The following is a 72,089-nucleotide window of genomic DNA, read 5'->3' on the forward strand; positions in this document are numbered from 1 at the left end:
GTATTTTGCATTTCAAGTAATTTCCTCTCCATATATTGTTCATTGTTTTTAAATTCTTTTCTTATTTCAGCCATCAAGCTGCTATAGTCTTTAATTTCTTTTGCCTCCTTGCCTTCTTCTTGTCTCGATGGTCTCCTTTCCGCTGGCGTTGCCACCCCCTTCTTTGAACCGTTTGTCATTTTAAAGACTTGATGTTAATTCCTCCTTTGGTCTCAAAAAAAGGATAAAGTATGAGAGTAGCAGCTCTAGCGTGTTTCAAATAATATAACGCAGTTCACAGCTTACCTCTATCAAGTTGGTAAGTTACCGGAGGTGTCACAGGGGTAAGGTACTAAATATTAACACAGTCTCAAAGCACCTAAGTTTATACACACTTTTAAGTCCTTATATTCTTGGGGATGGATATATTGAGCATCTGAAGCCACAGAATTTCTTCTAAACAGAGGTGTGGAAGAGCAGCCACAAAGTATTCTTTATACTCAGAGCTGGTTACTAACGTCTCTTATTCCCACTTTATCGTATGTCCCTTTAAATCCAAATGAATATACAGGCGAGACAAAGCCAGGTGTTGAGTATCAGGAACCAAGACCAGGTCTCCTCCACCACGACGCAGTGTTGCCCAAACTTTATCCCACAGGCTGGGGCATTTCTATTGGTTGGCGGCCTGGCTGCAGCCCCTGCTGGTTGGCAGCCAGGCGTTGTCATTTCCCTGCGCCTGCCCTTCCTCCCCCTTCTCGTCACACCCAGCAGCCCCCACCATCCCTTGCCAGGCCTTTCTTTAGGGGCAGACCTTGGCAAAATGTCCTGGTCGTTGACAGAGGAAACACTTCTTGGTAGTTTTCCACTCCTTTCCCTCCCTTTTACAACCTTCACTGGAGTTTGAAACCGCGTGCGCCCCATCAATTTCCATTGGCTCCGCTGCCTGGGAAGGCTGTCTTGGTATCTCAGGAATGCGGTAGTCATGGAAACGCTCCCCTCGCAGTTCCCGCTTCTCCTGAGCCTGCGCTTCCTGGCGTACGCCGATCGCAAGCACAGCCTTGGTGAGCTCATCCAGCGACCGTGGTCGGGGCACCTGGGACAACTCATCCTTCACTGCAGGGGACAGACCCTCCTCAAACAGCATTTGTATCGGTTCAGCATTCAGATCCCACCCGAGCCGGTGGACTAACATCGCAAAACGCGACCAGTAGTCTCTGACGGACTGGCTCCCCTGCTTGCACCCCATCAGTTCCCGCCGAATCACACTTTGCTCCACCTCTCTGGAGTACATTGCATCCATTGCCTGGAAGAATTTCTTAAGGTCCTTCAAGGCATCATTTTGCGTCGCCATTAGGGGCCTGATCCATTCGCGCGCCCCATCCTGCAGATGCCCCACAATGTAAGCCACCCTCCCCCCATCATCAGCAAAGTCATCTGTCTGCAGTTCCAAAGCGTACTGCACTTCCGTTCGGAAAGCATTGTAATCCTGGGGCTTCCCACCAAACTTGTGTACCAACCCCGGTACCTTCCTTGCGATGGGGGTGGGTCTGACCTGTGCATCCTGAGCCCGTCTTTCGTCCAGCCGCACCGTCAGGATAGCTACATGCTGCTCCAAGTCTCGGTTCCTCTCGACCAGACTCCGCACTGCAGCTGGTTGCTCCGTCTCTCCGGCCGTCCCTGTTTGGCTCATCATGCTGCCTCTCCTGGGCTGCGCACAAGCAACGTCAGTGACTGACGGATTGCTGTAATGGTTCTAGGGGTTGCTCGTGCGTAAATCGGCACCACCACTGGCTGGGTTACCTGGGTGAACTCTCACTGTCCGGACAGCCATTCACCTGTGGCTGTCTCAATCGCTGGCAGAATCCGTCAGTGGGCGTTTCTTGAACTTCTTCCAGCATAAAAGTTCTTTGACGCCTAGTCTCCGCCTACTCTCCCTGCGCGGAAGCCTTCTGCGCAAGGAGGGTGTGGGCAGCGGAGGACCAGTGCTCTCCCCGCTGGTCTCCGGTGAAGAGTCATGGAGCCACCTCGCCGATTCCCCCATCTGCCCCCCTTCTCCGCTGGTGCTACACTGATTTCCTTCCCCAGAAGATGGGCTGCTTCTCTCCCTCCCGGGACGCTCTCCGGAATCCCTCTGGACCCCTCCCTCTCCCTCTGGCTCCGATGACAGTTCTCTGACAGGTGTCATCTGCAAATTTTGCTTCCTTCACCTAAGTTGTTTATAAAGACATTGAATGACAACAGGCCCAGGACAGAACCTTGCGACACCCCACTTGTCACTTATCTCCAGGATTACAAGGAACCAATAGTTAGCACTCTTTGTGTTCAGTCAGTTAACCAGCTACAAATCCACCAAACAGTTTCTTTGTTCAACCCACATTTTACCAGCTTCCTCGCAAGAATATCATGGAGGACTTTGTCAAAATCAAGATACACTTTGCCTAGAGTGTAAGGTCCAACAAATTCACCCAATGCCTTGCTGACAATTTCATTTCCCAGAAGGTGGAAGAAGCAACAAGGGGATCACCCATCTTGGACCTGGTCCTCACCAACAGGCCCATCTATTCCAACATCCATTTCTCACAGTGGATAAACAGTCACCTCTGAGAAACCAGCAAGCAGGACTCAAGGAGAAGAGCCCTCTCCGCTCCTGTTGTTTCCAGCAACTGGCATTTGGAAGCATAACAACTTCAAACTATGAAAGCAGAGCACAGCCATCAGGATTGGTAGCTATTGATAGCCCTCTCCTCTTCCATTAATTTGTCTGATCCTCTTTTAAAACCATCCAAGTTAGTGTCTCCTGTGGGAGCGAGTTCCACAGTTTAACAATTTGTTAAAGTGGAAGGGTGCAGCATTCCCTAAAATGGGCCAATCACCAACCAGGGCAGGCAGTGGGAAATGGGGTTGGTTTTTGTGTGCAGCAACCTGGACACTGAGGAGGCACTTGGGGTGAGGGTGGGGCACACAATTTAAAAAAAAAAAAATCAATGCAGAATCATAACAAAAATTACAAACATTGTTGTTGTTTTTTAAAGTAATATTTATTGAAATTTTACAAGCAATAAAAAGTTTCAAAGTTTAAACATAAAAAATAAGAACAAAGAATAACCCTAATAAAAGAAAAAAGCTACAGATATACAAAAACAAAACACGTGAAAAATGCAAAGTAGAAAACAGTTAAAAAGAAGAAGAAGAAAAAGAAATCAATATTTTCATATCTTATACTTCATTTACTAGTTTCCTGACCTCCTCACACCTCCCTTTTTGTATTCCAGTTCAGATATTTAATTCAGCAAGTCCTTACCCTCTATCATTTGTCCTTGCTCAACATCTTAACCTATTATAAATATATATTTTCTACCATTATCAATCCATATTTACATATTCTTGTTAATCTTTTTACCAATACCGCTTATTTTCAATCCAACATCCCTTTAACATTCATTAATTTTACAGTATTTCTGCAAATAGTCTTTACATTTTTTCCAATCTTCTTCCACCACCTCTTCTCCCTGATCTCGGATTCTGCCAGTCATTTCTGCCAATTTCATGTAGTCCATCACCTTCATCTGCCATTCTTCCAGGGTGGGCAAATCTTGTGTCTTCCAATACTTTGCGATGAGTATTCTTGCTGCTGTTGTGGCATACATAAAGAAAGTTCTATCCTTCTTTAGCACCAATTGGCTGACCATGCCCAGGAGAAAGGCCTCTGGTTTCTTCAAGAAGGTATATTTAAGTACCTTTTTCATTTCATTATGTATCATCTCCCAGAAAGCCTTTATCCTTGGGCACATCCACCAAAGGTGAAAGAATGTACCTTCAGTTTCTTTACATTTCCAATATTTATTATCGGGCAAGTGATAGATTGACTGGTGTCATGTACCATCTGTAAATCATTTTCATAATATTCTCTCTTAGGGCATTACATGCCGTAAATTTTATGCCGGTGGTCCACAACTGTTCCCAGTCAGCAAACATAATGTTAGGATATTTCCGTTCCACCTTAAAAGGGAGCAGGCTTTTGTAAGTAACAGAGTCTGCGCATGTCCTAGTCACAGGATGTTTATGTCTGCTGTTTTTTCCTTTCGTTTTTGTTCAGTCGGCTCAAAGACACGCTGACAGAATGGACGTGTTTTCTTTTGTTCTGTTAAACGCTAAATAAAGTCTGTAAATTATGCTCTTCTGTGATGCAAGCTTTTGACTGTGCTTTCTGCTGAAAGAGGGTGCACAAGCCTAGGAATGCAGCCTGGCTAGGAATTTCTAAGGCTTCGTGTCTCTAACTGTTGGATCTGCGTGACTACGGGAGGCCGATGGATGTCCAGAACTCCGGCTTGGGGGCTCAGATGGACGTTATCTCCCTGGCAGTTTCCCAACAACAAGGTTTCGGGCCCAGATTCACGGCACCTACAGGAGAGTAAAGCTGCAACAGACTGCGTTTGAGAGGTATGAAGGGGGGAAAAGCGAAAGGGACCTACGCTTTTTCTGTTTTACCTCGGCAAAGAGCCTTTGATCTCCGGCAAGGCATAATTGGCCTGGGAGCTGAGCCAAAGAGTTCGTGATTAATAGCTGCCAAGATAAGGAGTCTTTCAAGTTAAAATAGACTCACGGCTCAAGTAAAAAGCTGAGATGGATCTCTTACAGACCTCAGAAACTGCTCCGTGTCCACTAAAGCTGAATGGCCACAACTATCAGACCTGGGCAAGGTACTGTGAGGGCCAGATGAGAAGGCTTGGAGTATGGAATACCGTTTCTGAGAACCCCCCAGCCCCTGTGACAGATGAGTGGAAAGCACAGGATTCGAAAGCCATGGGGATAATTTTGCTCTCAGTAGCTCCTGAAGAGTTAATCACCTTGGCTGGCAAGGCAACTGCCCGTGAGATGTGGGACGGGCTTAAAGCCTGTCATCTCCGACGAGAGGCTGGGTCTGTGTTGCTTTATTTCAGAAAGCTGCACAGGAAGCGTTTGGAGCCAGGGGAAGATCTTAGAGCCCACGTTTTACAGTTGCAGCATCTCAGACAGGAATTGGCTCAGAGAGGTTTCAATATGCCTGAGTCACTGTTTGCTATTCTCATCCTGGACTCCCTGGATGAAAGCTATCATGCCGTGGCAAGTCAGCTGGCGACCCTCCCTGCGCAAGACCTCACTGCTACAAAGGTCTTGGCAACTTTGCAGAATGAATACGATAGAAGGAATGCAGCTGAGTCGGCTTGTGCGCTTCAGGGGGAGCAAAGTGGGACAACATTCCAGCCTCCAGGGGGAGCCAAAGCGTTGGCAGCTGTGAAGTGCTGGAACTGTGGGAACCAAGGTCATACTCAGAGGTTTTGTCCAAAGACTGGAAATAAACAGAAGAAAAAGCCTGCAGGTGGCCCGAAGCAGAAGGGGGGTGGAAAGCCCGCGCCAGGGAAAAACAAAGCGATGTTTGCTGGCACTGCTTCACCAAAGGCTAAAGGCACGTCTGCTGACCAGGAGCAGCAGGGGGGCAAGCTGCAAAACAAGGGTTTGCTTGCTGTAAGGACTGCTCCAACAGCCAAAGGCAGCTTTGTTGTGGATTCAGGCTGTACGCGCCACATTTCGAAGGATCGCCATCTCTTTATCTCCTTCAAGCCTCAAGAAGGTGAGATCCACCTGGCTGATGGAAGGACGTTGCAAATTGCAGGAGAAGGGACTGTGAAACTTGCAAGTTTGCACACAACCATCAGCGGTGTACTTTATGTTCCAGGAGCGGCGAGCAACTTGTTGAGTGTCCCACAGCTTACTGGGCGTGGTTTTCAGATTTCCTTCAAGAGGAGCGTCTGTGTCATCAGTAAAGGCAAAGAGGACTATTTGCATGCAAAGTTTATGGATGGTTTGTTCCATATAACTTATGATGACACTGCTGTTGTATCTAAGGCTGATTCTTGTTGTGTTGCACAAACTAACAAAGTTCTTCATGCAGGTTGCATTCATGATGCGCATCGAAGGTTTTGTCACCTCTCTTGGAAGGCACTGGCCAAGATGCCAGAGGTGGTTGAGGGTTTGAACATCAAACCCTGTAAATTTCACATGAAATGTGTATCCTGTGCAGAGAACAAGGTGAAGGTTGCTCCAAAAGGCAAGGAGTCTAGCAGGCAGGCTTCCAAACCCTACCAGCTAGTGCATGCGGACCTGGTTGGGCCACTTGCGCCCTCTATAGGTGGAGCAAGGTACTTCATGATTCTGATTGATTCTTTTTCTAGGTACATTCATGTGTATTTGCTCGAACAGAAATCGCAAGCGTTTCCGAAGTTTAAGGAATTCTGTGCTTGGTTGGAAAATGTGCACGGTAAACGTATTTCTTGTTTTTTTACTGATCGGGGCGGGGAGTTCACTTCTCAGCAGTTTGAAGCTTTCCTGACTGAGAAGGGAATCCAGCATGACATGTCAACGCCCAGATCGCCATGGATGAATGGTCTTGCGGAGAGAGCAAATCAAACATTGCTGCAAGGAATAAAAACCTTGTTGCATGATGCCAATCTCCCTGATAAGTTTTGGGGGGAGGCTTTGGGGAATTTGGTTTACAGTTATAATCGCAGATTGTCATCACCCATTGGTTGTACCCCCTATGAGAAGATGTTTGGCAAGAAACCCAACACCAAGCACATGAGAATCTTTGGATCGGACATGTGGGTACGCACACAACAAACCAACAAGCTTGGGAAGCGTGGGGCACATGGTTTGTTCATGGGGTACGAAAAAGGTGCATACAGGGTATGGATGACTGGCTCTAAGTCCATTAAGTTCACAAGGAGTGTTGAGTACAATCCTAAGTGGGGGGAAAATGTGGGAATTTTCCAGAGTTACCCAGAGGAGGATGAAGGTGATGTCAAGCAAGCAGCTAAAGCTGAGGAAGCTGCTGATGATGAGGATGATGATGATGATGATGATGATGATGATGATGATCAGAGTTCGGATTCCAGTTCAGTGGGCGGCGCTGCTGCTGATGTCAGTGAAAGTGATGACACAGCAGACTACCAGAGCGCAAAGGCCTCAATCAGACCATCTGATGCGTCTGACAATGAACTGGAAGAACCACTGTTCACCATTGGTCACTTTTCTCCTAAGAAAGAGGAGATGAGTCCAGAAGACTTGCGTCTAGTACGCAGATCTGAAAGGGCGACCAAGGGCAGACCTCCAAAGAGGTATGCTGATGAGTTTGCTAAGACAGCAACTGCTGTTCTTAGTAGCTCAGAGAAGGTATGGGAACCTTCAAGCTTCAAAGAGGTTCAGGAGTTAACCTCTAAAGATGCTGAGCCTTGGCTTAATGCCATGAAGGCTGAAGTTGATTCCTTGAACAGGAACCAAACTTGGGAACTGGTACCGGTAGTCCCAGGAATGAGACTGGTTGGCAGCAAATGGGTCTTCAAGGCCAAGACAGACCAGAATGGCAAGGTAGTCAGACACAAAGCCAGATTGGTTGCCAGAGGTTTTTCACAGGTACCAGGACAGGATTACCACGAGACCTACTCACCCACAGTCAAATATGAGAGCATTCGGCTGATGCTCAAGGTCGCTGCGGAGGAGAAACTGCATGTTTCCCACCACGACATTAATACAGCTTTTTTGTATGGGATTTTGAATGAACAGCTGTTCATGCTTCCACCTGATGGGATGGAGATACAGAAGGGAATGGTCTGTAAACTGCGGAAATCCTTATATGGTCTCAAGCAGAGTGCCAGGTGTTGGAACACAAAACTCACTGAGACATTGCTTTCTCTAGGTTTTCACCAGGGCAAAGCTGATCCATGTGTGTTTGTCAAAGAGGAGGGGCAAAACAAACTGTATTGTTTATGTTTTGTTGATGATCTTCTGATGTTTTGGAAGAATCAGGCTTTTTATCAAAGCACCCTAGCTCAGCTGAAGGAGCACTTTGACATGAAGGATCTTGGTGAGGTATCCAACTATCTTTCTCTGCAGGTGGAGAGGGACCAAGCAGGTAATTTTCTAGTACACCAAACACAGAAAATTGCTGATGTGTTAACCAGGTTGAATTTGGTTGATGCAAACCCAGCAGACACACCGATGGTGACAGGTTACCAGGTAGACAGTACTGCTGAAGCGTTTTCTGACACAACGTTATACAGATGCATTCTAGGCAAGCTGAATTTCATTGCCAGATGTTCAAGACCTGACATAGCTGTAAGCTGTAATCTGCTTAGCAGACATGCCAACAATCCTACGGTTCAGGATTGGAAAGCTCTGAAGCGCATAGCCCGCTATTTGAAAGGGACTATGCACTACAGGCTGAGGTTCACCAGTCAGAAGACTGGAGGTCTTGAAATCTTTGCTGATGCAAGTTTTGGAAGTGACACCACGGATGGTACAAGCACTTCTGGAGTATGCTACATGTACAACCACTGCCTGTTTGACTGGTTGTGCAAGAAGCAGACAACAGTGAGCCTAAGTTCCTGTGAAGCAGAACTCAATGCTCTGTCATTTTCACTCATGGATTGTGAATGGTTGATGCAACTGTTTAAGGACATCAGGGTGTCTGTGAAATGTCCTGTACAAGTGTATCAAGACAATAGATCGTGTTTGGCTTTGCTGAACTCCGAGAGTTGCAAGCAGAGAACCAAGTACTTGCAGATTAAGCTACATCGTGCAAGAGAGTGTATTCAGAAAGGACTGATTCAGGTGTTCTACATGCCAGGAAATGAAATTCCTGCTGATCTGTTGTCGAAGGTTGTTAACAGAGAACAACTTAAGGTTTATGTACAAAGGTTGCAATTGGGTGAACCACAGGTACAACAGGTTACACGGAAAGGGGGAGGATGTTAGGATATTTCCGTTCCACCTTAAAAGGGAGCAGGCTTTTGTAAGTAACAGAGTCTGCGCATGTCCTAGTCACAGGATGTTTATGTCTGCTGTTTTTTCCTTTCGTTTTTGTTCAGTCGGCTCAAAGACACGCTGACAGAATGGACGTGTTTTCTTTTGTTCTGTTAAACGCTAAATAAAGTCTGTAAATTATGCTCTTCTGTGATGCAAGCTTTTGACTGTGCTTTCTGCTGAAAGAGGGTGCACCAGCCTAGGAATGCAGCCTGGCTAGGAATTTCTAAGGCTTCGTGTCTCTAACTGTTGGATCTGCGTGACTACGGGAGGCCGATGGATGTCCAGAACTCCGGCTTGGGGGCTCAGATGGACGTTATCTCCCTGGCAGTTTCCCAACAATTATGTCCAACGTATTGTGCCCATTTAATCATAGCAGATTTCACTGTTTCATCCTGAGTATTCCATTTCAACAGCAAGTTATACATCTTTGACAAAATCTTAGTTTTGGGTTCTAACAGTTCTGTTTCCAACTTTGATTTTTCCACCTGGAAGCCAATTTTTTAATCCAAATTGTATGCCTCTCTTATTTGGTAATAATGAAGCCAATCTCGCACTCTGTCTTTTACTTTCTCAAAGCTCTGCAATTTCAATTTGTCTCCTTCTTGCTCCAAAATCTCCCAATATTTTGGCCATTTGGCCTCCATATTGGGCCTTTTCTGAGCCTTTGCCTCCATTGGTGACAACCACCTTGGGATTTTATTTTCAAGTAAGTCCTTATACCTTATCCAGACATTAAACAGTGCTCTCCGGACAATATGGTTTTTAAATGCTTTATGCGCTTTAACCTTGCCGTACCACAAGTATGCATGCCACCCAAAAACATTATTAAAACCTTCTAGATCCAAAATGTCAGTGTTCTCAAGAAGCAGCCAATCTTTCAACCAGCAGAAAGCTGCTGGTTCATAGTAAAATTTAAGGTCTGGCAGGGCAAACCCCCCTGTTTCTTTTGCATCAGTTAGTATTTTAAATTTTATTCTGGGTTTCTTGCCCTGCCCTGCCAGACAAATCTAGAGATGTCTCTCTGCCACTTCTTGAAACAATCCATCTTATCTATAATTTGTAATGATTGGAACAAAAATAGTTACAGATGGGTAGCCGTGTTGGTCTGCCATAGTCAAAATAAAAAAATTTCTTCCAGTAGCACCTTAAAGACCAACTAAGTTAGTTCTTGGTATGAGCTTTCGTGTGCATGCACACTTCTTCAGATACTTCTTCAGATTCTGTGTATCTGAAGAAGTGTGCATGCACACGAAAGCTCATACCAAGAACTAACTTAGTTGGTCTTTAAGGTGCTACTGGAAGAAAATTTTTTATTATTGGAACAAAAATAACATTCTTGGCAATACATTCATCTTTATAACAGCAATTCGACCCAACAAGGAAAGCTTCAGATTTGACCATATTTCTAAATCCTTTTTAACCTCCATCCAGCATTTTTCATAATTGTCTTTAAATAAATTCCCATTTTTAGCTGTCATGTTAATCCCCAAGTATTTGACCTTCTTAACCACTGTTAAACCTGTCTCATTCTGAAACCTCTCTTTCTCAATCATTGTTAAATTTTTCTCAAGGACTTTAGTTTTTAACTTATTCAACTTAAATCCAGCCACATGACCAAATTCATGGATCAGTTCTAATACTCTTTTAGTACTAGATTCTGGCTCCTGTAGTGTCAATACTAGGTCATCTGCAAAGGCTTTCAGTTTGTATTGTTTAGCTCCGACCATTATGCCTTTAATCAAGCAGTCCCTTCTAATCATATTTAACAGAACCTCCAGGACCGAAATAAAAAGTAATGGGGAAATTGGGCAGCCTTGTCATGTCCCTTTCTCTATCTTAAATTCCTCTGTCACCACATTATTTACTATTAATTTAGCTTTTTGTTCTGAATAAATTGCACTTATGCCATTTTCAAACTCTTGACCGACCCCCATCCCCTGAAGATTTTTCTTCATAAAGCTCCAAGAAATATTGTCAAAGGCTTTCTCAGCGTCCACAAAGATTAAAACTGCTTTAGTGTTAATATCTTCTTGCAACTTCTCCAAAATGTTGATTATATTCCTCGTATTGTCAGACAAGTGTCTACCTGGGAGAAAGCCAGCTTGGTCCTTGTGTATCTCTTCCCCTAATACTTTTTTTAGCCTTTTAGCCAAAATATCAGCAAATATTTTGTAATCCACATTTAACAGGGATATGGGTCTGTAGTTCTTAAGTTCTGTCTTTTCAGACTCAGTTTTCGGTATAAGTGTAATAAATGCTTCTTTCCACAACTCTGGCGCTTTTCCCCCCTCCAAAATTTCATTGCAGACCTCCTTTAGTGGTTGAATTATCCAGTCTTTCAAAGTTCTGTAGTATTTTGAGGTTAAACCATCCGGCCCTGGAGATTTTCCCAACTGCATATTCTGAATGGCACCTTCTACGTCCTGTTCCGTAATTTTGTGATTCAACATTATCTTATTTTCTTGAGAGATTTTTTGCAATCCGTTTGTTTTCAAAAACTGGTCTATATCAAACTCTTTCTGGGGTCCTTGTGTATATAATTGTTTAAAATACCTCTGGAAGCATTTTCTAATTTCCGCTGGATTCTGAATGTTTTTCCCTTCCACTTCCAAGTTGGTAATAGTGTTGAGTTTTTGTCTTTTCTTCATCTGCCAAGCTAACAATTTCCCACATTTATTTGCCGATTCAAAAGTCCTTTGTTTCATTTGTTTAATTTTCCATTCGATTTCCTGATTTATCATCTTCATATATTGCACTTGATGTAACTTTATTTCTCTCAAAATCTCTTGTGAATTGGGTTTCACTCTCAGTTTCTTCTCGCCCTCTTTTATTTTTTCCATTTTTTTTTCTTTTTTCTCATTTTGGGCTCTCTTCTTTAATGAATTCTGTTGGATCAGAAACCCCCTCATAACTGCTTTACTTGCATCCCAGACTACTCTTTTTTTCCACATTAGTTTTCAAATTTATCTCAAAATAGTCTCTCAGAGTTTTTTGGGCCTTCTTAATCACCTCTTGATCTCTAAACAAGGTGTCATTCATTCTCCATCTGAAGGAACCAGTTGGTGTTAGTTTCATCTCCATTTTCACGGCATTATGGTCGGAGCACGTTTTAGGGCAGATCTCAACTTTCCTAATCTTCGGTGCCAGTCCTCTAGTAATCCAGATTTGGTCAATTCTTGGCCATGTCTTTTGGGCTTCAGAAAAGAAGGTTCCCTCTCTTGCCAAGGGATTCCTAATTCTCCAAATGTCAGTCGAATCCATATTGTCAGTCAATTCAAAAAAGGTTTTTGGTAGTCTACCATCTTTAGTAACTACCTGTCTCTGCGACTTGTCCATGTTTGTGGATACCACTCCATTCATATCTCCCATCAAAATAATGTTATAGTCCATATAGTCCAACAAAGTCTCATGCAGCTTTTTATAAAATTCAGATTTCCCCTCATTCGGTGCATAAACTCCAATTATCAAAAAAAAATTCTCCTTGTGTTTGAATTTCAATTGCAATAAATCTTCCTTGGTCATCTTTAAAAATAAATTTCGGTGATAGGCTCTCTTTTGCATAAATAACTACTCCTCGCTTTTTAACCTTGTCTGATGAAATAAATTCTTGACCCAGTCTCTTATTAATCAATATTTTCCTATGTAGCCTTATCACATGTGTTTCCTGCAAGCAAATCAGGTCCAATTGCTCCTTTTTCAATAAATGAAAAACTAGGGCTCACTCTAATTGACTTTGAAATCTCTGATCCCAAAGAAACATGGGAAATTATCAGGAAGACTCTCACAGAAAAAAGTGTTCTCGCCATGCTTGAGGTTGCAAAGCACAGCACCTGCTCTCCTATCCACTTAAATCTCCCTTTATGTAGAGATTTCCAAAAGGGATACATGACAAATCTGAAGAAACATGAATCGCGTAGGCTGTTTATGTTGGCCAGATTTAACATGTTTCCCTCGGTGGTAGTGAGAGGAAGATACTTAGCTATCCCAGAATCAGAGCGTCTCTGTAAATGCAGAAAACAGGTACCCGATACTCTAGAGCATATATTCTATTCCTGTGATTTTGGCAGTCATGCCAGAAAACAATTATTTGAGGCCCTAAAATTGACTAGACAGATTTTTACACAACCAACTGTTCAGGACCTGCTGGCGGACAGCGATGACCAAATTACTTTAATAGCGGCTGAATTTTTAAATGCTGTCCATGAAGAGAGAATGGACCATGATAAAGAGACTTAGTGGTTTTTAATGGTAGGTGATGTTGCTGTGTTGTATTATATTATCTATGTACATTGATTTATTTCCTGGACTTAAGAATAGGTCTGGGATAAATTGTGTTCGCTGAGCCCGTATTTTATACAGTCTGTATATGATGTTTGTTTGTTAATGTGTGGTGTGCTATGCCTAATAAAGGATTTTGAATTGAATTGAATTGAATTGAATTGAAAAACTTTCTTCCTTTTCTCCGGGGAATTAAGTCCGTGAATATTCCAACTTAATAGTTGCAGAGACGTGATGTATTTAAATTATTTCCCTCCAACTGCTCCCAGTAACTCCTCTTGTTCTGACAGTGGTATCACTTTCTGTAGTTTGTCCAATCCCAAAGGTGGTAATACTTTGTCTAGTATTCCTAGTCATAAGGCTCCTGGCTCTCCTTCCACTCCTTTTTGCAGGTCTTCTTCGTGATCTCTCAGAAATTTTTCTTTCTCCTCCACTGATCTTATTTTAAACTTTTTACCTTTAAAGGTAAAAGATAGGCCTTGAGGGAATTCCCACCTAAAGATGGTTCTATTTCCTTTCAGCAAGGTCACCAGGTCTGTATAGTTGGACCTGAGGTCCAAAAGTTGTTTCGGGATGTCCTTAAATATCTCCACTCTTGAGTCCTGAATTATCAAGGTATTCTGGTAATGCTGGTTCAAGATTTTGTCTCTCTCCTCTTTTGATCGAAGGGTGATCAAACAGTCTCTCACCCTGTTCCTTCTCCCTTCTCTTCCAAGTCTGAAAGCCTTTAGTAGTATTAAGATACAAAAATTACAAACATTGAATCCGAAATAATACTATACAAACAAACAAAAATGGAACATAAAAAAAAGCAGAGGAAACAAAACAAAACAAAACAAAAACGAAAAGGCACACATCTACAGAAAAAAACCATATCGTCATTATAATCTAGTCATTACATACATATACACATATTGACTTCCTTCCTTTGTTCTAAGACCTCAAAAAAATTACTCTTACTGTATTCTTGTCTCTAATTAGATTACTTCCATCTTTGTACTTTTTTTTTACACCATTTTTCTTTTTCTTTAACCCTGTAAAGCATCATTCATTACATACCGATATACTTACTCCAGAACAATGTTTTTTTAATATACTCTTTAGCACATCCCCATTCTTTTAATAATTTCTGGTCCGATTGTCCCCTTATGAATCCTGTGGGTCTTGCCAGATTTATGTATTCACAAAATTTAATTTGCCATTCTTTCACTGATGGAATTTTTCTCCCTTTCCAGTTTTTTGCTATAAGCATCCTGGCAGCTGTTGTTGCATAAAGGAATACTTTCCTTTGATTGTCGGGAATATCATTTGTGATTAAACCTAAAAGGAATGCCTCCGGTTTTTTACTGAAAGATATTTTAAACATCTTTTTGAGTTCTTCATAAATTTCATTCCAGAATTGTTTAATAGGTCGGCATTCCCACCACATGTGAAACATTGTTCCTATTTATTTTTTGCATCTCCAACAGGTATTTGATTTTAATTTGTAAATTTTAGCCAATTTTACCGGAGTTAAGTACGGTGGGGCACACAATTTGTGGGGCACACCAAAGGTTCACCTTCTTCCAACTTGCCTAAGCCTTGGGGGATGGCCTTCTGTCCCCCAGACTTTATGGGGGGCCAGACTATATTTTTTGGGGGGGGTGAATGAATGCCTATGCCCCACAAATAACCCAGAGATGCACTTTAAATAAAAGCACACATTCAACTCATGTAAAAACACGCTGGTTCCCGTACTGTCCACGGGCTGGATTTAGAAGGTGATTGGGCCGGATCCAGCCCCTGGACCTTAGTTTGCCTACCCATGGGTTATAATCATTTGTAGGAGGAGCACTGCATTCAGCTCCCTCAGGGCCCGTTTTTGTTTTTCAATTGTGTACAAAGGTACTTCAGGAAGAACTCTTGCTTTGATTGGTCTTTAGCTTTTTCTGCCTTTTGGTTGTGGTGCTGAGGTCCATCTGGTTGTTTTCTATCAGCTGTAACTCACTAAAAAGATGAATACATTTTCTATAGAAGATTAAGCTGTAGCTGTAAAATTTAAAATGAAGTGTATTTTCACTTCTTGTGTGTGTGTGTGTGTGTGTGTGTGTGTGTGTGTGTTACATAACTACCAAGCAACTCCACGGTCTATCTACTTCATTTATACATAAAAAAGAATTCCAATGTATGTACTACTTGAAAACTGATTGCCTTCTTCAAAATATAAAATAAAAGTAAACTATGATTAGGAATGTATAAGATATAACAAAAACTAATCTGAATAAAACTGCGCCTCTCAGAGGTCTCTACGGGGCCCCCCTGACGTCTGCGCCCTAGGCGGCTTTCTAGATGTCCTGATGAGAGCCCCAGCCCTGTGTGCGTGTGAGCGGGGGCGGGGGGAGGCTGCACCGAGCGCCTTCAGGGGGTCCTTCCCGGCCTCTGAGAATGATCTCTTGGCCCTTTCGGCCTGGTGGGACTCTGACTCCCATCAGCCCGAGGAAGCACGGTCAATGGCCAGGGACAATGCAAGGAAACCTACTGTTTTGTTCGCTTTCGATTCCTTTTGCAAGTGCATTACATTTTGCTTTTTCAACTGTCTGAAGCAAGTTGAACTCGTGTATAAAAAAGTGTTTCAGCTCAGCCTCTCTGAGACAACCCACGAAATAATCCAGTAGTCTATTGAAGCATTCGTCGAGATTTGCTGCAACCCATTCATCATCATCACGGGACCACTTGGTACATGCATGAAAAAAGGTAGTTTTGGCAAGGTAAGAATGGACGCGCAGCAACATCGCGCTCGCTGGCCCTGCCGGAGAGTGGCGCGCACATTGAGGAAGAGCGCAGGGGAAGAGCGAAGTCAGGCTACAGCGCTTCTGCCTGTTGGTAGATGTTTCCGGGGATGCTGTAAGCCTGCAGAACCCGAACCAAACCCCTGGGTCCGCCTTGCTCAGGGCCTCAGAGGCTCTCCAAGGATTTCAGGCAAGGAGAGTCTCTCTCAGCCCTGCTTGGAGATGCTGAGCGGGATACACTCGAGGACGTCCTGAGCATGAGGCGGATGCTCTGCCACTGAACCGTGTCTGTCCTTTGCCTCTGCGCCCTGTAGCGCATCAGCAGCACCCAGAGGAGACCTGGTTGGGGGAAATACTCTTGTGCGAAAGGGAGAACCGCTGCAGAAAGAGGGGCTGCGTTGGCCACTCTCTTTTGTCATGTGGATTTCCCCATCACCGCATTAAAAAAAGTCAAAATACTAGGAGCACGTTCTTTTAAATTGCTCATCCCTTCGTTTGAAGGTGGTTCGAAATCCTTTTTCAGGCTTGCTATGGGACATTGGTTTGGCGCGTTCCTCCGTCTTCCGACGCTTCTTTATGTTATGATGATCATGTTTAATGTATCTATTAGCGATACATGTGTGCTGAGGCTGCTGCCCGAGAGCATAACGTGCTGGTGGCTTACAATATTATTATTACACAATAAAAAAATTAATACATTACAATATTTTATCATAATTACCGTTTATAATATGTTACAAAGTATAAATTTTAATATTATATAAAATGTATAGTGTACAATCATAGTATAACAAAAATAATATTAATGTACCCCCTGAATTTATAATAATAATATAAATATTTTATACTATTTTATCGTATTAACATTACTATATCTTACAGAGTGTGCTATAAATTATATAACACAATATTGTATAACAACTCTAATATTTATATGTCTTCTGCCCTCAATATATTATTACATAATTATCATACATTCTAATTTATATTAACATGCTATGAATTGTAATATATTATATTTAAAGTATATAATGTTATGGTATAACAGTAAGATTGATATTTCTCCCCGCCTTCCGAATTACCCAAATCTCTAATAATTTGGAGCGTGATTTGCTGAGTGGGTGGAAGAAAATAAAAACGGCATATGAGGCTGGGCGCGGGGAAAACAAATAAAAACCGCCACCCCCGTTTTCTTTTCACCGGCGGTAGCGGCATGAAGTTCTCCGGCTGACGCGTGTTCTTTTTCGACACAGGCAAAGAAAAGATGCTTCCGAGTCTTGTTTGGTTTTTTTCCTGAAAACAATCCGAAACACATTTTGGAAGGGGGGGGTAATTTTCCCTCCTCCACTCTTTTGCTCGGTCCTGGACTCCCCTGAAATCCAGGAAGTCTCCTGGCCGAGGCGAACCGGCCCGGCTGAATCTCCGCGGCGCCTCAGTCTGCGCGCTTTGGGCTGCTGGCCAGTTCCCCGGGCTGACCGTGAGGAGCGAAGCGCGCCGCTGGGGAGGCCCGGTCGACGTCACGCGCGCGTGCACCCATCCAACCATCCAACCATCCAGGGTGAGAGAAAACAAACCCGGAGGGAGACTTTCCCCCCCAAGAGGATAATACCCCCCATGCCCCCGCCCCATGTTTTCCCGAGGAGCACAGAGTTTCGGTCGCTCCAATCTGGAGTGGGGGGGTGGGGGTGGGTGGGAAACCAGGGAGGGAACCAACAGAAGGCCCTCGGCGCTGGACCTCAGTGTCCAGGCAGAACGATGGGGGTTGAGACACTCCTTCAGGTATACTGGACGGAGGCCGTTTAGGGCTTTAAGGGTCAGCACCAGCACTTTGAATTGTGCTCGGAAAGGTACTGGGAGCCAATGTAGCCCTTTCGCCTCCACTGTTGCTCCTGAGTAGCCAGTGCGCCCCGTCGGGGCCTCAAGTGCATGGAAGCCAGTCTCCAGCTGGGCTGATGAGGATGGGACGTTTCGTCTTCGGGCTGCGCCAGGAGGTGGGGCAAGCGGAGATCTGCTCAAAAGGCCGCGGGGGGGGGGGAGCACTGCCCCCATCGGGTGGGTGGGGGTTCTGACTCCCGACGCCCCACCCCATGGGTATAATGGAGCCCTAACTCTCCACTCCCCAGCGCCCTCCTTCCTCGGCTGGGCGCTTCTTACCCCCGCCCACCCCCACCCCCACCTCAAGAGGCGGTGGAAGAGACTGGGCTAGCGCAGCCTCCCCGCCCAGTTATAAAGGCGGCTGCCCTCCCCTGCCCATCGGTCGGTCGGTCGGTGCCGCTGCCAGTCCGCCCTTAGGTCCCGGACCCGCCGCCACCATCACCGCCGATTAAGGCTCAGACGCTGCCCGGCTCTCCTACTTTCAGAGGAGATGATGGATTGCTCCTACGACGATGATCTGGACGAGCTTTGCCCAATCTGCGAGGACAAGGTATCCGGTTACCATTACGGACTGCTCACCTGCGAGAGTTGCAAGGTAAGGGCCGGCCGTCGAGGGACAGCGACCCGCTCGGGACTGCCTCCCGCAGCCGAGAAAGGGGCTTAGGGGTCGTCTTCTTAGGAAGGAGAGAGGGGAGAGCTTTGAGATCAGGGATCCCCAAATTTGGACCCCCAAAAATGTTTCAGGGCAGCAGCGTGGGCTTGTGGGGTCGGATGCCCTTCTTTTAAAAAAATGCAGGCTTCCCCTTCCCCAATGAACTCCGCTCCACCCGCCGACTGAATAATGACCCCCGGATGGGATTATCATAATAAATGCCGCATTGAAAATTGGCTATCGCCCTGGGCTTCTTAACTGCAGCGCCCTAAAACACCCCAGAGCAAAACCGTCAGTGCAGAAAATTATGGTGGCGTATTTTAATACATGACGCTGGACGTGCGTATTTAAAAGAGGTTCATCTCTCGGCTAGGGATGGGGTTTACAAATATTCGCAGGGCAAAACGGTGAGTACAGGATTGAAAAGGAAATAATTAGGATGCAAACAAAATTTGAATTATTATCGCTATCACTGCTTCATGGTTATAGGAAATAGTGATAACTGCTTCAGTATTATTAAAAATAATCATTAAAATTAAGCCATGCTACTAATATTAGCAACATAAATGCAAATCATTATATTGATTAAAATAGCTCCAAAATTATTGTTAAATATATTTTTCTTAAGCACCAAGCCATCCACATCGAACTCTGGATTACCCAGCGCTTCAGAACAGTATTTCATTAACCCCAGAACCTTTCCCATATTCTGTTGAAAATCCCGGTACATATTTCGACCTGTAGAAGCCGTCACTCATCTTAATTTTCTCGGGCCCATCTCTGTAACGCAGCCCCACAACGCTTGCCCTGTAGAACCCACAATACGGCCTCAGTTCCTTTGGGGTTTTTGTTTTCGATCATTTGTGATATTTTAGAGGCCACAGGAGGACTGCGAATGTTTATCACTTCTCTTCAAACCCCGATTTTACGGATGGCGAGTTTTAAGGAGTCTGTGATCCGGCGCCCAAAATCGCATGTAACGCCGATTTGATGTCACTCCCATTCAGGAGCGATAGGTTCCCTAAGTCTGTTCCGGGGAGGGGGCGGGGGCCGGGGGGCAAATGCTTCCCCTGCGCGGCCTTTTCGTCCCTAAAACTCTTTTCGAAAAATGCGCGGTAGGAATTCTTTGGAAACCTTCTCTGAGAATGAATAAAATGCTTCCGGAATAAACGAAATTGACTGGTTTGCGGGCGACTCGATCAGGCAATGTGTCCGGGAAAATGCATCCCGGTCTGGAGTTCTCAAAAGGTGATTCAATGAAGGAGATTCGTCTTTTGGGGAACCACAAGTCTTAGCAGTTAATAATATTGAAAAACTGAACCTAGGGGAGCGTTTGGCGATCTGGGGATCTGGGGACGCTTTCTGGTGAGCAGCATGTGCACGTCGGGGTGTGGATGTGATGGCAATTATTTTCCAAGAAAGTGCCTTGTAGATTTTTAGGCGCGGGAAAATATATGGCTGCGCGAAAGACGCCCGATGACCCTGCACGCCTCTTTCCCTAGAGTCGAGGGGGTGAACCAAATGGAGCCCCGGAGCGCTGCACTCGGCCCTTCTGTGCAAAAGGCCTAGTGGTGCTCAGGACCAGACCCAGCTGGTCTGCTCCGTCCTTCTCTCCAGGAACGGGTTTGCGCCAAACAGGGTCTCCGGAGGCCGCCAGAGGACGGTGCTTGGCAGGGGCCCCTGCTGGGAAGGGTCGCTTTGCAAGCGGTGGGTGCGAGAAGGGTTAGGGAGAAATTGGGGGGGATGAGGCGAATATTGCCCTCCACCCCACCCCCCAAATGATGACACCCAGCAAGGGCATCCCTTTAAAGTGAGGTTACAGGGAACCAGGCAGAGGGCCTTCTTGGTAGTGGCGCCCGCCCTGTGGAACGCGCTCCCAGCAGATGTCAAGGAAATAAGCAGCTATCTTATTTTTTAAAGACATCTGAAGGCAGCCCTGTTTAGGGAAGTTTTTAATATTTAATGCTGTATTGTTTTTAACACTCCATTGGGAGCTGCCCAGAGTGGCTGGGGAAACTCAGCAAGATGGGCGGGGTATTATTATTATTAATAATAATAAAAAAATAAAAATGTCTGTTCTTGGGCATTTTTCTGCTTTGTGGATTTATTTATTTCCCGGGTGAGGGAAGACATTATTCTGTTTTTCTTCGTTCAGTTCGGTTTAGTTTCTTTCCAGTTCCCCCGTCCTCCCTTGCTGTCTCTAAAGGTGTTTTTGCTTGCTTGCTTGCTTGTTTTGAGACGGTGCTTTTGAGATTCCCACCTTAATGGTAGGATCAAGGAAGGTGGGGGAGGGAGAGGCCCAAAGACGGAAGGATGTGTCTCCGGGTATGTCGTGAGGCTCCCACAAAGAAAGGGCAAGGTCCATGGAGTCTCTTCAAACTTCCGGAGGTGCCCCCCATCATGTGTGTGTGTGTGTGGGGGGGGGAATCGGCAGCTCCAGCTTGAAGGCCCGGCCGCCCCCACCCTCACCACCAGCGAAAGGGAGATGCGCTTTCCCTGGGGGACTGATAATGCCCTAAGCGCCTTGCGGGGGTGGGTGGGTTGCCAGTTAGGTCCTGTGAGAAACTCTAGTCTTAAGAAACATCTGCCACCCTGTCTCAGTCTCTCGCTGGAAAAAGTGTATTCCTTCACTTACACTTCAGAATTATAATTAGAATTATTAAATGTATTGCTCACTCTTCACCAGTAGGTCCCAGGGCGGCTTACAACAATCTGAAATTCAGAATTAACAATTGTGTGGTAAGCCGGCACTGCTCCCCCTCCTCCTCCCGCGTGGTTCTTGCAGTTTAACATCCTGGCGGAAGGTTAGATTCCAGGAGGCAGAATATGACAGGGCATGGGGTATCTGCAGACAGGTGCCGGGGCTGAAGCGAGGGGGCCTGGGCAGTGGAGCCAACTGAGGAACCGTGCCCATCTTGCATTCTGAGAAGAGGCTCCCTTTCCCCAGGGTGAGGCCACCTCTTCTAGGGATTCATCCCTGGAGCTGAGCCGCCCCCCTGTTCTGAGTCGAAGATCTTTTTATTTAATTGCCTGAGGTTGTGACGTCATCGGCGGCGTGCAGAAGTTCACAAGACAAAATGACTTGCGGAAATGTGCTTTATTTAAAATAATCACAATATGATGTGATTCTTCTCCTTATGTGGAGGTGGTGATGGTGATGTGATGTGATGGAATTGGAATAATAATAATAATAAATTATTTTTACCCCGCACATTTAATTGGGTTGCCCCAGCCACTCTGTGGGTGGCTTTCAGTATATATATATAAAAATAGTAAAACACAGTAAAACATTACACCTTATAGAGCTTCCCTATACAGGGTTGCCTTCAGATGTTTCCTAAATGTTATATAATTACTGATCTCCTGATGGGAGGGTGTTCCACAGGGCAGACACCACTACCGAGAAGGTCCTCTGCCTGGTTCCCTGTAGCTTCGCTTCTCGCAGTGAGGGAACTGCCAGAAGGCCCTCGGAGCTGGACCGCAGAGTTTTGGGTGCTTGTCGCCCCTCCTTGATAGGAGTCAGGGAGGTGGCGATGGTGGGGTCCAGAACGGGACAGCTTGATTAGATGCTAATTATATTGGAGCTGTGGTCCCCAAAGGGGTCCCTGGCTTCCCAATTCTCCTTTGCCCCAGTTAGCATGGCCACCGGACTGGTTAGGGGTGATGGGAGTTGTACCCTTTGCTATCAAGTGCTTGGGTCCAGGGTGCTCCGGTTATTGTCCCTGCTCAGCCCTGAAACTCTCCCCGGTTGTGCCACATTTCCCTCCTCCTCTCACCGTTGCTCCATCCCTGCTTTGCTCAAACGTTCCATTTCCGAGCTGCCTCTTGTGGATATGATATGATATGATATGATATGATATGATATGATATGATATGATATGATATGATTTCACTCCTGGTGCGATGTGTGGTCTTCTGCATGTAGTTCCAAACTGTGATAATTTACAACAGGTACTTTATAATAAGCAAACATCCAAACGTGGAAACTATTATTTTATTTTAAAAGCCACATGTTCGATCTCCAGCTTTTCTAAGTACCGCTGGGAATGACCTCTGCCCATGAGCTCTGCTGCCAGTCCATACAGGCAGTGTTGAGTCAGGTGAACCAAAGTTCTGCCTAGGTATGAAGCAGATTTCCATTTTCCTGAACTGCTAAGACAAAAAAAAATGAACATGCTATAAGCTTCTTCATCAGATGCATATGGGGACATGACTCTTGGGTTGTGGTATTGTTTAGAGATTGTTGTTGTTGTTTATTGTTTACGACTACTTTGGAATGTTTGTAATTGTGTGGGTTTTTTTACATGTTGTAAGCTGCCTTGAATATGGTTTTAACTTTGGAAAGGCAGCACACAAATAAAATGATTGAAAGACAGAGAGAACGTTAACTGAAATCAGAGGGAAATTAAATGGATTTATGATTACTAATAGTATCACTATCATCTTACAAAGGGCCCCAAAGTATCTATCAGCTGTAAAGACAAAAACAGTCTATGCCCACAGACTCACCACCAGAGAGACATGGCACAAAAGAAATAAACAAGGAGGAAGGCAGAGGAAAGCAAGTGTTTTTTTTTTTTTTTTTATGATAATTTTTATTAATTTTCCAGACATATAATAAAACACAAACAAAACAAAAGCATACAAGACATACAAACGAATAAACATGTATAATTACTTAAACTTATTTTCCTAAACCTTCTTTCCCGGACTTCCCCATACCTCCCTTTTTCTGCATCCTTATGTTAACCCTTTCTCAGCAACCCTTCATTCAATTAATTCAGTCATTTTCATTGTGCATCCTTTAAAGTTATGATTTACCGCTGCAAAGCTCTATTTCTTATAACCATGACATCTCAGCCATCATCAATTTTACAACAGTCTTTAAGGTATTTTTTGAATTTCTTCCAGTCTTCTTCCACCGTCTCTCTCCCCTGGTCACGGATTCTGCTGGTCATCTCTGCCATTCCCATATACTCAATCACCTTCGCTTGCCATTCTTCCAGAGTGGGTAGCTGCTGCGTCTTCCAATACTTTGCCAGAAGGATTCTTGCCGCTGTGGTAGCATACATGAAAAATGTTTTGTCCTTCCCTGACACCAATTGGCCCACCATGCCCAGGAGAAATGCCTCTGGCTTTTTCAAAAATGTCCATTTAAGGACCTTTTTAATTTCATTATAGATCATTTCCCAGTAGGCCTTTACCCTCGGGCAGGTCCACCAAAGGTGGTAGAAGGTACCTTCAGTCTCATTACATTTCCAACATTTGTTACTGGGCAGATGATAAATTTTTGCAAGTTTGACTGGGGTCATGTACCACCTATAAACCATTTTCATTATATTCTCTCTTAATGCACTACAAGCTGTAAACTTGATACCTGTATTCCACAACTGTTCCCAGTCATCAAGCATTATGTCATGACCTATGTCTTGTGTCCATTTAATCATGGCTGATTTTACTATTTCATCTTGTGTATTCCACCTCAGCAGCAAGTTATACATTCTCGACAAATTCTTAGTATTGGGTTCTAGCAATTCTGTTTCCAATTTCGACCTCTCCATCTGGAAACCTATTTTCCTGTCTTGTTTAAATACCTCGTTTATCTGATGGTAATGCAACCAATCTCGTACCTTAGACTTTAATTTATCAAAACTCTGCAATTTAATTCTTTCACCATCTTGTTCTAAAATTTCACAATACTTTGGCCAATTGGGTTCCATATTTAGTTTTTTTATCTCTTTAGCCTCCATTGGTGATAACCACCTAGGGGTTTTACTCTCCAGCAAATCCTTGTATCTTATCCAAACATTATACAGTGCTTTCCTCACAATATGGTTTTTAAAGCCTTTATGCAATTTTACCTTGTCATACCATATATATGCATGCCAACCAAATCTGTTGTCATGCCCTTCCAGATCCAAAATATCTGTATTCTCAAGAAGTAGCCATTGTTTCAGCCAGCAGAAAGCTGCCGATTCATAGTAGAGTCTCAAGTCCGGCAGGGCAAAACCCCCTCTATCTTTTGCATCAGTTAAAATCTTAAACTTTATTCTGGGCTTTTTGCCCTGCCAGACAAATTTTGATATGTCTTTTTGCCACCTCTTGAAGCAATCCATCTTATCCAAGATCTGGAGTGTCTGGAATAGAAACAACATTCTAGGCAATACATTCATCTTGATAACAGCAATTCGGCCTAACAAGGAAAGTCTCAACCTTGACCATATTTCTAGATCTTTTTTCACCTCTGTCCAACATTTTTCATAATTGTCTTTAAATAAATTTATATTTTTAGAAGTCAAGTTCACACCCAGGTATTTCACCTTTTTTGTTATTGTTAAACCTGTTTCACTCTGAAACTTCTCTTTCTCTGCCGTTGTTAGATTTTTCTCCAACACTTTGGTTTTTTGCATATTCAATTTAAATCCTGCTACTTGACCAAATTTCTCAATTAGTTCTAAAACTCTTTTAGTACTAGTCTCTGGCTGTTGCAAAGTCAATACCAGATCATCTGCAAATGCCCTTAATTTGTACTCTTTTGTTCCAAGTTCAACGCCTTTAACCAATTGGTCCCCTCTAATCATGTTCAGCAAAACCTCCAGGACTGTTATAAAAAGTAAGGGTGATATTGGGCATCCCTGTCGTGTACCTTTTTCTATAGGAATCTCTTCCGTTACCACATTGTTAACAATCAACTTTGCTTTTTGCTTAGAATATATAGCACCTATACCGTTTTCAAATCCTTGGCCTACCCCCATCCCTTGGAGATTCTTTTTCATAAAGGTCCAACAGATATTATCAAAGGCTTTCTCCGCGTCCACAAAAATTATAACTGCTTTTCTATTAATCTTTACTTCCAGCAACTCTAAAATGTCTATAATGTTCCTTACAAGGATCTATCAGCTGTAAAGACAAAAACAGTCTATGCCCACAGACTCACCACCAGAGAGACATGGCACAAAAGAAATAAACAAGGAGGAAGGCAGAGGAAAGCAAGTGTTGAAGCAGTTGCTTCCTAACTGGCCCACGGATGGGGCCAGGTTGGTCTCCCCTTTGCAGTGTTGCTGTTCCTTGAACAGTCCTTCAGATACCCGTGATAAAGGATGCAAAAATGGTTACAGTCACCCTTCCCAGAGCAGAGTTGATGATCATAATGCTTTGGTACATGTGTAGTGGGATACACTCTCACACATATTCAAGTCTCCCGATTCCACCCTGCCGCTTTCCCAGTTGCCCCCCTTGTGTCCCAAAGAGCACCAGAGGGAACTGGGTTTTGAGACAAGGAGCAGAGCTAGCTATCTAAACACATTTAAAAGGACACAAAATGTTAATTGGCTGAATGCCTGGCTGAAGTAAAACATTTTCGCCAGGCGCCACAGATATGTATTGAAGGCGACAGCCGAGCCTCCCTGGGGAGAGCATTCAGCAAGCGGGGAGCCACCACTGAAAAGGCCCGTTCCCCTACTGCAGCTCTCCGGGTCTCCAGTAGAGGGGGCAAACGAAGAAGGGCCTCAGGTGGTACAGTCTTCTCCCTCCTGCACCCAAGCTTCATCTGTGTCGGGTTCACCGTGAGTTCCTCAGAATCATAGGCTCTGCTCTGGAAGGTCTGGCATATTTACTGTACTAAAGCGAGAGTTATAATAATAATAAGAAGAATAAATTTTTATTTATACCCCACCCTTCTCAGTTCAGAAAACCGGGCTCAGGGCGGCTAACAACAAATTTAAAACACTTAATTGAGGCAACAAAAAACAGCTTAAAATACAGTATAAAACGTGAATAACAATAAATTCAGAATTCAAAAATCAATTGGGGGGGAAATCCATCCAACAAACATTAGATGATCACCACAGGGGCGCCGACTTATAAAAAATATTGGGGGGGCCCATACCGGGGTTGAAGCTAGACAAGCCCAGCTTGGCAAGCGCCTCCGCAGCTCCTGCTCTCCACACCCACCACCAAAGGAGCCAACTTCTAGGGGCCGAAGTCCTGTTGCGCCCCCATAACATATTTGAGGTGGCGAGGCTCTCCCAAAGTTGACGAGCATTGCCATTCAAATGGCGTACATGTGCTGCATCTTGTGATTGGTTATGTGGAGCGGGACTTTCCTGCTCTCCCCCCCCTCCACGTTTAATTCAAGTTGGCACCCCTGCCCCCCACCCCAAGAGAAGATCTCACTCTTATCCGACCCGGGGAAGCGAAAGGGGGGCTGTTGCGCTGCGTCTGCCGCTCGCCTGACAGCAGCAACGTCTCCCTTCCAAGCGCCGCCCTCAACGCGGAATTGCGCGCAGCGGATACGCGCAAGCGAGCTCTCCAGTTCAGGCTGCCCGCTACTCGCAGCCTTGCCCCGATAGGGCCGCTCTCGGCCCGCCTCCCTTCCCTCCCCTTCACCGGCGGAGACCGGCTTGGGCCGAAAAGAAGCCGCCCGCTCCCTCTGCGCCACGCACGCCTGTTCCCCGGCAGCGCAGCGGGCCGAAAGCGAAGTGGCTTCAGCTGCAGCCCCGTTTAAAACAAACAAAAACGCCGAGCGGCTTCCTGATTGGCTGCACGGTCGGGTCAGATGGTGGTGCGTGTTTTCCACCTAGCAATTTCTTCTTTGACGTTTGGAATGGAAACAGAAGGGGAGGAGAGACAGTGGCTGGAGGAGGAGAAAAGGGGATGGCCGTGGGGTGTGATGATGATGATGATGGGGGGGGAGTGCAGAGCGATCTCCTTCTAAAGCTCTTTTTTCCCTCTTCCTCCTCCCCTTCACTGAAACATGGTGTGGTCCAAACCGGCGGCGGCGCTCTGCTGGAGGGGTGCCCGAGATTATTGGGGGGCGGAGCCCCCCCAAACGAATTTTTGAGGGGGCTCGGGCCCCCTCAGGCCCCATGGAGTCGGCGCCTATGGATCACCAGGGCTAGCTGGCTGAGTTAGTCCTATTTGGGCCAGCGAGGAGACCAGGGGAGAATGAGCTGTGGGATCCCAGAGCAGGCAATCTTCATAAAAAGGGGAGGGGGAGGGAAGGAAGGGGACTAAAAGATTAGGCTACGTTCAAATTGAAAGCCAGGTGGAATAGCTCTGTCTTACAGGCCCTGCGGAAGGAATTAAATCCTGCAGGGCCCTGGTCTCATGGGACAGAACATTCCACCAGGTCGGAGCCATCACTGAGAAGGCCCTGGCCCTGGTGGAGGATAATCTGACTTCCTTAGGGCCCAGTGTGGGAATGTTCAGGGATGCAGGAGAGGATATATTGTCTGATTATATCCTTATCCAACTTGTGTTAACAAGTTCCCCAATTTCAGCAGAGTAACACATTCCCCTTTATTTTAAGTTTGCAACGGCAGCGTTTGCTCAGGCTCGCTAAAGCCTCTATAATAACTGTTCTGGTAATTTCGCCTTATTCCCTCATAAAATAGAAGAGACGACACAGTCTTTTACAAAAGTATTAAAAGAGTTTACTCACATTCTGTTCACATTCAGATCCCAGAAGGCAGACTTAGCTTAATGAAGTAACATACACTTGGAATCTATCTTTTAAGAAGACAGTCCCTTTGTCCTCTCTTGGGAAGCCAAGAGGGCATCTTTGGCTTAGTAGATGTTGTGTCTTCGATGCATGTGGTGAAAGAGAGAGAGATGGCTGCCCTGCCCTGTGCTTTTGTCATTACCTGCACAGGTGAGGCCACACCCACCTCTAGTCACATGCAAAGGAAGTCTGCCCCAGCCCAGAAGGAAACAGGAAGTTTACCTGCTGGCTGGACAAACATCCCTCCCCATGTGTAAACATGTTCACTCTAGGAATGTTGTACTTGACTGCTCTTGTGTTTCACATCCCACACTCAGGACCTCTAAACTATGATTATTCATGGACCTTAAGGACCTCTGCAGGGCATACCAGGAGAGGTGATTCCGTAAACAGTTCCACTGGGCATACTCAGAGAGCATTTTTGAATTCTCCTCCCAAGTGACAGCTGCTTTGGGCAGGGTGGGGTCTTCAAGGTGAGGAGTGTGGGACCCACCTGTGATCCCCGTTTCTGGGGAATTCTTCGCACTTCCAAACTCCTTGAACTTCTCACACTTTCCCCACACATTTTATTAAGATGTGGTGTTAAGATGTTAAGAACGGTGGACTCATAATCTGGTGAACCGGGTTCGCTTCCCCGCTCCTCCACATGCAGCTGCTGGGTGACCTTGGGCTAGTCACACTTCTCTGAAGTCTCTCAGCCCCACTCACCTCACAGAGTGTTTGTTGTGGGGGAGGATGGGGAAAGGAGATTGTGATAAAGCGGGATATCAAATCCAAACTCCTCCTCCTCCTCTTCTTCTTCTCCTCCTCCTCCTCCTCCTCCTCCTCAGGGCTTCTTCAAGAGAACTGTGCAGAATAACAAGCACTACACGTGTATGGAGAGCCAGAATTGCAAGATCGACAAGACACAACGCAAGAGGTGTCCCTATTGCCGGTTCCAGAAGTGCCTCGTGGTGGGCATGAAACTCGAAGGTGACTCCAGTTGGCATAGTCTTGGGCGGGCGGGAGGGGGTGAGTCTTTGCAACACAGAAGGTAGGTGCTGACGGGAAAGTGCCTTCTGCCAAGTGGGTGGGGGAGGGATCCTGACATCCAGCCTATGTCCTTGATGCTGCTGCCTCTGAGCTAACCGCAGCCAAGAGGGCTTCTGCTCCAGCCCAAACAAGATGTGGGGACGTGAGACTTGATGTGGGCGGGGGTTGGTGACCTGACTCCTACCAGCCATTTTCTTCCTCGTTCCCCCTCTTAACCCCCGTTGCTTTTCTACCTCTGAGGGGGCGGGGAAGCAAAACATATAGGTATACATGCATTTCTTGCCTAGAATGCAAAACCTTCCCTGGCCAGGACGTGCGTTTTTGAAAAGAGCGCGCCTCCACACACAGCGTCCACCCAAACAACAGTGCCAGGTGGTTTAAAAGAGACTTTTTGAGATGTTCTAGATCTGCTTCCTTTATATCTTTAGCCTCTTCCCCCTCTACCCACCCCGTCCCCTAGTAATCCCCCCTTCTCCTTCTGCTGGGTTTCCATGTGTCCCGTGTGGGTCTCTAGAAGAGACCTTACCCTGCAAGGACTCTTGTAAGCGAGACCATGTAAAATGTAAAGGAGCTGAGGTTTTTTCCCCTGTGTATGCTGTCAAGCTTAGTTGCAAGCCACAATATCCTTATTACTATTAATTCAGTGTTCCATTTGAGTGGAGGCCCCCTAAGGCCGTTATCATTGGGAAAGTCGGATAATGATGACAGTATTCTTGTGGTTCCTCAGGAGCCAGTGATGGTAACCAACCTGGAAGGCTTTAAAAGAAGATTGGACGAATTCATGCAGGATGATAAGGCTATCAATGGCAGCAATGCTTTCAGATGTGCTCAGATCCTGCTTGCATGTTTCCCATGGGGGTATCTGGGTGGCCAGTGTGAGAACAGGATGCGGGGCTGGATGCCACCCCCACCCCCGCTTGGGCTCCCCTTATGTTCTTGAGGCAAAATGCCTGTGCAGCCTCTTCTGACGCTCTTATGTCCAAGGAGCGTTTCGTGCCCGCCGCCCCACCCGCATCATAATGCTGACTCTTTGAGAAAGGGCTAGCAATAGGGCGATAATTAAATCTGACAGGAGTCCCTCCCCACGTCTCATTGCCCAGGCCCAGTTCCTGATGCTCGGTGTGCTTTGCTGGAGAAGTCCTGAAAAAAAAACCGCATTTATTTTTACACTGCTTTTAAAACCCGACTTTCCAGCTCTGTTTCCACTGAGTGAGCTGAAGATTGGTATATTTCCCATTTAGAGTCTAGCAATTAAAAAGCCGCAGTACCGATTCAATGCACACTATTTGCTGGTACTCCCAGTTTAAAACCCGATTTTCCAGCTCTGTTTCCGCTGCCGCTGCCGCTGCGGGTTGCTGTCTTGTTCGTGGGGACCTTCCTGCCTTGGAGAGCTGAGGGCTGCCTGTAGCTTGCAGCGGCGTGGCAGCCTGGAGAGCAGGATGGGGCGGCGGCTTTGAACGACATAAAGTGAAAGCAAATTCCTCCATGGGGTGGAAAGGAGGAGGCGAGGCTGGGCGCTGGTCCCGCGGGAGGCTGCTCCACAGCATAGTAGTCTAGGTCTGGAAGGACACGTGTCTCCGGGAACCAATTGGGGTTTCAAATAATAAAAACAAGATAAAAATAAACACACAGAGAGATCATATGAGAGCCATCTTCAAATACATAAAGGGCTGTCGCATGGAAAATGGACCGTGCTTGTTTTCTCCTGCTCCGGAGGGTAGGACCCGAACCCATGGTTTCAAGCGACAAGAAAGGAGATTCATTCAGACTCAGCATCAGGAAGAAATTTCTGGCAGCCCAAGCTGTTCGACAGTGGAAGGGTCTCCCGCAGGAGGTGATGGTCTCTCCTTCCTCGGAGGCTTTGAAGCAGAGGTTGGAGAGCCACCTGTCAGGGGTTCCGTAGTTGTGATTCCTGCACTGCGGGGGTTGGGCTAGACGACCCTTTGGCTTCCTCCCAACAAAGCCCAAGTAAAGACTACCAATTTTATCAGATCATTAAGGCTAGTTCCATAGTTGCCAGGCTTGCGATGAGGGTTGTCTTGAAAATGATGGTTCTGTTGCCTATGTCATAAAGGAATGCCAAATCATATAAAGTGTCCGGAGGTTCTACTCGTCTTCAAAATCTCAGATATGTGTGCTTCTCTCCATTAAAGCTGTATTCCAGAGTGTGTGGTACAAAGTGTCCAGTGTAAGATTTTGGGCTGTGTTCCACTGAGTTGCAATTATTATTATTATTATTATTATTATTATTATTATTATTATTATTATTATTATTATTATTATTATTATTTAATTAATTAATTACATTTCTAGACTGCCCTTCATCCGAGGATCACAGGGCAGTGTACAATATAAAATCACAAAAAATACATCCCTTAGTAACAATTAAAAAACAACGTTCCCCCACAGTTTAAAAGGCCACAGATGATGATGATGATGATGATAATTATACCCCACCCATCTGGTTTGGTTTCCCCAGCCACTTTGGGTGGCTTACAGAATATCTACAAACATAAGAAAATTAGCCAAAGGCCTGGCTGAAGAGGAATGTTTTTGCCTGGCACTTAAAGATATGTAGAGATAGCACCAGGCTAGCCCCCCATGGGGAGAGTATCCCACAAGTGGGGAGTCACCACAGGAAAGGCCCCTTCTCATCTTGCCGCCCTCTGGATCTCTCGTGGAGGAGCCACATGAAAAAGGGCCTCAGAGCTTATGGATAGAAGCGGTCCTTGAGGAGTGGTGCTCCTGAGCCATTTAAGGCTTTATAGGTCAAAACCAGCACTGAATTGGGCCTGAAAACTAAGTGGCAGCCAGTTGAGCCACAGTTGGCATTATATGCTCAAACTGTCTTATTCATGCTGCCAAGGTCATATATAAGACCAATTCTTTTGACAATATATTTACATTTGTATCATCAAAAATATTCAGTAACATTAATTTTGGGCAACGAACAATAGTTTCTTTAGCAATATTTATCATTCATGTCAAGAATAAATTCCAAAAATCTTGCACCAAATTACAGTAAATGATAATATGTACGAAGTTTATTGCAGTCCCTCCAACTAGTAGGTGATAAAGAAAGAAATACTTTTGACATTTGCAAAGGAGTGCAATGCCATCTGTGAAATAATTTCAAGGAGTTTTCCCAAAGAAATCTGGAAGCAGATTTTAAGAACTGTGATTCCCAAATTTTATTCCCGTCCTTCCCAAAAAATATCCCCATATTTGTGTGCAAATATATAGTTCCCATATCTTTTTGAGGGGTTCCATAGATCCATTGATAACCAATGATTAAGCAATATAGAGTATAATTAAAATCTAATCCTTTCCCTCCTCTACCCATTGTAATTTTCAAATTTTGTTAAGAGTGTTAAGATCCCTTCACCATCTCCAGTTGCACATACAGACTCAGACATGCTTATGGGTGAGCTGTGTGATAAGCCAGTGGAGATAGGGTTTTCGTGTATGTGTGCGGGAGATACTTTGTACATGCTCAGAAGCACCCTCTACACATATCCCAAGGCATGTGGATGAAAGCAGGCAGTGCCAAGAAGGCGTGTCTGTGTGTTTGTTTGGGCACTAGGGGTATACCAATTTCCTGTATCATAATGGGATGCACTTTTGCTTAAAAACACTGAAAAAGGGACTAATTATTCTCAGTTATGGAAAAAGGTTGCCCTGAAATGAAAAGTTGGAAACACTGTATATGTAAAGTTACTACTCATAACTATCAGCACTTTTAAAAACTTCATGGAACTGTTTATAACTTTTACAGCTGCCCGGAACTTCCTAAAACTGTGGCGAATGTTCAAGAAGAATCCAAATATTGGTCTATAGGGAAAGATTTTTGGGCAAACAACTAAACTTCTTAATTTTTAATATTTCTTTCTGTGGCAATATACAATTGTGGTTGGAGAAACCCAGCTGGATGGGCAGGGTATAAATATAATCATAATCATAATCATTACAATGTCACACAAGATCCTCAATTTATTCTCAGCAATAGAAGTGATGAACCATGTATAAAACATTGTACATGTATTAGAAAATTTGCATTCTCTATTTTTCCTGTATACATGCTATGCATAATACATTATACAGTTACATAAACAAAAATCGATGTATTGATTTCAGGGTGACCTTTTTTCAAAAGGTTTGGAAATGACAGTTCATTCCTTTGTTTTTAGGCAAAAGTTCATCTAACTAAGCTACAGGAACATGAGGTTGTAAAAAAGTTCTAACCCTAGCAGACACTTCCCTTTCCAAAGATCCCAGGGGAAAGGAATAAAAATAATATTAAGATTTGTTTTTTGTTTAAATCCCAGCAGTCCGGACATTTAGTCCGGCAGGTGCTCAGCTTTTTCTACCGTTGCAAGGAAATAGCCTCCTATCCTGAGCAGTACCGAGTGTCCAGCCACGGTCCCGACTCACTGGAGTCCATTGGGCACGCCCATTGTGCAGAACCTGGCTGGCTGGAACCCCTCTGATAGCAGGCGCCATGGGGGGGGGGAGATCTGCTCGGTGGTGAAGTGCCCCCACTTTGCATGCCAAAGGCTCCAGGTTCAATCCCTGGCACCCCCCCCCCTTAAAAGGACCCTTGGCCGGAGAGCTGCTGCCAGCAAGCAGACAATGCCGGTGAGTTAGATGGGCACCAGTGTCCGCCAGATTCTTCTGTTCTGTGCCTTGGCGGAGCAGGTGTGATGAAACCTTGGGCCTCATCCTGGAGGTTTCTGAGCTACAATTCCCATCAGCCCCAGCTGATGGTGGTTGATGGGAGTTGTAGTCCAAAATATTTCTTTGTTTGCATTTATATCCCACCTCGTTCTCCAAGGAGCTTAAGGTGGCAGAGGTACAGGGTTCTCCCTTCCCGATTGAATCCCATCGCAACACTCTCTAGCAATACCATTGCAGTGCCTTTGAGTGCCCATACCCTGTGATGCCTTGCCTTCACGTGGCTTTATCCACCAGGGGTCGCCGCGAGGGGCGGAGAAGGGCTATAGTTCAGAAGGTCCCAGGCTGAGTCCACAGGGACATCTCCAGCAAGCAGGGCTGGGAGAAGACTCATGAGGAGATGCTGCCAGTCAGTGTAGACAATTCCGAGCTCTATAGACCAGGAGTCTCTGACTTGGCAAAAGGCAGCTGCCTCACGTTCTTATGTTCTTCTATTATTCTGCGTGGAGCAAATGGGTGCATGAAAAAGGGAACGAAAGAGAAGGAGGGGCACACATTCCAACACAACTCCCTGGTTGGATGCTATTTTTTCATTCATTACTTGCATTTATATCTCCTCTTTTCCTCGGAGAAGCTCAATGTGACATCCACGTAGCGTCCAGAGTGGCGCAATCTAATCCCAACGACAACCCTGTGAGGTAGGCTAGGGTGACAAGCAGTCTAGGGGGCAAACTTATATGAAATATTGTGGGAGGGCAGGTAAGCCCCTTCCTGCACACACATCACATCACTTGAGTAGCAATGCCCATCAACAGGGGGGGGGGACTGTTCCCCTCAAATATTTTGTTAGGGGGTGGGCAAAGGGACCTCGACCCCTAGGAGCTGGTTTCTATGGGCTGGCCTCTAATGCCACACCCAGGGAGCTTCGAGGCCGAGTGGGAGGATTTGAACCCAGGTCTCTCCCAGGTTCTAGTAAACTAATCACTATGCCACTATGACAGCAATTTTGGATGGCTTCGGGGCGTAGTGGTTTTTTAGCTTCTCTTTTTTTTATAAATATTTTTATTCAGTTTTCAAGCATAAAATAGAAAATCACAAATAACAATTTAGAAAAAAGAAGAACAGAAAAAAAGAAAGAAGAAATAAAAACACAACTGGTTCATAATATCTTTAAATAAACTATCTGGACTTCCTCGCATCTCCCTACCCATGCATTCTCTATAATAAAAATACCAGCAAATTAATACCTTGTTTCAGTTCTTATTTTATACCTCTCAGATGTTATACTTCTAATCTTAAAATAATTTTTAAACAGTTAATTGTAACTTAAATTGAATATAATATTGTTTTAAGTTTCGACCTTTTCTTGCATATCACTTAGTTTTCTAAATCTTTCAGACGAGTTACTGGAACCATGTTTTTCTGAATCATGCAATTTCTTAACATTCATACAATTTGTATTGTTTTAGTAAATAGTCTTTAAACTTTTTCCAATCCTCTTCCATTGTTTCTTCTCCCAAATCTCGGATTCTGCCAGTCATTTCAGCCAGTTCCATGTAGTCCATCAGTTGCGCCTGCCACTCTTCCAGTGTGCGCAAATCTTGTGTCTTCCAGTACTTCGCGATAAGTATTCTTGCTGCTGTGGTTGCATACATGAAAAAAGTTCTATCCTTCTTTAACACTTTCTGGCCGACAATGCCCAAGAGGAAGGCCTCTGGTTTCTTGGTAAAGGTATATTTAAATACCTTTTTTAGCTCATTGTAAATCATTTCCCAGAAGGCCTTCACTCTTGGACAGGTCCACCAGAGGTGAAAGAATGTCCCTTCAGCCACCTTACATTTCCAACATTTGTTATCAGTTAGATGATATATTTTTGCGAGTTTGACTGGGGTCATGTACCACCTATATATCATTTTCATAATATTTTCCTTCAAGGCATTACATGCCGTGAATTTCATGCCGGTGGTCCATAACCTTTCCCAGTCTTCAAACATAATGTTGTACCCAATATCCTGAGCCCATTTTATCATGGCTGATTTAACAGTCTCGTCCTGAGTGTTCTATTTAAGCAGCAAGTTATACATTCTCGAAAGTACCTTGGTCTTTGGTTCTAACAGTTCTGTTTTTAATTTCGATTTTTCCACCTGGAATCCTATTTTTTTGTCCAAATTAAAAACCTCTTTGATTTGAGCGTAATGTAACCAATCTCGCACCTTGTTCTTCAGTTTCTCCAAACTCTGCAACCTCCAATTGTCTCCTATTTTTTCTATTATTTCCCAATATTTCGGCCAGCCAGCCTCCATATTGAGTCTTTTCCGGGCCTTAGCCTCCATTGGTGATAATCACCTTGGGGTCTTGTTTTCTAATAAGTCTTTGTACTTTGTCCAGACAATAAATATTGCTTTCCTGACAATATGGTTTTTGAACACTTTGTGTACTTTTACCTTGTCATACCACAAATATGCATGCCATCCAAAAGCATTATTGAACCCTTCCAGATCTAGGACATCAGTGTTTTCTAAGAGAAACCAATCCTTCATCCAGCAGAAAGTTGCAGCTTCATAATATAACCTTAAGTCCGGCAGGGCAAATCCCCCTCTTTCCTTTGCATCAGTTAGAATTTTAATTTTTATTCTGGGCTTTTTGCCCTGCCAGACAAACTTCGAGAAATCTTTCTGGCACTTTCCAAAACATTCCACTCTGTCCACAATCTGTAGGGTTTGAAACAAGAATAACATCTTTAGCAATACATTCATTTTTATAGCTGCAATTCGTCCCAACAAGGAAAGTTTCAATCTTGACCAAATTTCTAAATCCCTTTTAATTTCTAACCAACATTTTTCATAGTTATCTTTAAATAAGTTCAGATTTTTCGCAGTCAAATTAATCCCTAGGTATTTCACTTTTTAAACCACATTTAAGTCTGTCTCTTTCTGAAACCTTTCTGATTCCAAAGGTGTCAAATTTTTCTCCAAAACCTTAGTTTTTTGCTTATTCAATTTGAATCCCGCCACCCGACCAAACTCCTGAATCAATTTCAAAACTCTTTTCGTACTAGATTCCGGCTCCTGTAATGTTAAAACCAGGTCATCTGCAAAAGCTTTAAGTTTATACTGTTTCACTCCGACCTGTATTCCTTCCACCAACCGGTCCTCCCTGATCATCTTCAAGAGCACCTCCAGGACTGAAATAAATAACAAAGGGGATATAGGGCAACCTTGTCGTGTTCCTTTTTCAATTTTAAACTCTTCTGACACCACATTATTAACTATCAATTTAGCTTTTTGTTCTGAATAAATTGCCTCTATCCCATTTTCGAACCCCTGTCCCACTCCCATCCCTTCAAGATTTTTCTTCATAAACTTCCAAGATATATTATCAAAGGCCTTCTCCGCATCTATAAAAATTAACACTGTTTTAGTATTCATGTTTGTTTGCAAAAGCTCCAAAATGTCAATAATGTTCCTAGTATTGTCAGATAAATGTCTACCTGGGAGAAAGCCTGCCTGGTCCTTATGAATTACTTCATTCAAGACTTTTTTAAGTCTACCTGCCAAAATGTCTGCAAAAATTTTGTAATCCACATTTAGGAGTGAGATGGGACGGTAGTTCTTGAGTTGAGTCTTTTCAGTTTCCGATTTGGGAATCAATGTGATGAATGCTTCTTTCCACGATTCCAGTGCCTTCTTCCCCTCCATAATCTGATTGCAAACCTCCATTAATGGTTGTATCAAGAGGTCTTTCAATGTCTTATAGTACTTGGAGGTAAGTCCATCCGGCCCTGGAGATTTGCCTAGTTGCATATTCTGAATGGCACCTTCAATTTCTTGTTGTGTTATTTTATAATTCAGGATTGTTCTCTTTTCCTGGGATAACTTTGGTAGTCCATTAATTTTTAAGAATCGATCTATCTCAGCCTCTTTTTGCGGCCCTTGTGTATAAAGTTGTTTGAAATATCTCTGGAAACATTTTCTAATTTCCTCGGGGTTCTGGATGTTTCTTCCATCAATCTCTAAATTTGTAACCGTATTCAGTTTTTGTCTCTTTTTCAACTGCCATGCTAGCAGTTTCCCACATTTGTTTGCTGATTCAAATGACCTTTGTTTCATTAATTTGATTTTCCACTGGATTTCTTGGTTTATCAATTTGGCATATTGTGCTTGGTGAAATTTAATTTCTCTCAGGATATCCTGTGATTTTGGTTTTATTCTTAGTTTTTTCTCACCATCTCTTATCCTCTCCAAGATCTTATCCTTTTTCTCATTCCAAAGTCTTTTATTTATCGTATTCTGTTGTATCAGAAACCCCCTCATAACAGCTTTGCTTGCATCCCAGATTACTCTTTTTTCCACTGTGGTATTCAAATTTATTTCAAAATAATCTTTTAAAGTCTTTTGGGCCTTCTTCACAATCTCCTGATCTCTTAACAAGGTGTCATTCATTTTCCATCTGAAGTCTCATTTCCATTTTCATAGCGTTGTGGTCGGAGCAGGTTTTAGGGCAGATTTCCACTTTTCTAGTCTTAGGTGCCAGTCCTCTAGTTGTCCATATTTGGTCAATTCTTGTCCACATCAGATGGGCTTCAGAAAAGAATGTTCCTTCTTTTCCTAGGGGGTTCTTTGTCCTCCAAATGTCAATCAAATCCAGATTGTCAGTTAACTCAAAACAAGTTTTAGGTAGTCTGCCGTTGTCAGGGGTTCGGGAGCAGAGGCACAGGAAAGGGAGGAAACAGAGAGCGAGGGGGAGGAATCCGAAGGTAATATGAGCGATGACAGCGGCCCGAGATCTCCGAGTCTTTCCAGTGAGTCGGAAGATTCACAGAAAGGGGCGCCAGTGGTCAGAGCAAGGGGGGCGCCTAGGGGGACACCCCAGGAAGAAGGGACCAGAGGGGACTCAGAGAGCAGCAGTTGGAAATCGGGACCAGCTTCCCCACCAGAGCGCAGTAGGGGGGAGGGGTCCCAGGTATCGGGATCTGGCGGCTCGCCACAAGCGGGAGGGCAGGAGTTAGGATTGGCCACACCTCCATCGGGGAGCGAGGAAACGGTCAAGAGGAAGGTTGAAGGCTGCGCGCGCGCGCCAAGTTCAAATGCACAGGAAGGCGGCACAGTAAGCAGCCCGGATAGGGAGCCAGGTCCTAAAGCCCGCCGCAAGGAGGGAGAAGAGTCGGGGGGGTCAGCGTCAGAAGAGTCCAGGAAGGAAGAGACCACGGGGGGTAGAGGGACCCAGAGGAGAAAGGAAAGACGGAAGAGGTGGAGTAAGGCTAGGGTATTAAGTTGGTGTACAGGAGGCGGAGACTCAGACGGAGCTTCGCCGGTCTAGCTTCTAAGACGTAGAGCTGCGCGCTGCGGCTTGAAAATGGAAACTGTAACTCAATAAAGAAGTTTGTACAATACTGCCGGCTAGCATGGTCCTCTGTGAGCTGGGACCTGGAAGCGGCTCTGACAGTAAGCTCCGTCTCCTTTTTTGCACCAAAAGCCTCGCAGCGTGAGTGGGCGCAGCGAGGGAGGAGATTGGTGTTTCGCAAGCTCACGAAAGTCGGAAGAGATGAATACTGAACAGCAGATAGCAGCCCTGCAAAATGCAGTGTCACATCTAAACACCGAGATACTAGCCTCCGGGAAGAGGGAGGAGGAAGCGGCTGCCGCCTACAAGGATCTCCAAGTCAGGTTGGAAGTGCTTACTAAGCAGGGGCAACCGGGACCCAAATCGGAGGGAATTGGGCTGGGGAGAAGAGGAGGCAGCCTTGTATCTCATTTCGATGGGAATTTACAGCAGTACCCCAACTTCCGAGCAGATGTGCAGTTTGCGCTGCAACTGCTGGATAAAGACTTTAGAGATGAGCAAGAGAAGGTGGGGTTTATTTTATCCCATCTGCATGGAGACGCTAAAGCGTGGCTGCGCAATCTATGGAGAGATAAGGATCCGGCGCTCCGAAGTGCGGATGCCTTCATTAAAGCGATGGATTCGTGTTTTCTATCAAATATAGACGTTGATATTGCCAGAAAAGAGATACATGGGCTGAAACAAGGGAGGGCCAGTGTGAGGCAGTATCATTCCCGCTTTTTTGCACTGGTCAGTGCCCTGGAATGGGACAAAGATTCAGCTCCAGTCAAAGACCTGTTCTGGGAAGGGTTGAACAGTGCGGTAAAAGACGAAATTGCGAGGGGGGAGAGGCCCCGGAGCACTCAGGAGATCGTTCAGAGGGCGCTGACGATTGGAGTGCGTCTAGAAGAACGTCCATGGAGCAGAGATGAAGGGCGTGGAGGACGCGAGTCGGCAAGAGCGCCTTCCTTCTTTCCCAGGGATGCAGCGCGTGCGCACTCCACGCCTCCGCCAGGAGGAGGAGGGGAACCTATGGAGGTTGGAGGTGCTAGGGCTCAGTCAGCAACCAGAGCCCTAGCACCGGGAGCAGTCAAAGCGAAGCCTCCTAGAGGGAACAGGAAGTGCTACCTCTGTGACAGTCCTCAGCACATGGCGAAAGAGTGTCCCCAGAGGCTCCACAAGCACACTGCAGCCTCTGCGACGGTAACAGAAGCAACTCAGCAGAGAGAACCACAGCAGGGAAACGACGGAGTCTGGCTGGAAACAGAGGCACTGGGGCCCAGTCAGACGAGTCAGTGAAGCAGTCCCCAGGGATGTTGCAGCCCACAGACCCCCTCCCGCCCAAACCAGTAGTGCAGCTCACCGCATCGCTCCAGCTACCCAACGGACTTACAATGGAAGTGCCAATTACCATTGACTCTGGTAGCAACGCGGATTTTATAGGGCAGGATTTCATCGAGCAGCACAAGATAACGCTACTGCCAGCCACGCTGCCCCTGAAGGTTGTCACGGTGGATGGCAGAGAATTGCTAGGGGGGCAAGTGGTGAAGCAAACGCCACCGATGGTGATGCAAATTGGAAATCACAGGGAAGTCATCAGCTTTAATGTCACCCAACTGTCGGACACGCCTGTAGTATTGGGCATGAGTTGGCTGGACAGGCACAGTCCGACGTTGGCTTGGTACCAGCGGCAACTAACTTTCGGCTCCTCTTACTGTGCAGAACACTGCATCCTACCCAGACTGGAGGGGGAAGAAGAGGACGCACAGCTGCAATTGGGCACGCTGCAAGCAGTGCCCCACAAGTACGCAGAATTTTTGGAGGTTTTCTGCGAGAAGGAGGCGGACAAGCTACCTCCACACAGGCCCTATGACTGCAAGATTGACCTTCTGCCAGGGGCGACGCTGCCGACAGGGAACCTGTATTCCATGTCTGAAGATGAACTACAGGAACTCAGGGAGTTCATAGATCATAATTTGAAGCGCGGGTTCATCCGGGAGTCCCAGGCAGTGGGGGCAGTCCCGTATTCTTTGTGAAGAAGAAGGACACGCCCCAAAAAAGGCTGGTGGTGGACTATCGCATTTTGAACTCAAAAACCAAGCCCACGGCTTTCCCCATGCCCAAGATCGACGACCTCCTCGCGACGGTGCGCAAAGGACGCGTGTTCACCAAGTTGGATCTGCGAGGGGCGTACAATCTTATTCGCATACGGGAGGGCGACGAGTGGAAGACGGCCATGTTCACGCCCCTGGGCACCTACGAATACAGAGTTATGCCCTTTGGATTACAAAATGGCTCCCACTGTTTTCAAGCTTTCATGCATCACGTGTTAGCGGGGCTCCTCTACAAGAAGTGTGTCTGCTTCCTGGACGACATCCTGATATTTTCTGAATCACAGGAGGTTCACGACAGAGACGTCAAGGAAGTTCTGCAAAGGCTACAGGAGCATAGACTGTACGCCAAGCTGGAGAAGTGCCAGTTCGACATGACGGAGGTGGATTTCCTGGGCTACAAATTGTCGGACAAGGGGCTCGCCATGGACAGCGCCAAGGTTCGCGCAGTGTTGGACTGGAAGAGCCCGCGCAACCGGAAGGAGGTCCAGCGGTTTGTCGGCTTTGCTAACTTCTATCGAAAGTTCATCAAGGGGTTCACGATGCAGACGGCGGCCATTACCGACACGCTCAGCTCCAAGAAGAAGAAGTTCATCTGGACGGAGCAGGCGGAGCAGTCCTTTCAGAAACTCAAGCGTCTCTTCTCGTTCGAAGAGCAGCTACTGCATGTAAATCCTAGCAAACCGATGAGGGTTGAGACAGACACCTCAGACAGGGCCGTGGGAGCAGTCCTGTTGCAGAAAGACCCGCATGGGGATTGGAGGCCGTGCGCCTTCTACTCCAGGAAGCTCAGCAAGTCAGAGCAGAACTACACCATCTGGGACAGGGAGTTGCTTGCCATTCATGCAGCATTCAAGGCGTGGAGGCACTTCCTGATCGGAGCCAAACAGACAGTGCAGGTCCACACGGACCATAAGAATCTGGAGTACTGGCGCACGGCGAGGTTCCTGAACCAGAGGCACTTACGTTGGGCGGAGTTCTTTGTGGACTTCAACTTCAGGATAGAGTACGTCCCAGGTGACACCAACATCATGGCGGATGCACTGTCCAGGAAGCCGCAATACCTCGAGGAGGCGACGCCAGCGGCGGCCAAGCACATTTTCGCACCAGAAGCATGGGCGTGCGCTTCGGCAACCGTCGACCTGGATGCGGTACGTCGCGCGCTGCAGGAAGACTCTTTCGCACGAGCGAAGATGAAGGAGGTGCACAGGGGCACGGCGAAGGGCGACGAGTTTCAGATACGCGAAGGGCTGCTCATGCGCAAAGGGGCCCTCTACGTGCCGGGAGACGAACTCCGTGCTAAGGTACTGCAGCAGTTGCACGACGCACCCACCGCCGGGCACTTTGGCACAGAGAAGACGATAGAATTAGTCGCCAGAGACTTCTGGTGGCCCAAGATGCGGGGGGGGGGGGAGTCGCGGATTACGTCGCGAGGTGCGACACCTGCCAGAGGGCTAAGCCAGTGCACAAACCGCCGGTGGGACTGCTGGAACCGCTGCAAACTCCGCTCGAACCGTGGGAGAGAGTGGCCCTGGACTTTGTCACGGATCTGCCCAGCTCGAGGGGCAAGACAGCAGTGCTAGTGGTGGTGGACTTGTTAACCAAAATGGCACATTTCATTCCGTGTGCGAAGGTGGCCACGGCGGAACAGACAGCCAAACTGTTCATAGATCACGTGTTCAAGGTTCATGGTCTGCCACGGTCTATACTGTCCGACCGGGGGCGACAGTTCATCTCGAACTTCTGGCAGAAGCTGATGGGCATCCTGAACGTCAAGATCAACCTAGCGTCGGCGAGACACCCGCAGACCAATGGACAAGCGGAGCGGGTCAATGCCATCATGCAGCAGTACCTGAGATGTTACGCAAATCAGCAGCCTGCAACGTGGGTGGACTACCTGCCACTCGCCGAGTTCGCCTACAACAACACGAAGCACGTGTCCACGGGGGTGACGCCGTTCTTCGCCAACAATGGGAGGCATCCCAGAACCTTCCCGGGATTAGAGAGGGTGGGGGAAGGGGAGCCACAGACAGCGGACGCCTTCGCGTCAGAGTTGCAAGAGGTCCACGAACAGCTTCGAAGGCAGTTGGAGCTAGCTAAGCACGCATACAAACTGCAGGCTGACAGACACAGAAGGGTTGGGGAAGAAATACAGGTGGGAGACTGGGTTTGGTTGGCAGCCCAGGCAGTGCCGGCCAGATCGTTAGCGAAAAAGAAGCTCGGCCATAAGCAGCTAGGGCCCTACCAAGTCGAGGCACAGGTCAACCCGGTGGCTTTCCAGCTGACACTTCCGGAGGGATCCAGGATGCATCCGGTTTTCCATAGATCAGTGCTCACTCCCTACAAGGCACCGCACAGATTTCAGGAGCCAGGGACAGCACCAAGCCCGCTCAGGGAAAGGACCACGCAGGGGGGGTCACCGGAGGGGGAGCCCATCAATGAGGTCACAGAGATTTTAGACTCTAGATGGGGGGAAGACGGAGTAGAATACCTTCTCGCCAGAGAAGGCACCCCAGTCAGTGCCAACAGCTGGGTGCCGGGCTACGCTTTGGAAGAACCTCTGCTAAAAGACGAGTTTCATGCCCTCTTCCCACACAGGCCCATGCCAGCCGAGTTTTTCGATGACTGGCCTTTCACACCCACGCTTTCAGCCAGCACGTTCCAGGGGTTCGACTCGGACGAGGAACCGACACTGAACACACGTTCCCCGGAGGGGTCACCCTCGAGATCTGCCTCAGAACCCTCGTATTGGTGGGATGATCGACCAGAGGAGCAGTGGCGCAGGAAGTGGCTGGAGGGTCCCGGGCGAGCAACGTCCCCAGAAGGGACCGAGGTAGAGACCGACATGGACGTGTTCGGGGAGGACCTTGGGTTCGAGCACGGCGGCACAGAGATGGAAGCAGAGGAGATCGACGTCAGCGAGTGCAAGGAGGAAGAGCCGGACTTATCCAGTTGGATGTACGCCACGGGGAATGAACTGTATCCGGCACTCACCCCCATATCAACGGAGCACCCAGCACCCACGCCTGAAGGAGGGGAGGGGGGAAGGGGGGGCTTCGAGGGGGGGATGGATGTCAGGGGTTCAGGAGCAGAGGCACAGGAAAGGGAGGAAACAGAGAGCGAGGGGGAGGAATCCGAAGGTAATATGAGCGATGACAGCGGCCCGAGATCTCCGAGTCTTTCCAGTGAGTCGGAAGATTCACAGAAAGGGGCGCCAGTGGTCAGAGCAAGGGGGGCGCCTAGGGGGACACCCCAGGAAGAAGGGACCAGAGGGGACTCAGAGAGCAGCAGTTGGAAATCGGGACCAGCTTCCCCACCAGAGCGCAGTAGGGGGGAGGGGTCCCAGGTATCGGGATCTGGCGGCTCGCCACAAGCGGGAGGGCAGGAGTTAGGATTGGCCACACCTCCATCGGGGAGCGAGGAAACGGTCAAGAGGAAGGTTGAAGGCTGCGCACGCGCGCCAAGTTCAAATGCACAGGAAGGCGGCACAGTAAGCAGCCCGGATAGGGAGCCAGGTCCTAAAGCCCGCCGCAAGGAGGGAGAAGAGTCGGGGGGTCAGCGTCAGAAGAGTCCAGGAAGGAAGAGACCACGGGGGGTAGAGGGACCCAGAGGAGAAAGGAAAGACGGAAGAGGTGGAGTAAGGCTAGGGTATTAAGTTGGTGTACAGGAGGTGGAGACTCAGACGGAGCTTCGCCGGTCTAGCTTCTAAGACGTAGAGCTGCGCGCTGCGGCTTGAAAATGGAAACTGTAACTCAATAAAGAAGTTTGTACAATACTGCCGGCTAGCGTGGTCCTCTGTGAGCTGGGACCTGGAAGCGGCTCTGACAGCCGTCTTTCGTCAAATTTTGATTTTGTGACTTATCCATGTTTGTAGAGACCACTCCATTCATATCTCCCATCATAATGATGTTGGTATAATCCAGATAGTCCAGCATTGTCTCATGCAGCTTCTTGTAAAATTCTGATTTCCCCTCATTCGGTGCATAAATTCCTAATATTAAAAACTTTTCTCCTTGAGTCTGTATCTCGATTGCCAAAATTCTTCCTTGCTCATCTTTGAATAAAAATTTTGGTGACAGGCTCTCCTTTGCATAAATCACCACTCCTCTTTTCTTGACTCTGTCCGATGAAATAAATTCTTGGCCTAATCTTTTATTAATTAGCACTTTTCTATGGAGCCTAGTCACATGCGTTTCCTGCAAGCAGATAATGTCCAATTGTTCTTTTCTCAATACATGAAATATTCTTCTTCTTTTCTCCGGGGAATTCCCGCCATTAATATTCCAACTGAGGAGCTGCAGAGACATCCTGGATCAGTCTGCTATTCCTTTGGTGGTGGTGTCTCTTTCTTTTGATCCTCTGGTCCCAAGGGTGCAGGTACAGGTGCGGGTGCTGGTGCTGGCGGAGGTGGTGGCCAAGACCCAGGTCCTACTGCTCCTTTCTGAAGGTCCTCTCCGTGGTCGTTTAAAAACTTGTCTTGATCTTCTGCTGTTTTAATTTTAATTTTCTTTCCTTTAAAACTGAAAGATAGTCCTTGGGGAAATTCCCACCTAAAGGGAATTGAGTTGCTTTTCAGTAGTCTTGTTAATTCTGTATATGTAGATCTAAGGTCCAAAAGTTGCTTAGGAATATCCTTGTAAATTTCTGCTCTGGTACCTTGAACAACCAATGATTTTTCAAAATGAAGGCTTAATATTTTGTCTCTCTCTTGCTTGGATCTCAAAATAATCAAACAATCTCTGGATCTATCTTTCTTTACCAATCTTCCCAGTCTGAAAGCACTTACGATTTTAAAGTCCTTGTCTTCAATAGCCCAAAACTTTAAAAATTCTGATGTCAGATAACCTATTAAGTCCCCCTGTTCAAGTTCTGGGATAGCTCTCAATCTGAGATTGTTCTCCCTATTTCTCAATTCAATCATAGACAGGTAGGCCTGCTGTTCACTTATCTGTTTGTGCAAGGGCTTTACCTCCACCTGTACTGCTTCGACCTTTCGGTTGGCTTCCGCAGCTTTTTGGTTCGCTTCCTCAGCTAATTTACGGTTTTCTGCAGTTATTTCCTGAAGATTCCCAATTACTTGTGTGTGTTGAGCAACTTGTTCAGTCAATTTACTGATACTGGCTGTAGCTTGGTCAATTTTAGCCGAATGCTCATCTGCTTTCTTATTTAAGCTTTCCAATTGTCCCAAAATTTGTTCTAAAACAGCTGCAGATCCTCCTGAAGCCATATCTTCTAATGATGTCTGCTCAGTTTCCCCTTCATGTATCTCTAAAACAGCTGGGACAGATGATCTACGTGGCTGAGAAGTTAAAGTTGTTTGCACTAGTTGTTTAGCTTTCGCTTTAGCCAATCTTGTTTTGCCCGTACCACTCATTCCAGTCCTGTCTACGTACCAAGGTCAAACTATGTAAAGTCCCATGGGAATCACAATTCCAGAGAGTAAACAACAAAGCAGTAGAGAATAAAAACAAAAAGTGGATCTCAGACAGCTGTAAGTCCAAAGTCCTCTAGGGGGAGTGTAGCAATGCCTCAGAAAAGAAAATAAAGTTGTTCCGCCATTATAGTCCAAACAGTTTTAAACCACAATGGAAGGATCCTTCAGCTCCCTTTTAGCATGCAGAGCTTTCCCAGAGTTGAAACAAAGTCTCTAAAGAGGTGCAAGAAACAGTTTTCCCATTTGTATCCAGTCTATAATGCTCCACTGTATCACTTTCAATAGTTAAACAGTCTCAACAATTTGACAGTTCTTTTTTAATCTGGCAGCCCGCAAAATTGGGCTTCTCCGTCATTTGTAATCCACAAAAAGAGGATGGAGAATCCAGTCCATAACCAACAAAAGATAGAACAGAAGTTAACCCTCTTGATCTCTTAAAAACAACTTCATATGTTGCGCAGAAACCCCAGTTTCTAAAGTCTCTTTGAAAAGATTCCAGCTTGTCAAACTCTTTGCTTTAATTCTTTAAGCACTGCAAGGAGACGGACTTCCTGGTTGCGTTCCCCGCTTTCACCAAATTTAATCACTTTAGGTCCCGAAATTCTTAAATTCCCCTTACTCACGGGTTTGTAGTTTTGAATCAAATGTTCCAGGAAAAAAGGTCAGCGCTCATCGGCAGCAGCTGCGCGGCTTCACTTCCGCAGAAAGAGCGATGAACTCACAGCACCGTGCCAGCCCTTCCACGTTCCGGAGCCCCTTACGGGGTTCCTTCTTCGTTTTGGGGGGCGCTTCTGGTGCCCGCCGAGTCCCACGGCCACAGGCTCACTCTACCTGTGGTTTTTCTTTATGGGTCTCCGCATCGCCGTAGCGGACGACCCTTTTCTGCGGAGCTCCCCTTCACAGCGCAAAGGGGACTGCCATTGCCGTTTCGCGCCGCCTCCGGAAGTCGGTTTTTTTAGCTTCTCTTTTAGCACGTCCCAAGGCGCTGCCTGGACTGCTAGTGGCACGACCAAAACTCGGGCCGTCTCGAACACCTCGGGCTCGCAGAGGCTGAGGAATAGGCCCCACTTACGCTCCTCTGACCCTTCCGTCAGCTCGTTTGCTTGGAGGCAGCAGCCGAACCGAGCAAGATAGGAGTCCCATGATTCAGAGGCTGCGGCAAATGGCAGTAGAGGCATGAGTGAAGCCATGGTTCCGATGCCGACGTGGTCGGCGATGGATGGAACACAGTGCTCTAGCCAGTATGGTCAGCTCTGAATTGGGTTCTGTTCAGTGATTTTGCTCAGTGAGTGTCCAAATGTGGCTGTGTTCTGATGTCCATCTGATCCCATCCCCGGCGCCAGTATTAAATAGTGGGTGGACATAGCAGACAACACAGAGATTTCTCCAAGTAGTTCTCCTTGCTTTTATAGGCAGCCGGCTGTCAACATTGTAACAACAACAGCCCAGGGTTTCCCGCCTAAATTAACTTACGTGGACCTGAGTGAAAACTATATACACAATACCCCTGTTGGCCAGGGTGAGAACTTCAATGCATAACACTGGGCCTTCCTGGCCGGATTTTGTCTGACGCCTTTTCCCCGCTTTCTCTCCCTTTGCCCCTTCTTCTCCTCCCTCCCTCCAGCCGTGCGTGCCAACCGTATGCGGGGTGGCTGGAACAGGTTCAGGCCCATGTACAAGCAGGACCGAGCCATGAAACAGCAGAAGAAGGCGCTGATCCACGCCAACAGCTTCAAACTGGAGACGGCGGCCCAGCCGCCCATCGTGTCCCCGGTGCAGGTGGCGGAGGAGTCCGGCGGGCTGTCGGCCTCGCTGCACGGCCTGAGCCAACACCACCAGCCTGAGGTGGCAAAGGGGCTACCCCCGCCCAGCAGCAGCAGCTCCAGCAGTGGCAGCGGTGGCGGTGGCAGCAGGATAAGCAGCTCCACCGCCATGACGCCCATCGACTATGAGTGCAGCTCCTACGGGACGCCCACGCTGGCCATGCCGGTGCCCTCGGGTCACCACTACCCACCCTTCGCCAGCTGGACCATCAAGTCCAAGTGCCCAGACCCATACGTGATGCATCCAAACGAGGCAGCCCCGCCGTACCCTTACCCAGAGGTCTACCCCAGCGGCAGCTCCCCAGCCACTGGGGCCGACATGCCCGACGTGATCCTGAAGTTGCTGGAACAGGAGCCCGACGAGGCGCAAGTCAAGGCCTGCATCCTGTCCTGCCTGCAGGAGGAGCAGAGCAAGGGCCTCCACAACAAGCTCAGCGCCTTTGGCCTCGTGTGTAAGATGGCAGATCAGACCCTCTTCGCCATCGTGGAGTGGGCACGCAGCTGCATCTTCTTCAAAGAGCTGGAGGTGAGGGGGGGGCTGTTGCTTTTCACGGGGCGGGGGATGAACCCTGAGGAAATGGCTTCCCACGACCTACATCTCCCCGACTTGGACATGTTTCCAGCGGTTGCTTTGTTTGGTCCCGGGGGTGGGGGTGGGTGGTGAGGAGGAAGGTTGAACTGTGGCTGGAGCTGGCTGGAGCGAGGCCTGCTTTGAGCACGTGCAGAGCTCAATGGTTAGAGTGTCAGACTAGGAAAAAGTTAACAGTAGATTGGGAGCAAAATTCTCTTAGCAGTCTGTCCTGAAATGATGACGAACTTAACACCAGTGTGTACCTCACAGCATACCGGTAGTTTTGAGGATAAAATAGAGGGGAGGCCAAGGTAGAATATAAATGTGATATAACAGTAAAAGGAGGGTTAGGCAAATGCGTGGGGTGTAAGGTGAACAGTGGCTACTAGTCATGATGGCACCTCCAGAGTGAATACTAGTTGCCTGGGGCTCAACAGTGGGAGAGAACTGCTAACACCCCCCCCCCGCAAATGTCCTGCTTGCGTGGCGAGTTCCTCCCCCCCCAGTGGAAATAAAGACACATGACACAATTATTAAGGTTAATGGGCTAAATAAGGCCACAACTTTATTGGTTACAGGTGATGAACGGTATTGGCTTAGGCATTGGTCCTAACCGACTATATCCGGCTTCAGCCCATCCGCTTGAAGTCCGGGAAGGGTTAACCACCAGTAGGGGGAGTCCTGCTGATGCACATCGACTATGAGTGCAGCTCCTACGGGTCACCAATAGGGGGCGTGCCTTAGGCCCTCACCTCTGGGCAGGGAGGTGGAATAGATTGCTCCTGGGGTTTTTCCTGGGTTTGGGCTCTTCTGTCCTCTTCCAGTGACAACCTATAATTTAATAAATTATATAGAGATGGATTTCTCCCGGTGATGGGAGGCTTGAGGGTGGCTCCAAGCAATGGGAATCTGACGGGATGGGTGCTGTGGCTTGATCTGGGCTGAGGTCTTGTGATTTGTATTTGAATGGCCAGCAGGGTGTGGATGGAGAAATCCGAGGCTGGCTACAAGAAAGAACCAGTGTGGTGTAGTCATTAAGAGTGTCAGACTAAGACCTGGGAGAGACCAGGGTTCAAATCCCCACCTGGCCTCCATGAAGCTCACTGGGTGTGATTCACTGCCTCTCTCAGCCTAACCCACCTCACAGGGTTGTCGTGGGAATTGTTTTGTTTTGTTTTAAATTTTTATTGGTTTTTCACAATTTATATAAACACAAAACAATACAAACAAACAAACAAACACATAAACAAACAAACATGTATAATTTCAGATCCCTTTTTCTTAAACCTTACTTCAGCGACTTCCCCGTACCTTCCCTTTCTGCATCCCAGTTTCCAAATTTGTTTCAGCAAATCCTCACCCTTAAATTTATCTAATTTTCACCTTGTTCTTTTCTTTTACTTAATCTTCTACAGCCATAATCCCCATTTTTCTAAAACATCAACATTTTAGCATTCATTAATTTTACAATGTTTCTTAAGATAAATTTTAAATTTCTTCCATTCTTCATCCGCCGTCTCTTTCCCCTGGTCACGGATTCTGCCAGTCATTTCAGCCAATCCCATATAGTCTATCACCTTCATCTGCCATTCTTCCAGAGTGGGTAGATCCTGTGTCTTCCAATACTTTGCAATAAGAATTCTTGCTGCTGTAGTAGCATACATAAAAAAGGTCCTGTCTTTCTTTGGCACCAATTGGCCGACAATGCCCAAGAGAAAGGCTTCTGGTTTCTTGGGGAAAGTACATTTAAGTACCTTTTTCATTTCATTATATATCATTTCCCAGAAAGCCTTAATCCTCGGGCACATCCACCAAAGGTGATAAAAAGTACCTTCAGTTTCTTTACATTTCCAACACTTATTATCAGACAAGTGGTAGATTTTTGCTAGCTTGACTGGGGTCATGTACCACCTGTAGATCATTTTCATAATATTCTCTCTTAAGGCATTACATGCCGTAAATTTTATAGCGGTGGTCCACAACTGTTCCCAGTCAGCAAACATAATATTATGACCAATGTCCTGTGCCCACTTAATCATAGCTGATTTAACTGTTTCATCTTGTGTATTCCATTTCAGCAACAAGTTATACATTCTTGACAAATTCTTAGCATTGGGTTCTAACAATTCTGTTTCTAATTTTGATTTCTCCACCTGGAAGCCAATTTTCCTGTCCTGTTTATAAACCTCCATTATTTGATAATAATGGAGCCAGTCTCGTACTTTAAGCTTCAGTCTCTCATAACTCTGTAGTTTCAATTTATCCCCCTCTTGTTCCAAAATTTCCCAATATTTTGCCCATTTGGCCTCCATGTTAAGTTTTTTCACGGCTTTAGCCTCCATTGGCGACAGCCACATTGGGGTTTTATTTTCCAACAAATCTTTATATCTAATCCAAACATTATATAATGCTTTCCTAACAATATGATTTTTAAAAGTTTTATGCGCTTTAACCTTGTCATACCATAAATATGCATGCCATCCAAATACATTATTGAAACCTTCCAAGTCCAACATATCTGTATTCTCGAGGAGCAGCCACTCTTTCATCCAGCAAAAAGCTGCTGATTCATAGTACAGTTTTAAGTCCGGCAGGGCAAATCCCCCTCTTTCCTTTGCATCCGTTAAAATTTTAAACTTTATTCTGGGTTTTTTGCCCTGCCAGACAAATTTCAAAATGTCTTTCTGCCACCTCTTGAAACAGTCCATCTTGTCAAGAATTTGCAATGCTTGAAATAAAAATAACATTCTAGGCAATACATTCATCTTAATAACTGCAATTCGGCCTAACAAGGAAAGCTTCAAATTTGACCATATTTCTAGATCTTTTTTAACTTCTGTCCAGCATTTCTCATAATTGTCTTTAAACAGATTCACATTCTTAGATGTCATATTAATCCCCAAGTATTTTACCTTCTTAACCACTGTCAACCCTGTTTCATTCTGGAACTTCTCCCTTTCCATAACTGTTAAATTTTTCTCCGAAACCTTAGTTTTTTGTTTATTCAACTTGAATCCTGCAGCTTGAACAAATTCTTGAATTAGTTCTAAAACCCTTTTCGTACTAGTGTCTGGCTCTTGTAAAGTAAGTACCAGGTCATCTGCGAAGGCCCTTAACTTATACTGTTTGGCTCCGACCTGAACCCCTTTAACCAGCTGGTCACTTCTAATCATGTTTAGCAAAACTTCCAGGACTGATATAAAAAGTAGTGGGGAAATTGGGCACCCCTGTCGTGTCCCTTTTTCTATTTTAAATTCTTCCGTTATCACATTATTTACAATTAGTTTAGCCTTTTGTTCTGAATATATTGTACCCATACCATTCTCAAATCCTTGCCCTACCCCCATCCCATGTAGATTCTTCTTCATAAAACTCCAAGAGATGTTGTCAAAGGCTTTCTCCGCGTCCACAAATATCAGTACTGCTTTAGTGTTTATGTGCACCTCTAATAATTCCAAAATGTCTATTATGTTCCTCACGTTGTCTGACAAGTGTCTTCTTGGGAGAAAGCCTGCTTGGTCCTTATGAATCTCTTCCACCAATACTTTTTTCAATCTTTTTGCCAAAATGTCTGCAAAAAAATTGTAATCCACATTAAGTAATGATATAGGGCGGTAGTTCTTAAGCTGAGTCTTTTCAGTAGTAGATAGGTAGCCGTGTTGGTCTGCCATAGTCAAAATAAAAAAAATTCCTTCCAGTAGCACCTTAAAGACCAACTAAGTTAGTTCTTGGTATGAGCTTTCGTGTGCATGCACACTTCTTCAGATACACTGAAACAGAAGTTGCCAGATCCTTCTATATAGTGAGAAGGTGGGGAGGGGTGTTACTCAGAAGGGTGGTGGGAATGGGAGATAGGCAGATAGCTGGGAGAGCCTGTTGACGACTCTTAACGACTGTAATAGGTCTTACAGGAAAAGGCAAGGGGTGAGGAGGTGAGAAATGGTTTAGTCATGTATAGTGAGATAAGAATCCAATGTCTTTGTTCAGCCCAGGTCTTTCCATGGTTTTAAGTTTGGTAATGAGTTGTAAACTTAAAACCATGGAAAGACCTGGGCTGAACAAAGACATTGGATTCTTATCTCACTATACATGACTAAACCATTTCTCACCTTCTCACCCCTTGCCTTTTCCTGTAAGACCTATTATAGTCGTTAAGAGTCGTCAACAGGCTCTCCCAGCTATCTGCCTATCTCCCATTCCCACCACCCTTCTGAGTAACACCCCTCCCCACCTTCTCACTATATAGAAGGATCTGGCAACTTCTGTTTCAGTGTATCTGAAGAAGTGTGCATGCACACAAAAGCTCATACCAAGAACTAACTTAGTTGGTCTTTAAGGTGCTACTGGAAGGAATTTTTTTTATTTTGAGTCTTTTCAGTCTCTGTTTTCGGTATGAGTGTAATATATGCTTCTTTCCACGATTCTGGTGCCTTTTCCCCCTCTAAAATTTCATTACAGACTTCCTTCAGAGGTTGTAACAACCACTCCTTCAAAGCTTTATAGTATCTGGAAGTCAACCCATCTGGTCCTGGAGATTTGCCCAGTTGCATGTTTTGAATGGCACCTTCTATCTCTTGTTCAGTTATTTTCTGATTCAGGTCTATTTTACTTTGATGAGAGATTTTTTGTAGTCCAAATTTCTTAAGGAACTCATCTATGTCCCTTTCATTCTGCGGCCCTTGTGAATATAATTTTTTGAAATAACTCTGGAAACAGTTTCTAATCTCATTTGGCTTGTAAATGTTCTTTCCTTCCACCTCTAGGCTTGTAACCGTATTTAATTTTTGTCTTTTCTTCAATTGCCAAGCCAGAAGTTTACCACATTTATCTGCTGATTCAAATGTCTTTTGTCTCATTTGTTTGATCTTCCATTCTATTTCTTGGTTCATCAATTCCATGTATTGTGTCTGATATAACTTAATTTCTCTCAAAATCTCCTGGGACTTTGGTTTGGAACTCAATTTCTTTTCTCCTTCTTTTATCTTTTCCAAAATCTTCATAGAATCATAGAATCATAGAGTTGGAAAAGACCACAAGGGCCATCGAGTCCAACCCCCTGCCAAGCAGGAAACACCATCAGAGCACTCCTGACATATGGTTGTCAAGCCTCTGCTTAAAGACCTCCAAAGTAGGAGACTCCACCACACTCCTTGGCAGCAAATTCCACTGTCCAACAGCTCTTACTGTCAGGAAGTTCTTCCTAATGTTTAGGTGGAATCTTCTTTCTTGTAGTTTGGCTCCATTGCTCCGTGTCCGCTTCTCTGGAGCAGCAGAAAACAACCTTTCTCCCTCCTCTATGTGACATCCTTTTATATATTTGAACATGGCTATCATGTCACCCCTTAACCTCCTCTTCTCCAGGCTAAACATGCCCAGCTCCCTTAGCCGTTCCTCATAAGGCATCGTTTCCAGGCCTTTGACCATTTTGGTTGCCCTCCTCTGGACACGTTCCAGTTTGTCAGTGTCCTTCTTGAATTGTGGTGCCCAGAACTGGACACAGTACTCCAGGTGTGGTCTGACCAGAGCAGAATACAGTGGCACTATTACTTCCCTTGATCTAGATGCTATACTCCTATTGATGCAGCCCAGAATTGCATTGGCTTTTTTAGCTGCCGCGTCACACTGTTGGCTCATGTCAAGTTTGTGGTCAACCAAGACTCCTAGATCCTTTTCACATGTACTGCTCTCAAGCCAGGTGTCACCCATCTTGTATTTGTGCCTCTCATTTTTTTTGCCCAAGTGCAATACTTTACATTTCTCCCTGTTAAAATTCATCTTGTTTGTTTTTGCCCAGTTCTCTAATCTGTCAAGGTCGTTTTGAAGTGTGATCCTGTCCTCTGGGGTGTTAGCCACCCCTCCCAGTTTGGTGTCATCTGCAAATTTGATCAGGATGCCATTGAGTCCATCATCCAAGTCGTTGATAAAGATGTTGAATAAGACCGGGCCCAAGACAGAACCCTGTGGCACCCCACTAGTCACTCTTCTCCAGGATGAAGAGGAACCATTGATGAGCACCCTTTGGGCTCGGTCAGTCAGCCAGTTACAAATCCACTGAGTGGTAGCATAGTCAAGACCACATTTTACCAGCTTCTTTACAAGAATATCATGGGGCACCTTGTCAAATGCCTTACTGAAATCAAGGTAGGCTATATCCACTGAGTTCCCTTCATCTACCAGGCTTGTAATTCTGTCAAAAAACGAGATCAGGTTAGTCTGACATGACTTATTTTTCAGAAATCCATGCTGACTATTGGTGATCACAGCATTCCTTTCTAGGTGCTCACAGACTGTTTTCTTAATGATCTGCTCCAGAATCTTCCCTGGTATTGATGTCAGACTGACTGGGCGGTAATTATTTGGGTCCTCTCTTTTCCCCTTTTTGAAAATAGGGACAACATTTGCCCTCCTCCAGTCTGCCGGGACTTCGCCTGTTCTCCAGGAATTCTCAAAGATGACTGCCAGTGGTTCTGAGATCACATCTGCCAGTTCTTTTAATACTCTTGGATGCAGTTCATCTGGCCCTGGAGACTTGAATACATCTAAACTAGCCAAGTATTCTTGTACTATCTCCTTAGTTTTCTGGGCTGTGTTTCCTTTGCTGAATCATTTGCTCCAAATTCTTCAGGTCGGGCATTGTTTTCCTTATCGGAGAAGACTGAGGCAAAGAAGGCATTGAGGAGTTCAGCCCTTTCTGTGTCCCCTGTTTGCATTTCACCATCTTCTCCTCTGAGTGACCCCACTGTTTCTTTGTTCTTCCTTTTGCTACTAACATACCCATAAAAGCCTTTTTTGTTGCTTTTAACCTCTCTAGCAAGCCTCAGTTCATTCTGTGCTTTAGCTTTTCTGACTTTGTGTCTACACGTACTGGCTATTTGTTTGAATTCCTCTTTGGTTGTTTCCCCCCTTTTCCATTTTTTGTACACATCCTTTTTTAATCTTAATTCAGTTAAAAGTTCTTTAGATAGCCACCCTGGCTTCTTTAGGCACCTTCCATGTTTCCGTCTCATTGGTATTACCTGACGTTGTGCTTTTACTATCTCCCTCTTAACAAACTCCCAGCCATCATGAACTCCCTTTCCTTTTAGTATTGCTGTCCATGGGATCTCGCCCAGCACTTTCCTAAGTTTTATGAAGTCGGCTTTCTTAAAGTCAAGAAATTGAGTCCTAGTATGCTTGGCTGCTCCTTTCCGCTGTATAGTAAACTTCAGAAGAGCATGATCACTCGCGCCTAATGATCCTTCCACATCTACCCCACTAACCAGGTCATCAACATTGGTTAGGACCAGATCTAAAATGGCTGTTCCTCTTGTTGCTTCTCCCACTTTCTGGACAATGAAGTTGTCTGCAAGGCCAGTGAGGAATCTGTTTGACCTTATGCTCTTGGCTGAGTTTGACGTCCAACAAATATCTGGGTAATTGAAGTCCCCCATTACTACTATCTCCCTTCCTTTTGCATGCTTGGCCATCTGTTCCAGGAAGGCATCATCTATGTCCTCCGTTTGGCTTGGGGATCTATAGTAAACTCCCACAATGAGGTCTCTGTTATTCTTCTCTCCCTTAATTTTGACCCAAATGCTCTCACTTTGGCTTTGAGGTTCTAAATCTTGGATCTCTTCACAGGTATACACATCCCTGACATATAACGCCACTCCTCCTCCTTTCTTGTCTGGTCTGTTTCTCTGAAATAGATTGTATCCCCCCATTATTACATTCCAATCGTGGGACTTATCCCACCAGGTTTCAGTGATGCCTATTATGTCATATTTAGTTTGCTGTACCAAGAGCTCAAGCTCATCTTGTTTATTTCCCATGCTTTGCGCATTAGTGTACAGACATTGAAGTCCATTAATCATTCCCCCGTGTCTCTTATTTAAGGATTTTTTCCTCCCACCACTAGGTCCGCGTGCTGTTTGCTCCATTTGGTCTATGACATTTGGATGATCATCTTCATCAATTGATAGACTCCTACCTTCAGGAGCACTGTCTCCCTCCCCCACATTAGTCAGTTTAAAGCCCTCCTGATGAGGTTTCTGAGATTTTTGGCAAAAACATTTCTCCCAACCGTTGTGAGGTGCAGCCCATCACTTGCCAGAAGTCCATCTTCAAGAAACTGCAGTCCGTGATCTAAGAATCCAAACCGTTCCTGTTTACACCATTTGCGAAGCCAGCTGTTCACTTCCACTATTTTCCCCTCTCTCCCTGGGCCACGTCGTTCAACTGGGAGGACAGACGAGATGACAGTTTGTGCATTTAGTTGCTTCAATTTCCTGCCAAGAGCCTCGTAGTCTCTTTTGATCTTCTGGAGGCTATTGCTTGCAGTGTCATTGGTTCCCACATGAACCAAGAGGAAGGGGTATTTGTCAGTGGGTTTTATGATTCCTTGCAGTCGTTCAGTTACATCTTGGATCTTAGCCCCGGGGAGACAGCACACTTCCCGAGACATCTTGTCAGGCCCACAGATCACTGCTTCTGTTCCCCTCAGTAGGGAATCCCCTATCACCACTACACGCCTCCTCTTGGGTTTGGTCGGGGTTCTTCCGTGAGCTGTCCGTTCTAAGGTCGCCTGCACATTCCCTGAGGACTGACTTTGCTGTTCGTCTTCATATACCTGATCGACTGTAATGAGGGAGAGATCCTCAAATGGAGTCTGCTCTTCGTCTTCCATGCTAGAGGAGAGGACCTCAAAGCGATTGTGTATTTCTAAACAATCAGAGTGAACCCTGGGCCTCCTACTTCTTTGAGTCACGTTTCTCCATATATCTGGCTCCTGTGTTGGTGAACTATCCTCCTTCTCAGGGGAGTCCCCTGTCTCCTCAGTGGGGACGGTGTGCTCTGTTGCTTCCAAGAAGAGCTCCAGCTCTCTAATTCTTTGGAGCGTAGCTACACGTTCCTCCAGTTGCTGGACTTTGTCTTTTAAAAGGGCAATCAACATGCAATTGCTGCAGGTAAAGCTGCCTGCAACCTTTGGCAAGATGGCAAACATCTTATCCTTCTTCTCATTTTGGTTTCTCTTCTTTATTGAATTTTGTTGTATTAAGAATCCTCGCATGACAGCTTTACTTGCGTCCCAGATTACTCTTTTTTCCACATCTGTTTTTAAATTTATTTCGAAATAGTCTCTCAAAGTTTTTTGGGCCTTTTTGTAGACCTCTTCATCTCTAAATAAGGTCAAAATAAAAAAATTCCTTCCTGTAGCACCTTAAAGACCAACTAAGTTAGTTCTTGGTATAAGCTTTCGTGTGCATGCACACTTCTTCAGATACACATGTGTATCTGAAGTGTATCTGAAGAAGTGTGCATGCACACGAAAGCTTATACCAAGAACTAACTTAGTTGGTCTTTAAGGTGCTACAGGAAGGAATTTTTTTATTTTGACTATGGCAGACCAACACGGCTACCCTTCTGTATCTAAATAAGGTGTCGTTCATCCTCCATCTAAAAGAGCCAGCTGTTGCTAACTTCATCTCCATCTTTATGGCATTGTGGTCGGAGCAGGTTTTTGGGCAGATTTCCACTTTCTTTAGGGTTGTCGTGGGAATTGAATGTGGAAGGGGAGAAAACCATGTACACCACTTTGAGCTCCTTGGGGGGGGGGAAGCTGGGATATAAATGCTAATGCTAATAATACAGTCATACCTGTATACGAGGTATACAGTCATACCTCGGCTTGCAGACGTTTCAGGTTGCGCACCGCGCCGAACCTGGAAGTACCGGAACAGGTTATTTCTGGGTTTCAGCACTTGTGCTTGCGCAGAAGCACTAAATTGCGCTTTGCGCATGCGCCGAAGTGCCGAATTGTGACCCGTGCGTGCGCAGACACGGCGCTGCGGGTTGTGGATGCTGCGGGTTGCGAACGTGCTTCCCGCACAGATCACGTTTGCAACCCGAGTGTCCACTGTAATAAAAAAAAGATAAAACATTTGAAGATATTAGTACTGTGCAAGTGATCAGTGCTGTGAATTGATGAGTCGACACGGGGGCGGGGAGTGGTGTTGTGTTCAAACTGTGGGAGATGGAAAATGTTTTGCAAAAGTGACTCTGAAATAATTGGAGAGGGCAGGAAAGTTCCTTGGTGGTAGAAGCAAAACCCCCTCCACCTCACTCCCCGCCTCCTGCCGATAGATTGGACAATTGCAGTGTCTGGGCTCTCCCTCCAGACTGGTGTGTGGGTTCTATTTTGCAGCATTTCACTGACACAATAAGAGCGCGTTCGTGGTGGAGTTTCACCAGACTGTCCAAATATCATTCTGCTTTATTAGTTGTTCTGCAGTGTTATTGTGCTACTACTATCTGAAGGAACAACTCTTGTGCAACAGATGCTGAATGAAAAGACGCCCCAGCCCACCGCTCCACACAATAGCCCTCACATTTCTGGTATGAAATGTTATAGGATTTCAGCAGGAAGTTATGGGGCCTGCACCAGTTGTGCTCCCTGAAACGTTTGCAGGGGCAAACTGTCCTGAAAGTGGGATAACCTATAACCACCCTGATACCTAGAGATGGGAAGGCCTGGAAAACCCCCCGGAAAAATCGAAAAAACCCCCAGGTTTTTTTCTGTTTTTCCCCAAAACTCTTTCCCCCCGGAATTTTTTTAAAAAATAGTTTGATATAGTTTGAATATTCCACACAAATTTTTTTTCCAATTTTTCTTGAAAAAAAACGGCTTTGGGGAAAAACAGAAAAAAGCCTGGTCCCCCCCCCCCCCAATTTTTCAGTTCCCCCCCACTGACACCAGGAGGCAGGTGCTCTCACTGTACTCTTTCTGGCAACTGCTCAAAACATTTTCGTTAGGGCTGTTGTAAACAGCCCATCTGAACACATAGAAGCTGCATGCGATTTACTTCCTTTTAACCACTGCTGACTTTAATCATCTTTTAAATACTCTTAAATATCTGCTTTTAACTGTGTTTTATCAATCATTTTAATGTTCTGTTGTATATTTTTGTTAACCGTTTAGAAGCTGTCTTACTATCATGCAATTTATAATATATAATAACAAATTCAATTAAAAAACCCACACACACTCCTTTTCCTTTCAAACAGAGTTTGAGCCTTAGTGCAACACTTCTGGGCCTGGCATGCAAAAAAATTGAAAGCTGTTTTTTAGAAGTCCATGAGAAAAATGACAAAGAGGAAGAAGAAAGGGAAATGATAGCAGTAGTTCAGAAAATGAGATAGAAGAAACTACATGTGTAATGGGTATGGGGTTGCTCGTGTGTAAGTTGCCGCCACTCCTGGCTATGTTGCCTTGTTAAACCTTTTCTGTCTGGACAGCCCTTCAATTCGTGGCTGCCTCAGTCGCTAGCAGAATCCGTCAGTGGGCGTTTCTTAAATCTTTTCCAACATAAAAGTTGTTTGACACCCAGTCTCCTCCTACTCTCTCTGCACAGAAGTCTTCTGCGCAGGGTGGGCGTGGGTAGTGGAGGACCCGTGCTCTCCCCGCTGGTGTCCGGTGAAGAGTCCTGGAGCCCTCTCGCCGATTCCCCCATCTGCCCCCCTTTATCCCTTGTGTTGCGCTGATTTGCTTCCCCATCTGCAAAGCTGCCTCTCTCCCTCCTGTGCCCTTCTCCAGCATCATTTGAGAGCCTTCCCTCCGCCTCTAGCTCCGATGTCAGTTCCCTGACAGCATGTATATGTTGTGTCTTCTGTTTCTTTTCTTTTTAAGCTCTACTCAAAGGGTAGACCTTCTACGGAGCTTAAATATTGAGGTGGACCTTAACTTCATTTGCTGTTGGTGCTAATGGGCAAATCTGATTATTTTTTATGTTGATGGTTTCTTGCTTTTTTTGTTGCTTTTGAGGGAAAGCGGGGTGGTTACCTGTTTCATTGCAAGCATAATATTTTTACATACATTGCATTTCATGCAATTTGTAAAACTACTCCACACTGAACATTTTTTCAATTTTCCCAAAAATTTCTATTTTTTTCTGGAAAAAAACAGGGGGAGGGGAACATTTTTTTCTCATGGCATCAAAATTTCTGGAATTTTTACATCTCTACAGATACCATCATGAATGTACAATGACCAGTTTTGGAACTTCGTTTGCTTCCAAGATCTGTGGCTAGTTTCCTGATGGAAGCCTTCTTCCCTGGGGCTCTCCTGTGTCTGATAAATACTTTGAAAGCTCATTGGAGAGTCTGTAGTGGGATGGTCTGCAAAGGAGGGCCATGGCTGCTCTTGGACCGCCACTTAATGGATCCAAATGGTTTCCAGAGAGTGGTAGGGGATGCTTTATCCCATGTTGATGGCCTTTCAGCTGATTCCCTGGTGGCCCGCTGGAATGCGGAGTTAACCAGGGCTATTGACTGTTTGGCTCTGAAGCGCCCTCTCTGATTGCATGGAGCCCGGACAGCCCCATGGTTTTCCACGGATCTGAGGGCAATGAAACTATCGCTGAGACGGCTAGAGCGCCGGTGGCGGATGACCCATTCTGAAGCTGACCGGACACAGGTTAGAGCTCAGTGTCGAGCCTACCAAGTGGCGGTAGCGACGGCGAAGAAGGCTTTCTTCGCCGCCTCTATTGCATCTGCAGAAAACAGCAGCAGGAGACTTTTTCAGGTGGTCCGCAATTTAGCGGAACCACCTGCTACATCGGGGCCCAGTACGGGCCACATGATCTCCTGCAATGATTTTGCAAAGTTTTTTGCAGATAAAGTCGCTCAGATTCGGGAAGAGGTAGACGCCACCGTGGGAGCAGGGCCGGGGCGGGAGAGTGCTAGAGCTCTGTCTAGTCAAATTGCGTGGGATCAATTCCAATCTGTTACCTCCGAGGATGTGGACAGGCTGCTTGGACGAGTGAAACCAACCACCTGTCTCCTTGATCCTTGCCCATCCTGGCTTATAAAAGCTAGCCAGGAAGGGCTGGGCGATGGGCTTCGTGGGGTGGTGAATGCTTCCCTCCGTGAGGGAGCCTTCCCAGACCCGCTGAAAGAGGCGGTTATTAAACCGCTTCTTAAAAAACCATCTTTAGATGCGGCCACGATGGCCAACTATCGCCCAGTCTCAAATCTTCCATTCTTGGGCAAGGTGATTGAGCGAGTGGTTGCCGAACAACTCCAGGCACGCCTGGAAGAAGCGGACCATTTGGATCCCTTCCAATCGGGATTCAGGCCTCATCACGGGACTGAAACTGCCTTGGTCGCACTGGTTGATGATCTCCGGCGGGCTAGGGACAAAGGTGAGAGCTGTTTCCTAGTTCTGCTGGATCTCTCAGCGGCGTTTGATACCATCGACCATAACATCCTTCTAGACCGTCTTGAGGGGCTGGGAGCTGGGGGCACTGTCATACAGTGGTTCCACTCCTTCCTCCTGGGCCGTGTTCAGAAAGTGGTGGTGGGGGATGAGTGTTCAGACCCCTGGGCTCTCACTTGTGGGGTGCCTCAGGGTTCTGTCCTCTCCCCCATGCTTTTCAACATCTACATGCAGCCGCTGGGAGAGATCATCAGGGGGTTTGGGCTGGGTGTTCATCAGTATGCGGATGATACCCAGCTCTACCTCTCTTTCAAATCAGAACCAGTGAGGGCGGTGACGGTCCTGTGTGAGTGTCTGGAGGCGGTTGGAGGATGGATGGCGGCAAACAGATTGAGATTGAATCCTGACAAGACAGAAGTACTGTTTCTGGGGGACAGGAGGCGGGCAGGTGTGGGGGATTCCCTGGTCCTGAATGGGGTAACCGTGCCCCTGAAGGACCAGGTGCGCAGCCTGGGAGTCATTTTGGACTCACAGCTGTCCATGGAGGCACAGGTTAAATCCGTGTCCAGGGCAGCTGTGTACCAGCTCCATCTGGTACGTAGGCTGAGACCCTATCTGCCCGCGGACTGCCTTGCCAGAGTGGTGCATGCTCTGGTTATCTCCCGCTTGGACTACTGCAATGCGCTCTACGTGGGGCTACCTTTGAAGGTGACCCGGAAACTACAACTAATCCAGAATGCAGCAGCCAGACTGGTGACTGGGAACGGCCGCCGAGACCATATAACACCGGTCTTGAAAGACCTACATTGGCTCCCAGTACGTTTCCGAGCACAATTCAAAGTGTTGGTGCTGACCTTTAAAGCCCTAAACGGCCTCGGTCCAGTATACCTGAAGGAGCGTCTCCACCTCCATCGTTCTACCCGGACACTGAGGTCCAGCACCGAGGGCCTTCTGGCGGTTCCCTCACTACGAGAAGCCAAGTTACTGGGAACCAGGCAGAGGGCCTTCTCGGTAGTGGCGCCCTCCCTGTGGAACGCCCTCCCACCAGATGTCAAAGAGAACAACAACTACCAGACTTTTAGAAGACATCTGAAGGCAGCCCTGTTTAGGGAAGCTTTTAATGTTTGATGTATCATTGTATTTTAATATTCTCTTGGAAGCCGCCCAGAGTGGCTGGGGAAACCCAGCCAGATGGGCAGGGTATAAATAATAAATTATTATTATTATTATTATTATTATTATTATTATTATTATTATTATTATTATTATTATTGGACTCAGCTGTAATTATCATAGAATTGTAGAGTTGGAAGGGACCTCCAACCCCCTGCAAAGCAGGAATCTCAGCTAAAGCATCCAGGACAGATGGCCAACTTCTGCTTAAAAACCTTCAAAGAAGGAGAGCCCACCACCACCTTCCCAGGTAGTCTATTCCACTGCTGGACAGTTCTTACTGTTAGAAAGTTCTTCCTAGTGTTTTGTTGGAATCCCATTTTAAAAAAAGTTGAATCCATTGGTTCGGGTCCCACCCATCAGAGCAGCAGAAAAGCAGATTGTTTCATTTGCCAAGTGACAATCCTTCATATATTTGAAGACGGCTATCCCATCACCTCTTAGTCTTTTCTTCTCCAGGCTAAACATCCCCAAATCCTTCAAGCTTTCATCATCAGTCTTGATTGTGAACAGAGCTCCCCCCCCCCCCAGAACTCACCAGAACTTAGTTCCTGCACCTCTCAGGTGGGCACCATTGCCATTATAAGAGAACAATAGAGGCGTTCAGGGTGAGTTGCAGCACCTCTTTTTCTGGAAAAATAGCACTGGTTTTGTGACCGTTGATCTTGGTCACCCTCCCCTGCACACATTTCAACTTGTCAACATCCTTCTTAAATTGTGGCACCCAGAACTGGACACACGACTCCAGGTGGGATCTGACCAAGGCAGAATAGAGCAATACTATGACTTCCAATGATCGGGACACTAGACTTCTGTTGACGCAACATAGCATTGCATTACAGTCGTACCTTGGTTGTTGAACGGAATCTGTTCCGGGAGTCCATTCAACTTCTGAAAATGTTCGACAACCAAGGCGTGACTTCTGATTGGCTGCAAGAGCATCCTGCACTCAATCAGAAGCCGCAGAAGCCACGTCAGACGTTCGGCTTCCAAAGAACATTCGAAAGCCGGAACACACACTTCCGGGTTTGCAGTGTTCGGGAGGCAAAACGGATGAGTACCAAGGCATTCGACAACCAAGGTACGCCTGTCCCCCCCCCTTTTTTTTCTTTTTGCTGCTGCTGCATCACACTGTTGACTCATGACAGGTTTGTGGTCTATTTATTTATTTATTTATTGTGAATATATAGCAAAATACACCAGAAAAAATTAAAAAACCAGTAATAATAATAGCAAAATTTGTTGTTGTTTAGTTGTTTAGTCATGTCCGACTCTTCGTGACCCCCTGGACCAGAGCACGCCAGGCACTCCTGTCTTCCTCTGCCTCCCACAGTTTGGTCAAACTCATGCTGCTAGCTTCGAGAACACTGTCCCACCATCTCGTCCTCTGTTGTCCCCTTCTCCTTGTGCCCTCCATCTTTCCCAGCATCAGGGCTTTTCCAGGGAGTCTTCTCTTCTCATGAGGTGGCCAAAGTACTGGAGCCTCAGCTTCAGGATCTGTCCTTCCAGTGAGCACTCAGGGCTGATTTCCCTAAGAATGGAGAGGTTTGGTCTTCTTGCAGTCCATGGGACTCTCAAGAGTCTCCTCCAGCACCATAATTCAAAAGCATCAATTCTTCGGTGGTCAGTCTTCTTTATGGTCCAGCTCTCACTTCCATACGTCACTACTGGGAAAACCATAGCTTTCCCAGCAAAATAGCAAAATACACCAGAACAATGAAAAAACAGTAATAATAACATACCCCCGCTTCTTATAGCAATGTGTATACAGGAACAATAATGCGATGTTTCAGCAGCAATATTATCTGATACTAAAACTGAAAGTTATGATACATTTACAGCTCCATCTGGATGGGCTCATTTTGTTGATTTGCCTATAGATTTGTGGCGGAGGTTGGCTGGGGCAGGTGGGGACAGCCTTTCCACTGTGGAGTTTGTGCTTAACTTATGTGGATGGTTTTTGAATCTAGTTGAGCTAAACCTAGATGAAACCACCCATTTCCCTTGGAATGCCAAGTAATAGGGGGAATATCCACTCCAATTAACTATAAGGGAGAGAATAATTTTTGTCTGCATTTTGATGAAAAAGTACCCAGTTCACACAATTTGAACCAATAACAGTATCCTTCAGAAGGATATTGAGAAGCTGGAACGGGGGCAGAGGAGGGCGACCAATGATAACGGTTCTTGAGACCCAGACTTAAAATGAATGTTTGAGGGATTTGGTGATGTTTAGTCTGGAGAAGAGGAGACTGAAGTGGCCATATTCAGATATCTGAAGGGCTGTCACATGGAAGATAGAGCAAGCTGCTCCAGAGGGCAGGGACCAAACTATCAGACTCAAGTTACAAGAAAGGAGATTCTGCCTAAACATTAGGGAAGAATTTTCTGACGGTAAGAGCTATCCAACAGTGGAACAGATTTCCTCAGAAGGTGTGGACTCTCCTTGGAGGTTTTTAAGCAGAAGTTGGATGGGCATCAGTCATGGATTCTTTAGCTGAGATTCCTGCATTGCAGGGGATTGGACTAGATGACCCTTGGGTCCCTTCCAACCCTACAAATCTGTGATTCTAAGTGAGTTGAAGCACAATTATCTTTCAAAATTTGTACTTCTCTGAATTAAGTAATGCGGTTCTCCATCCAGTGTGTACAAGAATGCATACATTAGGAGGAAGTGTGCCTAAAAAGGCATGCATTAGTAAAATTAGATATAGAAATGCATTCTGTTTGGGGAAACTGATTGCAGGAGTGTTTTAAGTTCACCAAAGGTGCATCTAAAAATAGTGTTTGTTAGGTGAAATTCACAATTAAATGCTGATGAATTTTCATGAGGATTTCTTATTTTTTACTTGTGGAAATGTGGAAAGCTGAATTTAATATTAGAAAAACAAGAAACTGAAATTGACAGATTCCTCTCATTAGCCCCAGCCAACATGGCTAGAGGTCCGCAGCGACGGGAGTTGTAGTCAGATAACATCCATTGGCAAGGCTGTGCAAGGAGCAAAGTTAGTTCTTTGCATTTTTTTGCTTTCTTTTAGGTAGGGTTAAATGTCCTGTACACCCAGTTCTTGGGACGGAGAAGGAGAAGGAGAAAGTTGCAAGCCTGTTGTGCTGAACTGACATCTAGGCAGGCAATTAAACAACATCTTGTTTTCCTGATGATCTTGGTGGTGGTTGGGGGAGGGGATAGGTCAGTCACTGTGACATCTGAAGGGTGTTAACCTCTTATTAACCCCTTCAATTTGTGAAAGGTTTTGATTGTCATCTCCTGGCCCAGCTTTGTCCCTTCCCAATTGTCGAGGGGACACATCCAGTCTTCACCAAATAATTGTGCCCTCTGCAACTCCCCCCCCCCCCCTGCAGTGGCTGCATCCATAGCAGCCTCTCAGAGAGACTTGTGGACATGTTTCATTTTGAGTGATCATAACAGCACAAGAAGAGGCTGCTGGATCAGGCCAGTGGTCCATTGAGTCCACCATCCTGCTCTCAGAGCAGCCAGTCAGATGCCTAGGATGGGAAACTTTGGAGGCTGAGCAGAGCCATCCTGGCTAGAAGCCATTGACAGCCCTCTCTTCCTCCTCCATGAATTTGCCCGGTCCTCTTTTCAAGCCATCCAAGTGGGTGGCCATCACTGCCTCCCGTGGCAGGGAGTTCCATAGTTTAACTTTTCTTTTCTTCCAATATCTTCCAATATTCAACTTCATTGGAATTCCTCCACACCATGTGTAATTTTACAAGCTTCTGTCATGACGCTTCTGACTTGCCTTTTCTCTATAAACTAAAAAGTCTCCAAAGTTACAACCTTTCTTCATAGGCAAGTCACTCCATCCAATCTATCATTTGAGTTGCCCTTTTCTGCACCTTTTCCACCTTGTGGTTGGCATCCATCTGTCTCGAGAAGGCAAGCTGCTTCTTTTTAGCAGCACCAAAGTGACCTCCCTGGGATGCAAACCCAGGCAGTGTGTCTGGAGGTTCTGGGCTGCCCAGATGATACTCTCAGCCTGCTTCCAAAGGAGAGCAGAGCAAGATGTTTGGCACCAGCTTGGCTGCAGGAGTTGCCGGAAGGAGGCGTGCAAGGCGCCACACTCCACATTTGTGTCGGGTTTGCTCCTTAGCCTTTTTTCCTCCCAAAGATATCTTGCAAGGCAGCAGATGTTTAAGATCAGTTTTCTTTCTTCTAGATGGACTCCCTTCCCAGGTGGACAAGCCCCACCTACCCCTCACTTTCCTCTGCAGCGCAGGCAGAAACTGCCTTCTTGACCCGCTCTTGGTCTCATCTGTTCAATGCGTGAGAACCTTGTCTTCGCATGCAGGGGAAGTTCCTAACTCACTGAAGGTTTGAAACCCATTAGCTCCCCTCACCTGATTTAGCCAGCCAGTCGAAGCCATTGCTGCTGGGCTTGTGGCTCCTGTCTCATGCTGACAGCTTCTGGGAGCCACAGTTGAGAGCTGAGTGCAGGGTGGGGACCAAAGGGGGATGAACTACCTCAGAAGGAGCATCATGTGTTCCCCCCACCTGAGGTACTGCCCCTCCCCTAACATGCCATACACCCCAACTCTACACTGTCCTTTTTTAAGATGAGACAGCCAGTATTCCAGGTGCATAGCGGCAGTATGGTACTGGCAGTTTTATTTTCACTCTTATTCCTAATGATCCTTGGCATGGAATATAGCGCTCTCTCTCTCTCTCTCTCTCTCTCTCTCTCTCTCTCACACACACACACACACACACACACACACATACTGCAAACAGCAGGCTGAGCACCTGCAGACATTTCTGCAGCTTGGAGATCAGGTGCTTGGGAAAGCCTCTGCCTCTCCTCTGCCTTTCCCCCTTTTTGTGGCTGCTCTCAATGGTGCAGAAGCAAGGGCAGTGAAAGCAGGGCTCTCCTTGGTTTGGGAGCAGAGGCAATGGGTGACCTGTGCAACGCCCAAATTCAGCACCCCTCCGCCTCCTCAACATAGTTGCAGTGTCCCCAACGGTGCTCTGTGCCCAGCGCAACTGAACTGGTCCTGCTCCCCTAAACCTGCCTCTGGCGGAGGTTGCACGTCTTCCAACACACACAGACCCCGCCCTCCTTTGCAGGCAAAACTGGTGTGTCCAAAACCCTCCTGGTGACTTGCATGGAAGAATTTGGCTTGAGATTTTCAAATCTTGTGGAGTTCTTGATTCATGGATAGGAGGGCTATTGACATCTACGTGCCACGATGGCTCTGCCCTGCCTCCACAGTTGGAGGCAGGAATGCTTCTGAATGCCAGTTGCTGGAAATCACAGGAGGGGACAGAGGGCTGCTGTGATTGAATCCTGCTTGCTGGTTTACCAATAGATGCACCTGGTTGTCCACTGAGAGCTGGATGCCAGACTGCATGGGTCCCTTTGGCCTGAACAAGCAGGGCTCTTCTTGTGTCCTTGGCCTGTTCCACTTGCAGTTCAAGGCACCCATTTCCTCTGTACTCCCTGAACTCTGTAGCACCCTTGTTACACAAGCCAGGCATGTTACCCAGACCTTGAAACAATTTGCACCTCTAAATAGCTACTTGGGACCAGTGCTCTTTGTGTTGGAGTGCTGTGCACCAAAGGTCATTGGTCAGAGTGACATGGGCTTGTAGGTGTCTCTCACCCCCCAGCCTAATTCCTCTTGGAAAGCTTTGATGCCAGAAAAGATACTTTCTGTAACTACCAAGGAGTTAATTGTCAGCTTCAAGCAGTGGAGTTCTAGCCCACATTGCATCCTGCTGCTATGAAGGTTTCCAAAGACAATTAAAAGCCCTTCTCCTTTCCCCACTAGCCCACACACACACGGATTATACCGCTTTTTGGCTGTGAACTGAGGTTCATTGCCTAACACCATCAAGCAGCGGGCTCCAGTAGCATCATGTTTAGATTGGTGTGAACTGTCTCTGCTTAGGTCTCCTGGATGAGATGAAGGTCCTTAAAGCAAACTCTCAGTCTGCATGTGCAAAGAGGTGATCTCATGACAAAAAGAGACTGTGGGAATTGCACTTTGTTCACGTTCATTTCTTCCTTGTTTGCACCATGCACACACTTTGAAACAGGTATTACTTTGTTTGCACTCTGGGCTGGAAGAGATAGTGCTTTGCTTACACCCTTGTAGGACAGGGAGGGAAGAGGAGACTCCTGGCAAGGTTGAAAGAGAAAGTGGTAGTCTCTGAGGTCTGGGTTGGCTGGCTGCAGATTCAACCGCTGCCCTTGGGGCCCGTCTGCCTAGACTTATGCTCAGTTGCTCATCTGCAAAATGGCAACAATGGGGGCCTATTTCCCCTCTAGGTTTGTTAGGTGGGCAGGCGTAATTAACGTCTTTGCAAATAAGGAGCACGAAGAAGAAGAAGAGGAGGAGTTTGGGTTTGATATCCCGCTTTATCACTACCCGAAGGAGTCTCGAAGCGGCTAACATTCTCCTTTCCCTTCCTCCCTCACAACAAACACTCTGTGAGGTGAGTGAGGCTGAGAGACTTCAGAGAAGTGTGACTAGCCCAAGGTCACCCAGCAGCTGCATGTGGAGGAGCGGAGACACGAACCCCGTTCATCAGATTACCAGTCCACCGCTCTTTTTCTTTCTTTCTTTCTTTGCATCCTGACTGCATTTTATTAAAGGATGTATTTTATCATTTTGGATCTCTCACCTGCAGGCATTTCTAAAGCATGCCTCAGGAAATGTGAACTTAGAAAGCAAAGGAACCCCCTATATTGAGAATGCCAAAAAACCAAAAAGTTTTGTGAATGAACTTAGAGCCAGTTCTGTATTTCAATATATTTAATCATTTGAAATACACATTATCTTTAAGACCCACATCCAGACCCCAAACACATACTGCTCTTAACCACTACACCACACTGGCCCTCTGCTAGCAACAGGAACTGCTTGAGTGGGGCAGCTCCTGGGATTATACATTGGCTGAGGCAGGAATGTTGAGTCTTGGAAGTCTCCTGCAACTCCACCTCCCATTCCCTGAGTAATCTTTCTCCTGGCTCCTGCTTTATTGCCACTCTCTGCTGGGGATTCCTGGTGTTATCTGCTTCCCTAGTTCCACACCCATCTTTTTTCTATTATAAGTGCCTTGCACAATGGGTGCAGAAGCCAGAGCTCTCGGGAGGAAGCGTAGGGCTGTGTGTGTGTGTGTGCGTGCGCATCTTCACAGTCCATGAAATACTCTGCTCACTTTTGCCAACATTGTTGTTACGGAATTGAAATGGAGGAAACTGGCAAAGGAGTTGATTTTAGATTATTGTTAAAGCTAGGTACCGTATTTTTCGCCCTATAAGACGCACTTTTCCCCCTCCAAAAATGAAGGGGAAATGTGTGTGCGTCCTATGGTGCGAATGCAGGCTTTTGCTGAAGCCTGGAGAGCGAGAGGGGTCCGTGCGCACCGACCCCTCTCGCTCTCCAGGCTTCAGGAAGCTATCCCAAGTCTTGCAAGCCCGGCGGGATGTCCCGCGGGCTCGCAAGGCTTGCAGGCAGCAGCCTGCACCCAAAAGCTGGGTACAGCGGGGAGGCGCAGCGCCGCCACCCCGCTATTCTCCGACCTGAACTGGAGGCTGGCGGGGGGAGAAGCAAGCCTGCTTCTCCCCCGCCAGCCCCACAACCTCCAGATCAGGTCGGGGAATAGCGGGATGGCGGCGCTCCGCCATCCCGCTATTCCCTGACCTGATCTGGAGGCTGGCGGGGGGAGAAGCAATCCTGCTTCTCCCCCCCGCCAGCCCCACAAGCTCGGGGGATAGGGGGATGGCGAAGCGCCGCCATTCCGCTATTCCCCGACCTGATCTAGAGGCTGGGGGTGGGAGAAGCAAGCCTGCTTCTCCCCCCGCCAGCCCCACAAGCTCCAGATCAGGTCGGGGAATAGCGGGATGGCGGTGCTCCGCCATCCCGCTATTCCCCGACCTGATCTGGAGGCTGGGGGTGGAAGAAGCAAGCCTGCTTCTCCCCCCGCCAGCCGCACAAGCTCGCGGGATAGCGGGGCAAGCTGTCCCTGAAGGCAGAAGAGGGAGACGGAGCACTCCATCTCCCTCTTCTAGCTTGGGATGGTTGCGCAAAGCCTCTGCAGGGCAGCGCAGTGCGCTGCCCCACAGAGGCTTGGGAGGCTGTCCCTGAAGGCAGAAGAGGGAGACGAAGTGCTCTGTCTCCCTCTTCTAGCTTGGGGATGGCTGCGCAAACCTGGGGGGAAATCAATTTTTTTCCTTTGATTTCCCCCCCCCCCAAAAAAAAATAGGTGCGTCCTATGGGCCGGTGCGTCCTATAGGGCGAAAAATACGGTAACTTCCCTGAGCTGTCAAGTCGAAAAGATATATTTATGCATAATATTTGTAACATGTAACAACTTGAAAGGTGTGCCCCCCCCCCCGTAATTTCCACAACACTGTCTGTTGGAAAAACGCCCCCACGAAGGGTGCCACTCTCTGGCTGGAAATTGCCCTCAGTCCAGAGAGACGGGTAATAAGCGACCCCTCCATCCTGAGAGTAGCACACTCGTCTTCTGGTATCCCATCACAGAAGAAAGAAACAGTCAGCAGTCTACACACTACTTTATTTACAGACTGTACACGCAGCTCTCATCCAACATGTCTGCTCTCCTGAGCAGCAAGCACAGAAGTACGACTCAACACCCGCTTCACTCAGAAGCGAAAGTAACTCTCCAGTTACATGAGAACAAGCAGAGACTTCCTGTCTCACGCTCACAGACATCACATGATGTCAACAACCATTGTGCTGCTCCTCGCAGCTGGTGAGATATAAAAATCCCAACACGGTCAAGGTGTCTGTTGCAGCAACATTTTGAGGAAGCAGGTGGACTGAGGGGAGCTTGAAAGAGGGTCAAGGTAGCAAGTAGCACTCTTTTGTGGGGCA

The 72,089-nt window shown here is 46.3% G+C and overlaps 1 pseudogene across 1 annotated transcript; it reads left to right on the plus strand.

Moving 5' to 3' along the window:
- Positions 1 to 18,231: 18,231 nt before the first annotated feature.
- Positions 18,232 to 48,952, plus strand: LOC308578145 (steroidogenic factor 1 pseudogene; annotated as a pseudogene). The gene is made up of 3 exons: positions 18,232 to 18,336; positions 28,726 to 28,867; positions 48,090 to 48,952. The product of its transcript is annotated as a steroidogenic factor 1 pseudogene (transcript).
- Positions 48,953 to 72,089: the final 23,137 nt, after the last annotated feature.

The sequence above is a fragment of the Podarcis bocagei genome, assembly GCF_964188305.1.
Source record: "Podarcis bocagei genome assembly, chromosome: W".
NCBI lineage: Eukaryota > Metazoa > Chordata > Lepidosauria > Squamata > Lacertidae > Podarcis > Podarcis bocagei.